The 63,815-nt window shown below is 50.5% G+C and overlaps 1 protein-coding gene and 1 pseudogene across 1 annotated transcript; one reads left to right on the top strand and one right to left on the bottom strand.

Moving 5' to 3' along the window:
* Positions 1-7,364: 7,364 nt before the first annotated feature.
* On the bottom strand, positions 7,365-8,598 carry LOC132575784 (interferon-induced protein with tetratricopeptide repeats 1-like). Its single transcript, XM_060244473.1, has one exon. The coding sequence runs from the start codon at positions 8,499-8,501 to the stop codon at positions 7,365-7,367; it is 1,137 nt and encodes a 378-aa protein (XP_060100456.1). The 5' UTR covers positions 8,502-8,598.
* Positions 8,599-21,434: 12,836 nt separating this feature from the next.
* Positions 21,435-30,561, top strand: LOC132575783 (interferon-induced protein with tetratricopeptide repeats 5-like; annotated as a pseudogene).
* Positions 30,562-63,815: the final 33,254 nt, after the last annotated feature.

Raw genomic sequence — 63,815 nt, 5'->3', positions numbered from 1 at the left:
AGGAGGTGTGGCCTAATATGCAAATGAGTTCCTGCTGGACTTTTTCTGCCCCCAAAGCCTCGATTAAAACAATGGTGATGTCATGAGGTGTGGCCCTCCCTACACTTTCCGATGACCCTACAGCGGAGGGGCAACCTCCATACTGGGGGATCCGCTGCCCCCACTAGGGGATTAGTAACAACTGAAATAAACCACTGCGTTACTTATATATTGCAAATAATTGCTCCGCAGATATTTCTTCTATATCCTATTCATGTATTCTTCACCAAAATTCTTACAAATGTCCATGAATACAGCACAACTCAAAATACAAATTAATTTCCAATTGCTGTAATGGCACCGAAGTCCACTGTCCATACCCTTTAGTTGATAGACGTGTGCAGTACGGATAAATGTGCTACTTCTTGCTTGGGTGGCAGACCGAAATCCAACAGTTTGCAAACTGAAGAGACATAACATGTCATGTGAACTTTTGCCTTAAGCACGGGTTCCAGAACATAAGAAAAGCGGCCAGTAGGAGGGTGAATGAAACACGGACTGAACCGAGGACCCGTGTTGCCACACCTGTTGGATTTCGGTCTGCTATCCAAGCAAGAAGTAGCACATTTATTGGTACTGCACACGTCTATCAACGTTTGGCTCGGGGATTTGGGGGCAGGAAAAGCTCAGCAGGGACTCATTTGCATATTAGGCCACACCTCCTGACATCACCATCATTTCGCTTGTACAAAGTCACGCCAGGCCCTCCTGTCTTCCACCATATCTCTGCTACCTAATCCTATATAGCAGGGGTGGCCAAGGGTAGCTCTCCAGATGTTTTTTGCCTACAACTCCCATCAGCCCCAGACATTGGCCATGCTGACTGGGGCTGATGGGAGTTGTAGGCAAAAAACATCTGGAGAGCTACCCTTGGCCACCCGTTATATAGGCACACATATGGCCCGGCCCGGCCCGGCCCGATAAGGTCTCAGTTATGTCAGATCCGGCCCTCATAACAAATGAATTCGACACCCCTGGTCTGCATCATGTCATATGCTAATTCATTTTTCTTCTAAGTCTGAATCCTTTTCTGAAAAGGCAGCTTCTGTCAGAGCTCTCTCAGCCCCACCTACCTCACAGGGTGTCTGTTGTGGCGGGGGGTTGGGAGAGGTAGAGTTGTCCTTGAAAGGGCAGCTTCTGTCAGAGCTCTCTCAGCCCCACCTACCTCACAGGGAGTCTGTTGTGGGGGTGGGGAAGGCAAAGGACAGACAGAGTTGGCCTTGAAAGGACAGCTTCTGTCAGAGCTCTCTCAGCCCCACCTACCTCACAGGGAGTCTGTTGTGAGGGTGGGGAAGGCAAAGGACAGACAGAGTTGGCCTTGAAAGGGCAGCTTCTGTCAGAGCTCTCTCAGCCCCACCTAACTCACAGGGGGTCTGTTGTGGGGTTGGGGAAGGCAAAGGACAGACAGAGTTGGCCTTGAAAGGGCAGCTTCTGTCAGAGCTCTCTCAGCCCCACCTACCTCACAGGGGGTCTGTTGTGGGGTTGGGGAAGGCAAAGGACAGACAGAGTTGGCCTTGAAAGGGCAGCTTCTGTCAGAGCTCTCTCAGCCCCATCTACCTCACAGGGTGTCTGTTGTGGCGGGGGGGTTGGGAGAGGTAAAGGACAGAGTTGTCCTTGAAAGGGCAGCTTCTGTCAGAGCTCTCTCAGCCCCACCTACCTCACAGGGAGTCTGTTGTAGGGGGTGGGGAAGGTAAAGGACAGACAGAGTTGGCCTTGAAAGGACAGCTTCTGTCAGAGCTCTCTCAGCCCCACCTACCTCACAGGGAGTCTGTTGTGGGGGTGGGGAAGGCAAAGGACAGACAGAGTTGGCCTTGAAAGGGCAGCTTCTGTCAGAGCTCTCTCAGCCCCACCTACCTCACAGGGGGTCTGTTGTGGGGTTGGGGAAGGCAAAGGACAGACAGAGTTGGCCTTGAAAGGGCAGCTTCTGTCAGAGCTCTCTCAGCCCCATCTACCTCACAGGGTGTCTGTTGTGGCGGGGGGTTGGGAGAGGTAAAGGACAGAGTTGTCCTTGAAAGGGCAGCTTCTGTCAGAGCTCTCTCAGCCCCACCTACCTCACAGGGAGTCTGTTGTAGGGGGTGGGGAAGGCAAAGGACAGACAGAGTTGGCCTTGAAAGGGCAGCTTCTGTCAGAGCTCTCTCAGCCCCACCTACCTCACAGGGAGTCTGTTGTGGAGGGGGGGGAGGTAAAGGACAGAGTTGTCCTTGAAAGGGCAGCTTCTGTCAGAGCTCTCTCAGCCCCGCCTACCTCGTGGTGTCTGTTGTGGAGTGGGGGGTGGGGGGAAGATAGGAGATTGTAAACTGCTCTGAGACTCTGAGATTCAGAGTATAGGGTGGGGAATAAATCCAATATCTTCTTCTTCCTTGTGTCTGGAGACAGTCTCTTCTTGACTTGCTACACCAAAAGCAGACCTTTGAAAAGTGTGGTTCCCCCACCCACCCCCTGCCTCGAAATCCGGCCTCAATGGTCCCCCCATCTTGGTACCTTCCTGCACCCCCCTCTTATAGATAAGCCCCCTCTTTGAATTGCAAAAGGAAACTGAGACTGAAGGTCAGAACAAAGTCAGAGGCCAATCAGGCCTCTTTAAGGCCAACAAAATACCTTTATTCCAAGATATCTGCTTGCATGGACAAGCCCACCTCCTCTGGTATACTGAAGTGGAAGTGGCCAGCCCATGCATATAGGTTGAGTAGTGTTGCCATGTCCAATTCAAGAAATATCTGGGGACTTTGGGGGTGGAGCCAGGAGACATTGGGGGTGGAGCCAGGAGCAAGGGTGTGACAAGCATCATCGAACTCCAAAGGGAGTTCTGGCCATCCCATTTAAAGGGACCTCACACCTTTTACATGTCTTCCCTCCTTTGGAAATCATGATGGATAGGGGCACCTTCTTTGGGGGCTCATAGAATTGGACCCCCTGGTCGAATCCTTTTGAAACTTGGGGGGTATTTTGGGGAGAGGAGCTGGATGCTATGCTGCAGATTTGGTGCCTCTACCTCCAAAAACAGCCCCCCAAAAGCCTCAGATACCCATGGATTAATTCTCCATTATACCCTAAGGCAGGGGTCCTCAAACTTTTTAAATAGGGGGCCAGTTCACTGTCCCTCAGACTGTTGGAGGGCCGGACTGCCGTTACTGCACAAGGCCGCGGGCCGTCAGTTCTCCGTCTTCTGCATCTCTCTCCCTTCCCCACACCACACACCCCGGTCTGGGAACTCACCTCACCTCGGTATCACCTCACACTCTAGTCTCCGCCGCCTCAGCCCAGTGCCGGAAGTGTGCATTGCTAACGCGAGTTTAGGTCGAACGTCACTTCCGGTCTAATTTTGCCATAACCCGGCGGGCCGCATAAACGTCCTCAGCGGGCCGCATCTGGCCCGCGGGCCGTAGTTTGAGGACCCCTGCCCTAAGGGAATTGGTCTCCATTAGGGTAAGATGTTCTTTAAAACATTGTTGTTATTGTACTGTTTTATTCATCATATTGTATATTAATTTTGTTAATATTTAGTTCCTACATAAGTTTTGCGGCCAGAGGAAGTGACTTATGAAACACGAGCTATACCTAGGAATCGTGTAGCCGCACCTGTTGAATAGAGGTCTGCTGCCTGAGGAACAAATCAAGTTTGATTGGATACTACCTGCGTCTGCCAGCACAAGAAATCCAGACACACTAGGACTTTGTACCAATATAAAAATTTTCACCATCCAGAATATGGACTTTTGCTTTAAGGCATGGATTCAAGATGGACTCTTTAGAAATGTTATAAGAGTGTATTTCATGAATGTAACAAATACAAATAAGTAAGCGATAAGAAAAATATGTGCAGTATGACTTTTTGAAGTGTATATCACACTGTGGTTTCTGTATTTCACCCACCTAACGATCGGCAACCCTACCATTACTGTGTTCAGGGGTTGTTTTTTAGAAAAATAGGTGATGGAGCTCATCCAGGGATTGTTATGCAGCTGCACCTCCTATTCAGTGGACAAGGAAGGTGGGGAGGAGGAGGGGAAACCCTCAGAAAGGTTCAGGAGCTGTGCTCCTGTGAGCTCTTGCTGAATTCAAGGCCTTACTGTGTTCAATGGCAATGAATTCTGTGGAATCTGCAAGCCCATTCCGGTATTTTAGACTGTCCTGGATTAACCTCAGGCTGATCGACTCAAAGAATTTTCAGTGGCCCAAGAAGAGCAAGAAGAAGGAAGCTGTGTGACTCCTCACACAGTCTGGTCGTCTGCCACCAGTTTTTAAACTATCCCGACGGTTCGAAGTCCACAACAGACACCCTGTGAAGTAGGTGGGGCTGAGAGAGCTCTGAGAGAACAGGTTTGAGAGAACTGTGACTAGCCCAACGTCACCCAGTTGCCTCCAAGTGGAGTAGGGAATCATTGAATCAGAGTTGAAAAGGAACTCCAGGGTCATCTAGTCCACCCCCCTGCACAATGCAGGCAACTCACAAACCCCTCCCCCTAAATTCACAGGATCCTCATTGCTGTCAGATGGCCCTCTAGCCTCTGTTGAAAAACCTCCAAGGAAGAAGAGCCTACCACCTCCCAAGGAAGCCTGTTCCACGGAGGAACCCCTCTATACTCACAAACGCCTCCCCCTAAATTCACAGGATCTTCATTGCTGTCAGATGGCCATCTAGCCTTTCGTGTAAAATCTCCAAGGAAGGAGAGCCCACCACCTCCCGAGGAGGAAGCCTGTTCCACTGAGGAACCGCTCTAAACTCACAAATGCCTCCCCCTAAATTCACAGGATCTTCATTGTTGTCAGATGGCCCTCTAGCCTCTGTTAAAAAACCTCCAAGGAAGAAGAGCCCACCACCTCCCAAGGAAGCCTGTTCCACGGAGGAACCGCTCTAAACTCACAAACGCCTCCCCCTAAATTCACAGGATCTTCATTGCTGTCAGATGGACATCTAGCCTCTGTTTGAAAACCTCCAAGGAAGGAGAGGCCAGAATCAAACCCAGCTCCCAAGATTGGGGTCTGCCCAGGGGTTGTCTTGTAGAAAAACAGGTGGTGGCGCTCATCCAGGGATTGTTATGCAGCTGCACCTACTATTCAATGGACAAGGAGATGGAACTCTCAAAAGAAGGTGGAACTCTCATAAAAGGTTCAGAATTTGTGCTCCTGTGAGCTCCCACTGAATCCGAGGCCTGGGTCTGCCACTCTTAACCACTACTCCAGAATGGTGTATATGTTTATCCAATCCCCAGTTGAAGCTGCCAATGTTTATAACCACCACCACTTCCTGCAGCAGTGAGTTCCACATGCTAATTCTTCTTTGGGTGAAAAAGGACTTCCTTTAATCTGTTCTGAACATACTGCTCCTTGATTTCATGGAGTGCCCACGAGTTCTTGTATTGTGAGAAAGGGAGAAAAGGACTTCTTTCTCTTACCTTCTCTATCCCAGGCATAACTCTGTCATGTCACTCCTTGACTCTCGCTTCCCCCAGCTAAAGTGCCCATACCTCTTTACCCTTTCTTCACAGAGGAGGTGTGTCAAAGGTTCCCATTCCAGTCCTGAGGCAAAACTTTGTTGATGGGCCACAGAACACCAAATTACAAAACCCTGGGGTGTGTCTCCTCACACACCTGTCTGGTCGTCTACCACCAGTTTTTAGACCATCCCAACGGTTAGAAGTCCAAGGTCAAGCTTCAACCTTCCTGAGTCTAAATAAGAAAGTCAGCCCTGCAAGGTAGGCCTTGGGTCAGCCATAAATCTCTTATCTGGGAGAACCGGGTTTGATTCCCCACTCCTCCACTTGCAGTTGCTGGAATGGCCTTGGGTCAGACATAGCTCTCGCAGTTGTCGTCCTTGAAAGGGCAGCAGCTGTGAGAGCCCTCTCGGCCCCACCCACCTCACAGGGTGTCTGTTGTAGGGGGAGAAGATATAGCAGATTGTAAACCGCTCTGAATATCTGATTCAGAGAGAAGGGCAGGGTATAAATCTACAGTCTTCTTCTTGGTAGGTGGTCAGCAAATCTAGGCTCTGGATTTAGATTGAGTCAATTGAAAGCAAATAACCACAAAGGGAAATTGAAATATATATATTTTATTAGGGTGCAGGGATATTTCAAAAAAGAACAGTGCGGATTTAAAAAAAACAAAAAACCAAGTAAGCTAGGATTTCAAAAGCTAACGAAAATAGTAGTATCTTAGTTCTGGATATCAGACCCACTGAGAGAAATCTAGAAAGAATAATCTAGAAATATATTTTAAAAGAAAAATGTCAAGTGTTCTCCTAAGACTTCTCTACCATAATCGTGTGATTATTATCTAGACGAATGATTGATTCTGGAGTAAAGAAGAGATAATCCACACAAGTGCAGATTGTCAGACATTGGAGAGCATCACTGTGTTTTTTTGCTGAATGTATTTGGTAACTTGTTCCTTGACATGACTAACCCCATTTTGAATGCCTAATACTAACAGTGAGGCAGAAGACCTTGCATTTCAAACGGTCTCAGAAATGTTACTAACCCATGCTGTGAACTCCTCTGCATAACACTAACAAAGGAATAGGCCTTCGAAGATAGCAAGTCTCGAGGAGAGCCAGCAGGGCTCCTCCGTGAGAAAGAAAGCCGCAAGCGATAAGGGGCCGGGAAAGTGTTACTTCTGACACTAGAGTGTGAGAATGTAGAATTGTTCATGAATGCTTTGATGTAAGGCCTTAAAACCCATGTATGTTTCAATACCTGCTATGAGTTCCAATGACTGCCTGTCCAGAACTTTGAGATATCAAATAAACGTTACTACTTTGCAACAAATGAAGGTTCGTTTACTTTGCGCTCCAACGTCTGACACAGATGGGACAATCAGCAAGTATATATAAGACGCATCTGATAAAGCAGGGGTGGCCAACGGTAGTTCTCCAGATGTTTTTTGCCTACAACTCCCATCAGCCCCAGCCAGCATGGCCATGCTGGCTGGGGCTGATGGGAGTTGTAGGCAAAAAAGCATCTGGAGAGCTTACCTCGGCCACCCCTGTGATAGAGCAAAATCAGAGACCCCTTTTCAACCCTTAACTTGTATTAAAACACCGCCCACTTAACTTTTTCCCATAATTGTTTCAATTAACTTGCCACCATGCCGGGACAGAGAAGGAAACCACAGCAACAAAAGAAGAGCCTCCTTACCAGGAACTTGAGGCTTCATGGACATGAAAAGTCAACTGAGCAGGGTTGTTTGTCCCCAAGTTCACAGCAACAACAGTGGGCAAAAGTCCTGAGGATGGAGATGTCCGGATGCTGGGGAGATGCTTCCTCCAGGCCGGGCATGGAGCTGTGACCTTTCACCCCTCCTGCCATCCCTCAGAAGGTTCCCTTTTACATCTGGAACTTAGGTCTCAGCCGAAGAGTCTCAAAGACGGCTGCAGCTCGGTCTGCCTCGGAGCCTTCCTGGAAATTGTTGCCCAGGTTCACCAGCCTCTCTCTCAGCAGGTGCCACTCTTTGATGTGGCCACCAGCGATAAAGTAGCCGGCCTCGTACATCTCCAGGGCCTGCTGCCTCAGCCCTTTCTTATGGAGGAGGAAATCCCCCCAGTGCAGATAGATGGCCTGCTGGCATCTCTTGCTGACCATCGGAAGCTTCTCCAACAGGTTCTGATACATCTCTTCTGCGTGAAGCGGGGCCTTTTCACCACACAGCTGAGCCAAGTCCAGCCTGGAAAATATAGACTGAGGATCTGCTTCCACGGCCCGCTGGAAGCTCTCGATAGCAGCGACAAGGATCCCTTCCCTCTCCTCCGGAGCTGCTCCACCCAGCTGCATCTTGTAGCAGACGCCAAGGTCGTAGTGGAGGAGGTGGTAGCTGGGAGCCAGGGCGATCGCTCCTTGCAAGATGCCGATGGCTCGGGGAAGAAGTTTCTTCTTGCAAATCCTGGAAGCTTGTCGGAGATCTTCGGGGTTCAGGCTGTTCTGGGCAACGTCCATGATGAGGTCCACGCATCTCTTCCAGTTTTTTTTTTCTAGCACATCGGCCAGATAAACTTTGATTTCATAGTTTTGGGGCTGGCGTTGGAGAATCGCTTCCAACAAGCTTTTGGCCTTTTCCCCAAGGTGAAAATTGAAAGAGCGAGTCCAGGAAGCCAAGACAGAGATTGCCAGGCCGGCCTGGAAGTCTGGGTTGGACTGGTCTTCTTGGAGCGCCGCTTCGAAACATTCGGTGGCCTTGTCCCCGTTCCGGAAGCCAAAGGCCAGAAGGGACCACCCTTTTTGTGCGTGGATCTCAGGGATCTGCACAGAGTACGGCTCAGGGCTGGACAGGGACTGGCAAATCTTATGAATTCGGCCCAGGTAGAGCTCCACTTTCTCGTAGTTGACCAAGTGGTAATAGATCCAGGCGTAGTTTCCATAAATCAGCAAGCCGTTTGGATGGTCTTCTGGGAGTCCCTTTTCTGCTTCTCGGAGACTGCTTAGAGCTTCCGAATAATTCCCTTGCAGCTGCTGCAGGTAGGCCCTCATGGCGAGGTAGACCTTGCGGTTGTGATAGGCCGTGTGCTCCACCTTGATGGCCAGCGTCTGCAGGAGGTGAGGGATGTCCAACTCATCCTTCACGTCCAGGCACCAGTTGAAATGGCACTCGAGGGTCTGGAGTTTCTCCCACAAAGGTGTTGTGCTGTCGAAAGAAGAGAAACACAGGTGAGGACCCGAACTGTAAAGCGAAAAGGAGGTTTCAGAATCTCAGGGGATGCTTTCTGTAACGTTTTAACGCCTCATACAGAAGATGGGGGTGTCACTCCAAGCCAGCTCTTTTCCTAGGACGGCTGGCAGAAAAGGTGCCCTGCAGATTATTATCTGTGCTGGAAAGCAAAGGGAGCTGAGAGTCCACCTTTGCAGGTAATCATAAGGTTGCCAAGTCCAATTCAAGAAATAGATAGGGAGTTTGGGGGTGGAGCCAGGAGGCATTGGGGGTGGAGCCAGGAGACTTTGGGGGTGGAGATAGGAGACATTGGGGGTGGAGCCAGGAGCAAGGTTGTGACAAGAATCACTGAACTCCAAAGGGAGTTCTGGCCATCACATTTAAAGGGACCGCACACTTTTTAAATGCTTTCCCTCCATTGGAAATAATGAAGGATAGAGGCACCTCCTTTGGGGGCTCATAGAATTGGGCCCCCTGCTCCAATCTTTTTGAAACTTGGGAGGCTGGTTTGAGGAGAGGCACTGGATACTGTGCTGCAAATTTGGTGCCTCCACCTAAAAAAAACCCAGCTCCCCCAGAGCTGCAGATAACCAAGGATCAATTCTCCATTATACCATATGGGAATTGGTTTCCATAGGCTATTTAGCAGTCCAACACTCTGTGTCACGTAGGAACATAAGAGAAGCCATGTTGGATCAGGCCAAAGGCCCATCCAGTCCAACACTCTGTGTCACATTAGGAAGGGAATTGAAAACAAATCAGCCAGTATCATAATGCCCCTGTATAGATTGATGGTGTGGTCTCATTAAGAATACTGTGTGCAATTCTGGTCACCGCACCTTAAAAAGGATATTATAGCATTGGAAAAAGTACAGAAAAGGGCAAGTAGAATGATTACAGGTTTGGAACACTTTCCCTATGAAGAAAGGTTACAACGCTTGGGGCTCTTTAGCTTGGAGAAACATAGACTGCGGGGTGACATGATAGAGGTTTACAAGATTATGCATGAGATGGAGAAGGTAGAGAAAGAAGTACTTTTCTCCCTTTCTCACAATACAAGAACTCGTGGGCATTCAATGAAATTGCTGAGCAGTCGGGTTAGAATGGATAAAAGGAGGTACTTCTTCACCCAAAGGGTGATTAACATGTGGAATTCACTGCCACAGCAGGTGGCGGCTGCTACAAGCATAGCCAGCTTCAAGAGGGGCTTAGATAAAAATATGGAGCAGAGGTCCATCAGTGGCTATTAGCCACAGTGTGTGTGTGTGTGTGTGTGTGTGTGTGTGTGTATATATATATATATATATATATATATATATATATATATATGCCACTGTGTGATACAGAGTGTTGGACTGGATGGGCCGTTGGCCTGATCCAACATGCCTTCTCTTATGCTTTTATAAGAGAAGCCATGTTGGATCAGGCCAATGGCCCATTCAGTCCAATGCTCTGTGTCACACAGTGGCCAAATAAAACAGCTGGTATCAGGAGGTCCACCAGTGGGGCCAGGACACTAGAAGCCCTCCCACTGTTGCCCCCCCCCCCAAGCACGAAGAAGATAGAGCATTCCTGCCCCAGACAGAAGAACATAAGAGAAGCCATGCTGGATCAGGCCAATGGCCCATCCAATCCAACACTCTGTGTCACATAAGAACATAAGAGAAGCCCTGTTGGATCAGGCCAATTGCCCCTCCAGTCCAACACTCTGTGTCACATAAGAACATAAGAGAAGCCATGTTGGATCAGGCCAGTGGCCCCTCCAGTCCAACACTCTGTGTCACATAAGAACATAAGAGAAGCCATGTTGGATCAGGCCAATTGCCCCTCCAGTCCAACACTCTGTGTCACACAGTGGCCAAAAAACCCAGGTGCCATCAAGAGTTCTATCAGTGGGACCAGGACACTAGAAGCCCCCCCACTGTGCCCCCCCAAGCACCAAGAATACAGAGCATCACTGCCCCAGACAGAGAGTTCCAGCAATACGTTCTGGCTAAGAGCCACTGATGGACCTCTGCTCCAGATGTTTAGCCATATGTTTGGGGAGAGGGGACCTATAAAACCATAAAGTCTACCCTTCCAAGCTTCCATTTTCTCCTGGGATACTGTAATCTATGATAATTCCAGGAGATCTCCAGGCCCCACCTGGAGACTGGGAACCAGAGACTCAATCTCCACCCCACTCCCACCCAACCACCCCAAATCTACAGGAATTTCCCTCCCTGGAGTTGGTAACCTCAGGTGAGAAGCAGGAAATCAGGAGGCGAACAGGCTTAACATGGAGATGCTCCGGATGGGGCAGGCCTGATACAGAGGGGCACAGAAGGGAGAATATCAAAAGATAAACTGGGGATGCCATCCTCCAGGTAGGAAGAAAAAGAAGATGAAGATATTGGATTTATATCCCGCCCTCCACTCCGAAGAGTCTCAGAGCGGCTCACAATCTCCTTTCCCTTCCTCCCCCACAACAGACACCCTGTGAGGTAGATGAAGATATTGGATTTATATCCCACCCTCCACTCCGAAGAGTCTCAGAGCGGCTCACAATCTCCTTTCCCTTCCTCCCCCACAACAGACACCCTGTGAGGTAGATGAAGATATTGGATTTATATCCCACCCTCCACTCCGAAGAGTCTCAGAGCGGCTCACCATCTCCTTTCCCTTCCTCCCCCACAACAGACACCCTGTGAGGTAGATGAAGATATTGGATTTATATCCCGCCCTCCACTCCGAAGAGTCTCAGAGCGGCTCACAATCTCCTTTCCCTTCCTCCCCCACAACAGACACCCTGTGAGGTAGATGAAGATATTGGATTTATATCCCACCCTCCACTCCGAAGAGTCTCAGAGCGGCTCACAATCTCCTTTCCCTTCCTCCCCCACAACAGACACCCTGTGAGGTAGATGAAGATATTGGATTTATATCCCACCCTCCACTCCGAAGAGTCTCAGAGCGGCTCACAATCTCCTTTCCCTTCCTCCCCCACAACAGACACCCTGTGAGGTAGATGAAGATATTGGATTTATACCCCGCCCTCCACTCCGAAGAGTCTCAGAGCGGCTCACAATCTCCTTTCCCTTCCTCCCCCACAACAGACACCCTGTGAGGTAGATGAAGATCTTGGATTTATATCCCGCCCTCCACTCCGAAGAGTCTCAGAGCGGCTCACAATCTCCTTTCCCTTCCTCCCCCACAACAGACACCCTGTGAGGTGGGTGGGGCTGGAGAGGGCTCTCACAGCAGCTGCCCTTTCAAGGACAACCTCTGTCAGAGCTATGGCTGACCCAAGGCCATGCTAGCAGGTTCAAGTGGAGCAGTGGGGAATCAAACCCAGTTCTCCCAGATAAGAGAGCTCTGGCTGACCCAAGGCTATTCCAGCAGGTGCAAGTGGAGAAGTGGGGAATCAAACCCAGTTCTCCCAGATAAGAGTCCGCACACTTAACCACTACACCAAACTGGCTCTCCTGGGGATCCCCTGGAATTACAGCTCACCTCCAGACTACGGAGATCAGCTCCCCTGGAGGACGTGGCTCCTTGGGGGGGGGGGCTGTTTGGCATTGCCCCACACTGAGGCCCCTCCCCTTCCCAGGTTCCATCCCTGAACCTCCCGGAGTTTCCCCAATCTGGATGCCGAAAACTACCCCCTTTTCCTGGTAAAGAAGCGACATTAGATTTATATCCCACCCTCCACTCAGGAGTCTCAGAGTGGCTCACAAACTCCTTTCCCTTCCTCCCCCCAACAGACACCTTGTGAAGTGGGTGGGGCTGAGAGAGCTCTGCCCTTTGAAGGACAGCCTCTGCCAGAGCTCTGGCTGACCCAAGGCCATTCCAGCAGCTGCAAGTGGAGGAGTGGGGAATCAAACCCCGTTCTCCCAGGTAAGAGAGCTCTGGCTGACCCAAGGCCATTCCAGCAGCTGCAAGTGGAGGAGTGGGGAATCAAACCCCGTTCTCCCAGGTAAGAGAGCTCTGGCTGACCCAAGGCCATTCCAGCAGCTGCAAGTGGAGGAGTGGGGAATCAAGCCCGGTTCTCCCAGATAAGAGAGCTCTGGCTGACCCAAGGCCATTCCAGCAGCTGCAAGTGGAGGAGTGGGGAATCAAACCCGGTTCTCCCAGATAATAGAGCTCTGGCTGACCCAAGGCCATTCCAGCAGCTGCATGTGGAGGAGTGGGGAATCAAACCCGGTTCTCCCAGATAATAGAGCTCTGGCTGACCCAAGGCCATTCCAGCAGCTGCAAGTGGAGGAGTGGGGAATCAAACCCGGTTCTCCCAGATAATAGAGCTCTGGCTGACCCAAGGCCATTCCAGCAGCTGCAAGTGGAGGAGAGGTGGCTCAAACCCAGTTCTCCCAGATAAGAGAGCTCTGGCTGACCCAAGGCCATTCCAGCAGCTGCAAGTGGAGGAGTGGGGAATCAAACCCGGTTCTCCCAGATAATAGAGCTCTGGCTGACCCAAGGCCATTCCAGCAGCTGCAAGTGGAGGAGAGGTGGCTCAAACCCGGTTCTCCCAGATAAGAGAGCTCTGGCTGACCCAAGGCCATTCCAGCAGCTGCAAGTGGAGGAGTGGGGAATCAAACCCGGTTCTCCCAGATAATAGAGCTCTGGCTGACCCAAGGCCATTCCAGCAGCTGCAAGTGGAGGAGTGGGGAATCAAACCCGGTTCTCCCAGATAAGAGAGCTCTGGCTGACCCAAGGCCATTCCAGCAGCTGCATGTGGAGGAGTGGGGAATCAAACCCGGTTCTCCCAGATAATAGAGCTCTGGCTGACCCAAGGCCATTCCAGCAGCTGCAAGTGGAGGAGTGGGGAATCAAACCCGGTTCTCCCAGATAATAGAGCTCTGGCTGACCCAAGGCCATTCCAGCAGCTGCAAGTGGAGGAGAGGTGGCTCAAACCCAGTTCTCCCAGATAAGAGAGCTCTGGCTGACCCAAGGCCATTCCAGCAGCTGCAAGTGGAGGAGTGGGGAATCAAACCCGGTTCTCCCAGATAATAGAGCTCTGGCTGACCCAAGGCCATTCCAGCAGCTGCAAGTGGAGGAGAGGTGGCTCAAGCCCGGTTCTCCCAGATAAGAGAGCTCTGGCTGACCCAAGGCCATTCCAGCAGCTGCAAGTGGAGGAGTGGGGAATCAAACCCGGTTCTCCCAGATAATAGAGCTCTGGCTGACCCAAGGCCATTCCAGCAGCTGCAAGTGGAGGAGTGGGGAATCAAACCCGGTTCTCCCAGATAAGAGAGCTCTGGCTGACCCAAGGCCATTCCAGCAGCTGCAAGTGGAGGAGTGGGGAATCAAACCCGGTTCTCCCAGATAAGAGAGCTCTGGCTGACCCAAGGCCATTCCAGCAGCTGCAAGTGGAGGAGTGGGGAATCAAACCCGGTTCTCCCAGATAAGAGAGCTCTGGCTGACCCAAGGCCATTCCAGCAGCTGCAAGTGGAGGAGTGGGGAATCAAACCCGGTTCTCCCAGATAATAGAGCTCTGGCTGACCCAAGGCCATTCCAGCAGCTGCAAGTGGAGGAGTGGGGAATCAAACCCGGTTCTCCCAGATAATAGAGCTCTGGCTGACCCAAGGCCATTCCAGCAGCTGCAAGTGGAGGAGTGGGGAATCCAACCCGGTTCTCCCAGATAAGAGAGCTCTGGCTGCCCCAAGGCCATTCCAGCAGCTGCAAGTGGAGGAGGGGGGAATCAAGCCCGGTTCTCCCAGATAAGAGAGCTCTGGCTGACCCAAGGCCATTCCAGCAGCTGCAAGTGGAGGAGCGGGGAATCAAACCCAGTTCTCCCAGATAAGAGAGCTATGGCTGACCCAAGGCCATTCCAGCAGGTGCAAGTGGAGGAGGGGGGAATCAAACCCGGTTCTCCCAGATAAGAGAGCTCTGGCTGACCCAAGGCCATTCCAGCAGCTGCAAGTGGAGGAGTGGGGAATCAAGCCCGGTTCTCCCAGATAAGAGAGCTCTGGCTGACCCAAGGCCATTCCAGCAGCTGCAAGTGGAGGAGCGGGGAATCAAACCCAGTTCTCCCAGATAAGAGAGCCATGGCTGACCCAAGGCCATTCCAGCAGCTGCAAGTGGAGGAGGGGGGAATCAAACCCAGTTCTCCCAGATAAGAGAGCTCTGGCTGACCCAAGGCCATTCCAGCAGCTGCAAGTGGAGGAGTGGGGAATCAAACCCGGTTCTCCCAGATAAGAGAGCTCTGGCTGACCCAAGGCCATTCCAGCAGCTGCGAGTGGAGGAGTGGGGAATCAAACCCGGTTCTCCCAGATAAAGGAGCCGTGCGTAGCCACCTTTGGGTCTGGTGAGAGTCTCTTCTTGACCTTGTATTCCAGGGGTGGCCAGACCGCAGCTCCAGAGCTACCTGTGGCTCTTTCACAAATCCTGTGTGGCTGTTGAAGCCCCCACCGTCCCACCAGCTGACCTGGAAAAGGCATCTCTCTTTCAATCGCTTCTCCCAGCCAAGCCAGCTGGCTGATGGAGAATGCATTTAAATTTTAAGTTGCTTTCTTTTCACCTCTCTCTCTCTCGCTCCTCCATCTATTTGACTCCCTCCCCCCCTCTTGCAGCTCTCAAACTTCTGACGTTTATTCTATGCAGCTCTTATGTTAAGCAAGTTCGACCAGCCCTGTCGTATACCAACAGTGCAACAAGCAGAACTTTGAGAAGTGGGTTTCACCCTCCCCCCCTGCCCCCCACCCCCATCCCCAATACCTGGCCTCAATGCTCACCCCATCTCGGTCCCTTCCAGCAGTCTCTATTGGCTCCCTCTGCGACTCGGCTGCTCCCTCCAGCCCCCACTTATAGACAAGCCTCTCTTGGAATTGGAAATTGAAACGGAAACTTTTAGAGAAAGTCAGAAAGCCTGTCTCGCTCCACAGGCTGTGAGAAACGAAACCTAAAAGGCCCAGAGCTCTTGCTCTGGGTAACAGGACGGGGGGAAGCACAGGTGGGGGGAGAGAAATATTTCTGGCCACACTCCAGTCGTTTTATGTCTACTGGACTTTTCCTGCCCCAAAATCCCCGAGCGAAACGATGGTGGATGTCAGGAGGTGTGGCCTAATATGCAAATGAGTCCCTGCTGGACTTTTCCTCCCCCCAAAGCCCCGAGCGAAATGAGGGTGATGTCAGGAGGTGTGGCCTAATATGCAAATGAGTCCTTGCTGTGCTTTTCCTGCCCCAAAATCCCCCAACGGAACGAGGGTGATGTCAGGAGGTGAGCTCTAATATGCAAATGAGTTCCTGCTGGGCTTTTCCTCCCCCCAAAGCCCCGAGCGAAATGAGGGTGATGTCAGGAGGTGTGGCCTAATATGCAAATGAGCCCCTGCTGGACTTTCCTGCCCCAAAAGCCCCGAGCAAAATGAGGGTGATGTCAGGAGGTGCGGCCTAATATGCAAATGAGCCCCTGCTGGACTTTCCTGCCCCAAAAGCCCCGAGCAAAATGAGGGTGATGTCAGGAGGTGCGGCCTAATATGCAGAATAGTACCTGCTGGGCTTCTTCTGGCCCAAAAGCCCCACAGAAAAAGTCCAGTTGGGACTCATTTGCATATTAGGCCACACCCCCTGACATCACCATGGTTTCGCGCAGGGCTTTTGGGGCAGAAAAAGTCCAGCAGGGACTCATTTGCATATTAGGCCGCACCCCTGACACCAAGCTAGCCTGAACCGTGTTGCTGCGGATTCCTGCTCAAAAGAAGCCCCGGACTCAAGAAATCTGCAGGACATTTTGAACAGGATGCAGACATAAGACCTCTGACTGTGGCCAGAAATATTTCTCTCCTCTCCTCCCCTCCCCTGCTCCCCCCCCCCCCCCCCGTCCTGTTACCCAGAGCAAGAGCTCTGGGCCTTTTAGGTTTCTTTTCTCACAGCCAGTGGAGCAAGACGGGCTTTCTGACTTTCTCTAAAAGTGTCAGTTTCCATTTCCAATTCCAAGAGGGGCTTGTCTGTAAGAGGGGGCTGAATGGGCCATTGGCCTGATCCAACATGGCTTCTCTTATGCTCTTCTGTCTGGGGCAGTGATGCTCTGTCTTCTTGGTGCTTGGGGGGCAACAGTGGGAGGGCTTCTAGTGTCCTGGCCCCACTGGTGGACCTCCTGATGGCACGTGGGTTTTTTGGCCTCTGTGTGACACAGAGTGTTGGACTGGAGGGGCCATCGGCCTGATCCAATATGGCTTCTCTTATGTTCTTATGTTCCTCAGGCTCTAACCCCCATGTCTCCAGGAACGTCTCAGCCTGGAGTTGTCAGCCTTTGGGGAAGGCCACCGGTTGGAAGCAGGAGGGAGCTTGCTGGAGAGAGCACCACAGAAGCTGCTTTCCAGGGCAGCCATTCCCGCCCCCCCTCCAGGATAACGGATCTCTCTAGTCTGTAGACTAACTGTAATTCCAGGAGATCTCCAGGCCCCTCCTTGAGGTTATATCAAACAGCACAAAAACCGTGGCTAAATAACGAACAGCAATTAACGCCCTATTTTTAAACGACGACTCTCAATAGTTGAAAAACCATTTCATTGAAAATTGTATTCAACAGCAATTCCTATTAAACATTACACTAAATATAGGAAATCCCCAAATCCATTTTCCAGTAACGTGAGATCAAACGTTGACTTTTAAAGTCTCTTTTAAGCATGCACGAAAGTTTCCGACTTCAGATGCTAAAGGACAATTCTGCCGCTCCCGCGGTCCAGTTAAAGGGCCAGTGCTCAGAAAAGTGCTGTGTAGAGAAACTTCCTATTTTCTTGCCTTTGCAAATTTATCCTCTAGAGTTTCATACTGCACATTGAAAGCTTGATTCCACTGGAGTGATTTAAGAAGAGTGGGGGTAGAGAAAGCATCTGACAGCGAAAGAGCCTTTATCATCACTGTTTCTGATAGGTGGGAGAGGCGTCTCCCACCTATCAGAAAGCACAGGAATATATACAGACGCTCAGAAAATTTCTTTTGTTATTTTCTAAATTTAGTGTAATGTTTAATATGAATTGCTGTTGAATACAATTTTCAATGAAATGGTTTTTCAAAGTTATTGTTTAAAAATAGTGTTAGTTTCTGTTCGTTACTTAGCCACGATTTTTGTGTTGCTTGATAATACCCCTCATTGTGGTACTCTGGGGCAGGGGGGTGGCCAATGGTAGCTCTCCAGATGTTTTTTGCCTACAACTCCCATCAGCCCCAGCCAGCATGGCCAATGGCTGAGGCTGATGGGCGTTGTAGACAAAAAACATCTGGAGAGCTACCGTTGGCCACCTGTGCTCTAGGGTTCCCCAACTGGAGGTTGGCAACCCTATTCCAAACAATTCAACAATTACAAAAGCATATATTAGTTCATGATAGACCGTACAATTAGTCCTTAGCAAAACAGGGAAGGTGTTAACCAAGAATCAATCCAGTCTTTATAGCAATCATTGCTCAGTTCATTCCAAGGAATCCTGGTGAAATAGTTGTGTAGTTGATCAATGTCTCTCAATCTATGCAGCCAGCAATCCAAAAGGTTGAAAAGAACAAGGTCTTACCGGGACCCTTCTTTTGCACAAGCTTCTTCGAGCTGCAGAAATCCTTTTTACAACATTTTCATACCCTGGGCAAAAAACGCCATTCCATTACAACATTGAAAGGCCTTGATCAATTGCACAACTATTTCCCCAGGATACCGCAATATTTGAAATTCTATTCTTGAATTCTTTCTATCAAGGCAACCTCTCTGTTTTCTTCATTCCAGACTCAAGAGTCCCTTCCATACGGCCTTGTAAGGAAGGTTAGAGCCATCTAGTGGCTGAAATAGACCATGGTCACAGATTAACAATGTATTTAAAGTTGAACAAAGCAGGAGTCAAGGGCTACCTTTAAGACCAACAAAGTTTTATTCAGAACGTAAGCTTTCGTGTGCTCTCTAAGTACACTTCATCAGACGAGGGGATCAGGTATATTTAAAGGTACTCGCTGGGGTATTAATGTAATTACAGTGATTAATCATAAGAAAGTAGAGAGCCCCGCGGCGCAGAGTGGTAAAGCTGCACTCCTAAGCTCTGCTCACGACCTGAGTTCGATTCCGTTGGAAGCTGGGTTCAGGTAGCTGGCTCAAGGTTGACTCAGCCTTCCATCCTTCCGAGGTCGGTCAAATGAGCACCCAGCTTGCTGGGGGGAAAGTGTAGACGACTGGGGAAGGCAAGGGCAAACCACCCTGTAAAAAGTCTGCCGTGAAAACGTTGTGAAAGCAACGTCACCCCAGAGTCGGAAACGACTGGTGCTTGCACAGGGGACTGCCTTTACCTTTAAGAGCCCCGTGGCGCAGAGTGGTAAAGCTGCAGTACTGCAGTCCTAAGCTCTGCTCACAACTTGAGTTCGATCCCGGCAGAAGCTGGTTCAGGTAACCGGCTCCAGGTTGACTCAGCCTTCCATCCTTCTGAGTTCGGTCAAATGAGTACCCAGCTTGCTGGAGGGGGGAAGTGTAGATCAGGGGTGTCAAACATACAGTCTGGAGGCCGAATCAAGCCCCTGGAGGGTTCCTATCAGGCCCAGAAGCAATTGGATGTCATCTGCTTCCTTCTCCCTCTCTCTTACTTCCTTCTGCATAATAGCTTGCTTTGCAAGGCTTGCTCAATCGCACAGAAGCTACAGAGCAAAACCTCTTTTTCCCCCATTGGCTGAGGTTCCTCCCTTGGAAAGGTAGGCAGAGCTTGTTTTTCCAGGTTCTCTCAATCACACAGCAGAGCTACTGAGCCAAGCCTCAGTAGGGAGAGGTACAATCATAGAATCATACAGTAGGAAGGAACCTCCAGAGTCATCTAGTCCAACCCGCTGCACAATGCAGGAAACTCACAAACACCTCCCCCCTAAATTCATGGGATCTTCATTGCTGTCAGATGGCCTTCTAGCCTCTGTTGAAAACCCTCCAAGGAAGGAGAGCCCACCACCTCCCGAGGAGGAAGCCTGTTCCACTGAGGAACCGCTCTAACGGTCAGGAAGTCCTTCCTCATGTTGAGCCGGAAACTCTTTGGATTTAATTTCAACCCATTGGTTCTGGTCCTGCCTTCCGGGGCCACAGAAAACAATTCCACACCATTTGTGAGCTTCCTGCATTGTGCAGGGGGGTTGGTCTAGATGACCCGGAGGCCCCTTCCAGCTCTATGATTCTACACATCCCAAGCAGGTGCCCTGTACCACCAAGGACCAGCTATATGAAGCTGCCTTCTACTGAGTCAGACCCTTGGTCCATCAGGGTCAGTACTGTCGACCCAGGCTGCCAGCCGCTTTCTGGCAGAGGAAGGTCTTTCCCATCCCCTCCTGCCTGTTCTTTATCACTCGAGACGCTGCTGGGGATTGAACCGGGGACCTTCTGCCTGCCAAGCAGAGGCTCTGCTGCTGAGCCACGGGCCCTCCCCGCAGGAGTCCTCCCCACCCAGCCCTTCATTAGGGTTGCCAAGTCCAATTCAAGAACTATCTGGGGACTTTGGGGGTGAAGCCAGGAGACATTAGGGGTGGAGACAGGAGACTTTGGGGTGGAGCCAGGAGACTTTGGGATGCAGCCAGGAGACTTTGGGGTGGAGCCAGGAGGCTTTGGGGATGGAGCCAGGGGGCTTTGGGGTGGAGCAAGGAGACTTGGAGGTGGAGCCAGGAGACTTTGGGGGGTGGAGGCAGGGGACTTGGGGGTGGAGCCAGGAGACTTTGGGGTGGAGACAGGGGACTTTGGGGTGGAGACAGGAAATTTAGGGGTGGAGGCAGGAGACTTTGGGGGTGGAGCCAGGAGACTTTGTGGTGGAGACAGGGGACTTTGGGGTGGAGCCAGGAGACTTTGGGGTGGAGACAGGAAATTTAGGGATGGAAGCAGGAGACTTTGGGGGTGGAGCCAGGAGACTTGGGGGTGGAGACAGGAGACTTGGGAGTGGAGACAGGAGACTTTGTGGTGGAGACAGGGGACTTTGGGGTGGAGCCAGGAGACTTTGGGGTGGAGCCAGGAGACTTTGGGGTGCAGCCAGGGGACTTTGGGGTGGAGCCAGGAGACTTTGGGGTGGAGAGAGGAGACTTCGTGGTGGAGAGAGGTGACTTTGGGGTGGAGACAGGAAACTTAGGGGTGGAGACAGGAGACTTTGGGGTGCAGCCAGGAGACTTTGGGGTGCAGCCAGGAGACTTTGGGGTGGAGACAGGAGACTTTGGGGGTGGAGCCAGGAGCAAGGGTGTGACAAGCATGATTGAACTCCAAAGGGAGTTCTGGCCTCACATTTAAAGGGACCACACACCTTTCAAATTCCTCCTCTCCGTTTGCAATAACCAAGGATCGGGGCTCCTTCTTTGGGGGCTCATGGAATGGGACCCCCTGGTCCAATCCTTTTGAAACTTGGAGGGAGTTTTGAGGAGAGGCATTGGGTGCTATGCTGCAGATTTGGTGCCTCTTCCTCAAAAACAGCGCCCCCCCCCAAAAAAAAGAGCCCTAAATATGCCCAGATCAATTTTCCATTCTACCCTATTGGAATAATGGAGGGCCCAGCAGACATTTCCCTCCCCCCCCCCCCCCCGCCGCGTTCTGATGACCCTGAAGCGGGGGAAAGGCCTCCAAACCTGGGGATCTCCTGCCCCCGCCTGGGGATTGGCAGCCCGAGCCCTCCTCCTTGAGCGCATCTGCTCCCCGCCCCCTTTGCCGGCTCTCGCTTTCGCTTTCCCGGCTGCGCTGCGGAGACGACGGGTGGGGCAGCCCAGAGTTTGCAGAGGCGGCTCCCAGATCGCAGACCCGCCGAGCAGTTGCCACAAGCGGGGGAAGGAGCTCCGCTCTGTCCCGGGAGAGAAGCGCGATGAGGTGAGCCCCGCCTGGGCGCTGTTGGGGGGAGGGTATAGGGTTGCCAATCCCCAGGCGGGGACAGGAGACCCCCAGGTTTGGAGGCCTTTCTCCCGCTTCAGGGACATCAGAAGGCGGCGGCGGGGCGGGAGGGAAATGTCTGCTGGGCCCTCCATTATTCCCTATGGAGGTCGACTCCAATAGGATAGAATGGAAAATTGATCCGGGCATATTTAGGGCTCCGGGGGGGGAGGCAGAGGCACCCAGAGGCCCTCCCCCCACCTTCAGGGTCATCAGAAAGCGGGGGGGGGGGAATGTCTGCTGGGCACTCCATTGTTCCCTATGGAGACCGATTCCCGTAGGGCATGATGGAAAATTGATCCATGAGCATCTGGGGCTGTGAGGGGGGGGGGGGCTGTTTTTTGAAATAGAGGCACCCGATTTGCAGCCTAGCATCCGATGCCTCTCCTCAAAACGCCCTCCAAGTTTCAAAAGCCCTTTATGGTCAGGGACCTGTCTATCTGCGGGACCGCCTTTCCCCATATATTCCCCAGAGAGCGCTGCGATCAGGGACAAAAAAATCTTGTTGTCCGCCCCTGGGCCAAAAGAAGGCGGGTTGTGTGTAACGAGATCCAGGGCTTTTTCGGTGGCAGCACCAGAACTTTGGAACACTCTTCCGGAAGCCCTGCGGGCCCTGCGGGATTTGTCTGCGTTCCGCAGGGCCTGTAAGACCGAATCGTTTAAGCAGGCTTTTGCTGTTTGATTGAAAAAGGCTCTTCTAGAATGCTGGCGATCACAGTCGAGAATTCAACACCGCTTATACTATACTGAAGCAGCGCCATGGAATGGTTTTAAAACCGAAATAAGTAAATTATAGGTTTTATATGTTTTATTGGATTGATTGTACTATACGATGTCGTGAGCCGCCCTGAGTCCGCTTGCGGAGAAGGCGGGATATAAATTGAAAGTAATAAATAAATAAATAAATAAATAATAATAATAAAAGGATTGGGCCAGGGGGTCCAATTCTATGAGCCCCCAAAGAAGGGGCCCCTTTCCTTCATTCTTTCCAATGGAGGGAAGGCATTGAAAAGGCGTGCGGTCTCTTTCAGTGTGATGGCCGGAACTCCCTTTGGAGTTCAAACGTGCTTGTCACACCCTTGCTCCTGGCTCCACCCCCAAAGTTTCCTACCTCCACCCCCAATGTCTCCTGGCTCCACCCCCACAGTCTTCAGGGGGTTTTTGGTTTGGCTTTCCATCCTTTTGTCTGGTGAAGAGCCCTTCTAGCACTCGGAAGCTTCCGTTCTGAATAAAACTTTGTTGGTCTCAAAGCAGGGTTGCCACGTCCAATTCAAGAATATCTGGGGGCTTTGGGGGAGGAGCCAGGAGACTTTGGGGTTGGAGCCAGGAGCAAGGTGTTGACGAGCACGACTGAACTCCAAAGGGAGTTCCGGCCATGACATTTCAAGGAACCGCACACCTTTGAAATGCCTTCCCTCCATTAGAAATAATGGAGGATAGGGGCACCTTCTTTGGGGGCTCAAAGAGTGGGACCCCCTGGTCCAATCCTTTTGAAACTCGAAGTGTATGTTGAGAAGAGGCATCGGATGCTATGCTGCAAAATTGGTGCCTCTACCTCAAAAAACAGCTCCCCCACCCCTCCGAGCCCCAGATACTCGCAGATCATTTCTCCATTATACCCTATGGGAATTGGTCTCCATAGGGAATAATGGAGTGCCCAGCAGACATCCCCCCACCCCGCTTTCTAATGACCCTGAAGCAGGGGGATGGGGCTCCAAACCGGGGGATTTCCTCCCCCCATCTGGGGATTGGCAAGCCTGTCTTAAAGTTGAACTTTGACTCCTGCTTTGTCCCGCTGCTTCAGACCAACACGGCTCTGCCCACTTGGGTCTATCTCCTCTCCAAACGGCAGAGCACCAAAGTACAGGGAGTCGACTCGTAGCTCCTGCTGGGACAAATCTTCAAGCGATTGGAAGCTCTACTCCATTTTCCTTCAAATCAAATAATCCATGGGCCACAATTCGTACAGCGTCACAGTTAATCCAGCCTGGAGCCATTTCTGAGCTGGTGCCTGTTTTAAGTTAGATGAGACCGTATGCCCTTGGATGAAATATGGTGAGATTACTTTAGTGTTATATGGAAGAGGTCGTTGATACTGATTAAATGTGAAGCTGTGTGAATGGGCTCTTCAGCTTGGAGAAACGTCGACTGCGGGGGTGACATGAAAGAGGTTTACAAGATGATGCATGGGATAGAGAACATAGAAAAAGAAGGTCTTTTCTCCCTTTCTCACAATACAAGAACTCGTGGGCATTCAATGAAATTGCTGAGCAGTCGGGTTAGAACGGATAAAAGGAAGTCGTTATTCACCCAAAGGGAAATTAACACGTGGAATTCACTGCCACAGGAGGTGGTGACGGCTAAAAGCATAGACAGCTTCAAGAGGGGAATGGATAAGCATATGGAACAGAGGTCCATCAGTGGCTCTTAGACACAGCGTATTGTTGGAACTCTGTCTGGGGCACTGAAGCTCTGCATTCTTGTTGCTTGGGGGGGGCACAGTGGGAGGGCTTCTAGTGTCCTGGCTCCACTGATGGACCTCCTGATGGAACCTGATGGTTTCTTTGGCCACTGTGTGACACAGCATGTTGGACTGGATGGGCCACTGGCCTGATCCAACATGACTTCTCTTATGTGACACAGAGTGATGGACTGGATGGGCCACTGGTCTGATCCAACATGGCTTCTCTTCTGTTCTTATGTGACACAGAGTGTTGGACTGGAGGGGCCACTGGCCTGATCCAACATGGCTTCTCTTCTGTTCTTATGTGACACAGAGTGTTGCACTGGATGGGCCACTGGCCTAATCCAACGTGGCTTCTCTTATGTTCTTATGTGACACAGAGTGTTGGACTGGATGGGCCATTGGCCTGATCCAACAGGGCTTCTCTTATGTTCTTATGTGACACAGAGTGTTGGACTGGATGGGCCACTGACCTGATCCAACATGGCTTCTCTTATGCTCTTCTGTGACACAGAGTGATGGACTGGATGGGCCACTGGTCTGATCCAAGGTGGCTTCTCTTATGTTCTTATGTGACACAGAGTGATGAACTGGATGGGCCACTGGCCTGATCCAACATGGCTTCTCTTTTGTGACACAGAGTGATGGACTGGATGGGCCATTGGCCTGATCCAACGTGGCTTTTCTTATGTTCTTATGTGACACAGAGTGTTGGACTGGATGGGCCACTGACCTGATCCAACGTGGCTTCTCTTATGTTCTTCTGTGACACAGAGTGATGGACTGGATGGGCCACTGGCCTGATCCAACGTGGCTTCTCTTATGTGACACAGAGTGTTGGACTGGATGGGCCATTGGACTGATCCAACAGGGCTTCTCTTATGTTCTTATGTGACACAGAGTGTTGGACTGGATGGGCCACTGACCTGATCCAACATGGCTTCTCTTATGCTCTTCTGTGACACAGAGTGATGGACTGGATGGGCCACTGGCCTGATCCAACGTGGCTTCTCTTATGTTCTTATGTGACACAGAGTAATGGACTGGATGGGCCATTGGCCTGACCCAACATGACTTCTCTTATGTTCTTATGTGACACAGAGTGTTGGACTGGATGAGCCACTGGCCTAATCCAACATGGCTTCTCTTATGTGACACAGAGTGATGGACTGGATGGGCCATTGGCCTGATCCAACATGGCTTCTCTTACGTTCTTATGTGACACAGAGTGATGGACTGGATGGGCCACTGGCCTGATCCAACGTGGCTTCTCTTATGTTCTTCTGTGACACAGAGTGATGGACTGGATGGGCCACTGGCCTGATCCAACGTGGCTTCTCTTATGTTCTTATGTGACACAGAGTAATGGACTGGATGGGCCACTGGCCTGATCCAACATGGCTTCTCTTATGTTCTTATGTGACACATAAGAACATAAGAACTTCCCGCCGAAGCAGCCTGTCACTAATAACACAGGTCGAGATGCAGGACAGGACCCGGAAGTGACCGACAGGCTGCTTCAGCGGGCCGCTGCGCCGGCCCCCTGGGTCCCACAATGATGGGACCGATGCCACAGGGACGGGCTCGAAACACTCTATAACCCCTCAAAAGAACAGCAGTCTAGCTCGCTTCCCCCAAGCCCTGCCGCCATAAGCCTCAAGGGGGCTCATTTTGCGGCATCTCCCGGCGGGAGGGTGGCACCCGCACAGGACACATATCAAATGAAAGAGGGGGCGCAGGGCTATCAGAAACAGCCGGCGGAGGAGTCGGAGCCCACCCCACTGGGGGATCCACACACCCCGAAAGTGATGAAGGTGGCGCAAAAACACAGTGGCCCAAAAACTAGGCTCTATCAGGAGGTCCAGTAGTGGGGCCAGGACACTAGAAGCCCTCCCACTGTTGCCCCCCACCAAGCACCAAAAATACAGAGCATCACTTGCCCCAGACAGAGAGTTCCATCTATACCTTGTGGCTAATAGCCACTGATGGACCTCTGCGCCATATGTTTATCAATCCCCTCTTGAAGCTGTCTGTGCTTGTTGCTGCTACCACCTCCTGTGGCAGTGAATTCCATGTGTTAATCACCTTTTGAGTGAAGAAGAACTTCTGTTTATGTCCGTTTACTCAGCAATTTAATTGAATGTCCATTGAGAAAGGAAGAAAAGTACTTCTTTCTCTACAAGATGTGTACAGTGTCTCTGCTCTAGTGCCCTCCTACAGTGATATTTGGGGGATTCTTTGGGGGGATTTTTGGGGACGTCACAGGAAGTGCTGTGAAGTCACTTCCTGTTTCCGGCAGTGGCATTTGGGGGAAATGATGTCACTTGGGGAAAATGATGTCACAGGAAGTGATGTCACTCCCTGCTTCCGGCAGGTGGCACGGGGGGAAATGATGTCACAGGAAGTGATGTCACTTCCTGTTTCCGGCGGTGGCGTGCCGTCACCGGAAGTGACGTCACTTCCTGTTTCTGGGCGGCGCGCGCTGCGTGCACGCACACACACATCATTCCCACCCTCGAGGTGTCCCTGGCTGGCCTGCAGATATTATGGCCACCCCCTAGCTGTATGGTATCTTTTTTGAGGCACGGCTGACCAGAACTGTACACAGTATTCTTGGCCCTGCTGTTTCCTCCTCACCCCTTTCCTGAAGGAATCCTGCCACATTCACCTGTCCTTTTTTCTCTCAGCAGCGTCCAACCCTTGCGGCAGAAGCTGCAGTGCTTGCAGTGTCATTTCACCTGGAGCCCCAAGGTGAAGGACGAAGTGGACGCCAAACACCTCTTGCAGACGCTGGCTGCCAAGATGGCGCATACGGAATACCGCAACCGCAGGCATCTACCTCGCCACAATGGCCTACCTGCATCACCTGCAAGGATGCTACAAAGATGCTCTGGAGAGCCTCCAAGCGTCAGAGGAAGACCTGCAGCGAGAGCACCCCAACGACTTCTCCCGCCAGGTCCTGGTGACTTACGGGAACTATGCCTGGGTCTATTACCACTTGGCCAACTACGAGACGGTGGAGCTCTACCTGGGCCGGATTTATGAGATCTGCCAGTCCCTGTCCAGCCCCCGAGCCGTACTCGGCACAGTTCCCTGAGATCCAACGCGCAGAAAGGCTGGTCCCTCTTGGCTTCCGGAACGGGGAAGAGGCCAAGAAGTGTTTCCAAACGGCCCTGAGAGGAGACGAAGCCAACCAGGAGTTCCAAGCCGGCCTGGCCATCGCTGCCTTCGCTTGCTGGACTCACTCTTTGAGCGACGAGGATCGGGCAGAGGCGACGAGGTTGATGGAAGGCGTCGTCTGCCGCGGGCCCCCCGAACTTGCAAGCCAAAGTGCACCTGGCGAGTCTGCTGAAGCAAACGGACAGGCCGAGGGCCGAGAGCCTCGCTGAAGAAGTGGTGGAGAAAAGCCTCAGTCCCGAAGTCTTGAGACTGGCCTCCAGGGTGTACACACACACGTCGCCCGCGCGAGAGATTGCCATATTACGCCAGGCAGTGGCGCTGGACCCCGACTACCCTCTTCTTCATTACGACCTTGGCCTCTGCTACAGGAAGCAAGCCCGAGCGAGGGAAAAGCTCGCCGGAGGAGAAAGAGAAAAGCGTGGCGGCCGCTATCGAGAGCTTCCAAAGGGCTGTGGAGCTGGATCCCTTCTCGATCTTCTCCAGGCTGCATCTGGGGGGGATGTACGCGAGAAAGACCCCGCTGTACGCAGAAGAGCTTTATCAGAACCTGCTGGAGCAGCTCCCCACGGCCACCGACCGATGCCGGAAGGCCATCTATCTGCACTGGGGGGGATTTCCTCTTCTACCAGAAGGGGCTGAAGGAGGCGGCCCTGGAGATGTACGAGGCCGGCTACGCGATCCCAGGCTGCGTCAATTGGGAGCAGCGGCAGCTGGAGACCCGGCTGATGAAGCTGGCCGTGCTGTTCGAAGGAGACCAAAAGAAAGCGATTTACCGCTTTGTTCAAGAAAGGAGCCAGGGGCCTGGGCAGAGGGTAGGGTTGCCAAGTCCAATTTAAGAAATATTTGGGGACTTTGGGGGTGGAGCCAGGAGACATTGGAGGTGGAGCCAAGATCAAGGCTGTGACAAGCATAATTGAACTCCAAAGGGAGTTCTGGCCCTCACATTTAAAGGGACGGCACACCTTTTCAGTGCCTTCCTTCCATAGGAAATAATGAAAGATAGGGGCACCTTTTGGGGCTCATAGAACTGGACCCCCTGGTCCAATCTTTTTGGAACTTAGGGAGTATTTTGGGGAGAGGCACTAGATGCTATACTGAAAATTTGGTGCCTCTACCTCAAAAAACAGGTCCCCCAGAGCCCCAGATACCCGCGGATCAATTCTCCATGATTTTCTATGGGAATAAGAACATAAGAGAAGCCATGTTAGATCAGGCCAATGGCCCATCCAGTCCAACACTCTGTGTCACACAGTGGCCAAATATATATATATATATATATATATATATATATATATATATATATATATATATATAGATAGATAGATAGATAGATAGATAGATAGATAGATAGATAGATAGATAGATAGATAGATAGATAGATAGATAGATAGATAGATAGATAGATAGATAGATAGATAGATAGATAGATAGATAGATACACACACATATATAAACACACTGTGGCTAATAGCCACTGATGGACCTCTGCTCCATATTTTTATCTAAACCCCTCTTGAAGCTGGCTGTGCTTGTGGCTGCCACCACCTCCTGTGGCAGTGAATTCCACATGTTAATCACCCTTTGGGTGAAGAAGTACTTCCTTTTATCCGTTTTAATCTGTCTGCTCAGCAATTTCATTGAATGCCCACGAGTTCTTGTATTGTGAGAAAGGGAGAAAAGTACTTCTTTCTCTACTTTCTCCATCCCATGCATTATCTTGTAAACCTCTATCATGTAACCCCGCAGTCAACGTTTCTCCAAGCTAAAGAGCCCCAAGCGTTTCAACCTTGCTTCATAGCGAAAGTGTTCCAGCCCTTTAATCATTCTAGTTGCCCTTTTCTGGACTTTCTCCAATGCTATAATATCCTTTTTGAGGTGCGGTGACCAGAACTGCACACAGTACTCCAAATGAGACCGCACCATCGATTTATACAGGGGCATTATGATACTGGCTGATTTGTTTTCAATTCCCTTCCTAATAATTCCCAGCATGGCGTTGGCCTTTTTTATTGCAAACGCACACTGTCTTGACATTTTCAGTGAGTTATCTACCACGACCCCAAGATCTCTCTCTTGGTCAGTCTCTGCCAGTTCACACCCCATCAACTTGTATTTGTAGCTGGGATTCTTGGCCCCAATATGCATTACTTTGCATTGGCCAAATTGAACCTCATCTGCCACGTTGTCGCCCACTCACCCAGCCTCAACAGATCCCTTTGGAGTGCCTCACAATCCTTTCTGGTTCTCACCACCCTGAACAATTTAGTGTCATCCGCAAACTTGGCCACTTCACTGCTCACTCCCAACTCTAAATCATTTATGAACAAGTTAAAGAGCATGGGACCCAGTACCGAGCCCTGCGGCACCCCACTGCTTACCATCCTCCACTGCGAAGACTGCCCATTTATACTCACTCTCTGCTTCCTATTACTCAGCCAGTTATGAATAAATCTCCATAGGGAATAACAGAGTTCCCAGCAGACATTTCCCTCCCCTCCCCCCGCTTTCTGACAACCCTGAAGCGGGGGGAGGGTCTCCAAACTGGGGGATCCCCTGCCTCCACCTGGGGATTGGCAACCCTAGCAGAGGGGGTAGAACCTGGGGGGCACAGCAGGCCATGAGGCCGCGGGAAGCGGTTGTGGGCTCTCCTTCTTTGGAAGTTTTTAAGCAGAAGCTACATGGCCAGTTTGGTGTAGTGGTAAGTGCGCGGACTCTTATCTGGGAGAACCGGGTTTGATTCCCCCACTCCTCCGCTTGCACCTGCTGGGATGGCCTTGGGTCAGCCAGAACTCTCTTAGGAGTTGTCCTTGAAAGGGGAGTTTTTGGGAGAGCTCTCTCAGCCCCACCCACCTCACAGGGTGTCTGTTGTGAGGGAGGAAGGGAAAGGTGATTGTAGAAGAAGAAGAAGAAGATATTAGATTTATATCCCGCCCTCCACTCCAAAGAGTCTCAGAGCGGCTCACAATCTCCTTTACCTTCCTCCCCCACAACAGACATCCTGTGAGGTGGGTGGGGCTGAGAGGGCTCTCACAGCAGCTGCCCTTTCAAGGACAACCTCTGCCAGAGCTATGGCTGACCCAAGGCCATGCTAGCAGGTGCAAGTGGAGGAGTGGGGGATCAAACCCTGTTCTCCCAGATAAGAGTCTGCACACTTAACTACTACACCAAACTGGCTCTCCTATAGGCCGCTCTGAGACTCTATCCTTGAAAGGGCAGCTTCTGGGAGAGCTCTCTCAGCCCCACCCACCTCACAGGGTGTCTGTTGTGGGGGAGGAAGGGAAAGAAGATTGTGACTGTTCTGAGACTCTGAGATTCGGAGTGGAGGGCGGGATATAAATCCAATATTTTCTTCTTCTTGCCTTCCACAGTGACTTACCCTCTTATATGGCTTCCTTGTTTCCAGTACTATTCTCCATAAACCTTAAAAGAATACAATCAATATATATTAGGGTTAGCGACTGCTGGTATTGTAATATGTGGGTTAGTACAGTTGTGAATATGTGTGCATGAATACCTATAGGAACACCTAAAACAATACATTTATAGATGCATGAATATACTTTGGATAATTAACTCTTCATCAGCAATGACAGTACTATTAATAATAATAATAATAATAAATTTGTTTTTATATCCCGCCCTCCCCCGCCAGAGGCGGGCTCAGGGCGGCTCACAGACATGGAAATTCCATGAATTAGATAAAACAATATAAATAACAATTATTAGATATAGTTAATTACATAATAAATTTAAAATGAATAAAATAGATAAAAATAGGTGCTATAAAAATACTGTAGGTTATAATATCCACAAGATGGTTAAATGGCTACACATCAGATTAGCCAGGTTCTGTCTCAAAGGCAAGCTGGAAAAGAAATGTTTTACAAGCCCTGCGGAATTGATTCAGGTCCCGCAGGGCTCGTACCATCTCTGGAAGATGATTCCACCATTGAGGGGCCATTACCGAGAAGGCTTGCTCCCTGGTTGTCTTCAGTCTAGCCTCTCTTGGCCCAGGGATTGTTAGAAGATTCTGATAGCTAGATCTCAGTGCTCTCTGGGGAACATATGGGGAGAGGAGGTCCCTTAGGTAGGCAGGTCCTCGGCCATATAGGGCTTTAAAGGTGATAACCAGCACTTTATAGCGAACACGGTACACAACAGGTAGCCAATGCAGATCCCGCAGCCCAGGCCGCGCATGTTCCCACCGTGGTAGTCCCATTAGCAGCCTGGCTGCTGCTTTCTGGACTACCTGGAGTTTCCGCGTTCGGGATAAGGGCAGCCCCATATAGAGGGCATTGCAGTAGTCTAGTCTCGAGGTGACCATTGCGTGGATCACAGTTGCTAGGTCGCTGCGCTCCAAGAAGGGAAATCAATGGACAGTTTCTGAGCTACAAGTTAAGAGACAAATCCTTGTCAGGGTGTCAGGAGGCTACTTCCGCTCTGCTTCCCTTCTTTCTGGGGGTTCCAGACTTCTGCAGTCCTAACATCGGTTTGGTGTAGTGGTGAAGCATGCAGACTCTTATGTGGGAGAACCGGGTTTGATTCCCCACTCCTCCACTTGCAGCTGCTGGAATGGCCTTGGGTCAGCCATAGCTCTCTTATCTGGGAGAACTGGGTTTGATTCCCCCCTCCTCCACTTGCAGCTGCTGGAATGGCCTTGGGTCACCCATAGTCTCTTATCTGGGAGAACTGGGTTTGATTCCCCACTCCTCCATTTGCAGCTGCTGGAATGGCCTTGGGTCAGCCAGAGCTCTCTTATCTGGGAGAACCGGGTTTGATTCCCCACTGCTCCACTTGCAGCTGCTGGAATGGCCTTCGGTCAGCCAGAGCTCTCTTATCTGGGAGAACCGGGTTTGATTCCCCACTCCTCCACTTGCAGCTACTGAAATGGCCTTGGGTCACCCATAGCTCTCTTATCTGGGAGAACCGGGTTTGATTCCCCACTCCTCCACTTGCAGCTACTGAAATGGCCTTGGGTCACTCATAGCTCTCTTATCTGGGAGAACCGGGTTTGATTCCCCACTCCTCCACTTGCAGCTACTGAAATGGCCTTGGGTCACTCATAGCTCTCTTATCTGGGAGAACTGAGTTTGATTCTCCGCTCCACTTGCAGCTGCTGGCATGGCCTTGGGTCAGCCAGAGCTCTCGTAGGAGTTGTCCTTGAAAGGGCAGCTTCTGGGATAGCTCTCTCAGCCCCACCCACCTCACAGGGTGTCTGTTGTGGGGGAGGAAGAAGAAGAAGAAGATGATATTGGATTTATATCCTGCCCTATATTCTGAATCTCAGAATCTCAGAGCAGCTCACAATCTCCTTTACCATCTTCCCCCACAACAAACACCCTGTGAGGAGGTAGGTGGGGCTGAGAGAGCTCCCCCAGAAGCTACCCTTTTAAGGACAACCTCTGCCAGAGCTCTGGCTGACCCAAGGCCATTCCAGCAGCTGCAAGTGGAGGAGTGGGGAGTCAAACCTGGTTCTCCCAGATAAGAGTCCGCCCACTTCACCACTACATCGAACTGGTTCTCAGAAGGTAAAGGAAGAAGGTAAAGGAGATTGTGAGCCGCTCTGAGACTCTGATTCAAAGAGAAGGGCGGCGTATAAATCTAGGGTGCATCCCGTTGCTTGTATTGAGTCACTCTGTGTAATCCACCTGTGAAATCGCCTTTGGGAAAGGCTGATGATGGAGAATATCAATAAATAAAAATAAACCTTACAAATGGAAAATCTTCCAGAACAAGACAGAACAATAATATTGTACTTACTTTCAGCTGCTAGGACATTATATGCGCAGTTGTGGAAGCAAGATAAAACACCAGAAAAATGGGACTGGATTTTAAAAGTTATGTCTTGGAGTGAGATGGACAAGCTTACAAGAATCTTAAAAAACTTATGAATTGGAGAAGTTTAAAATTGAGTGGGAGAAATTTCAAAAATATGTTGAAGAGTACTGGAAAATAAAGGGACATTGGGTGATTTTTGAGAATAGTTGAAGTTACCTTTCTTTTTTATGAAAAGTAATGGACTAATGTTTTTTTTATCTTGATTCTGTTTTTCTTTTTGGATAAGGACAATAAGAACTGTAAGAGAAGAATGAAGACGGATTATAATTAATTTGTTGGGCTTGTTTATTCTCTTACAGAATGTTTTGTGGTTTGCTTTTTTTTTTAGGTAAGATTTTTAATACGATGATTCTTTAATCGATAAGATCACCTTTCATTTTTAGCAATTTAAGTCATTGACACGAGTGGGGAGGGGAGAAGGGAAAGAGTAATGTATTGGTATTGGTATTCATTTTGCATTATTTTTCTTATTATGGATATTACTACAATATATTACTACAATATAATTTTTCTTATTATGGATATTACTACAATATATTACTACAATACAATTTTTTCTTATTATGGATATTACTACAATATATTACTACAATATAATTTTTCTTATTATGGATATTACTACAATATATTACTACAATATAATTTTTCTTATTATGGATATTACTACAATATATTACTACAATATAATTTTTCTTATTATGGATATTACTACAATATATTACTACAATATAAAAAAATGTTTTTACCAAAAAAAATAAAATACATCAAAATAAATTCCCCCTTCTTTCTGTCTGAATTTTCTGATGCCGTCGGGAAAAGGGATCCCCTACAGGGCAATGTCAGAGCGCTCGAATGGCTTGTGATCTCTGGGGCTTTCCTCAGGATGACTTTCATCCCAGCCAAAAAAACAAAGAAAGAAACGAAACTGGGGGGGTGACCCAGGCAGCCGTGGGAGGGGCTGCTCTGCCCTGTCTGATGCTGAAATGGCTCTTCGGCCTCTTGGCCTTCTCAGGTATCGCCACACAAAGGTACCTGGGAGGCCATAAATTATTGAGTCCCGCCTGCCTTCAAGGACACAGCAAAGAGGTTTCGGCTGCCTGTCTCTTGGGCGGCCGGGCAGGAGGGAGAGCTCCATTGGCCCCAGGAGAGGGACCCTCCACTGGAGAGCTAGAGGAGTTTCGAACGACCAGGTAGGCATTTGAGTTCTGGTTAGGGCCTTTCTCCTCTGATTTGGCCCCAGCCTTCTGATCCTCTGGACATTGGTTGTCAGGTGTCCACTGCAGGGGGAGGGGGGGTTGCCAGATCTAGTTCGGGAGACAGCATGAGATTTGAGGAGGAGCCTGGGAGGACAAGGACAAAGCTGCAGAGCCCCACCCCCCTCCAAAGCAGCCATTTTCTACAGGGGAACCGATCTCTCATCAGAGAGCCAGTTTGATGTCGTCGTGAAGTGCGCGGACTCTTATCTGGGAGAACGGGGTTTGCTTCCCCACGCCTCCACTTGCAGCTGCTGGAATGGCCTTGGGTCAGCCAGAGCTCTCACAGAGCTGTCCTTGAAAAGGCCGTTCTTGTCAGCACTCTCTCAGCCCCACCCACCTCACAGAGTGTCTGTTGTGGGGGAGGAAGGGAAAGGAGATTGTGACCACTCTGAGACTCTGATTCAGAGAGAAGAGTGGGGTATAAATCCAATATCTTCTTTTTAGAGAGTCAGTTTCATGTCGTGGTGAAGTGTGCGGACTCTTATCTAGGAGAACCGGGTTAGATTCCCCACTCCTCCACTTGCAGCTGCTGGAATGGCCTTGGGTTAGCCACAGCTCTCACAGAGCTGTCCTTGAAAGGGCAGCTTCTGGGAGAGCTCTCTCAGCCCCACCCACCTCACAGAGTGTCTGTTGTGGAGGAGGAAGGGAAAGGAGATTGTGACTTTGATTCAGAGAAGGAAAGGTCACCTGTGCAAGCACCAGTCGTGTCCAACTCTGGGGTGACGTTGCTTTCACGTTTTCACAGCAGACTTTTTATGGGGTGGTTTGCCATTGCCTTCCCCAGTCATCTACGCTTTCCCCCCAGCAAGCTGGGTACTCATTTTACTGACCTCAGAAGGATGGAAGGCTGAGTCAACCTCAAGCCGGCTACCTGAAAACCCAGCTTCCACCAGGGATCAAACTCAGGTCGTGAGCAGAGCTTAGGACTGTAGTACTGCAGCTTTAACACTCTGCACCATGGGGTATAACATTCAGACTGGGATAGAAATCCAGTATCTTATTCTTAGAGAGCCAGTTTTATGTCATGGTGAAGTGTGTGGACTCTTATCTTGGAGAACCGAGTTTGATTCCCCACTCCTCCACTTGCAGCTGCTGGAATAACCTTGGGCCAGCCAGAGCTCTCTTATCTGGGAGAACCGGGTTTGATTCCCCACTCCTCCACTTGCAGCTGCTGGAATGGCCTTCGGTCAGCCAGAGCTCTCTTATCTGGGAGAACCGGGTTTGATTCCCCACTCCTCCACTTGCAGCTGCTGGAATGGCCGTGGGTCAGCCAGAGCTCTCTTATCTGGAAGAACCGGGTTTGATTCCCCACTCCTCCACTTGCAGTTGCTGGAATGGCCTTGGGTCAGCCAGAGCTCTCTTATCTGGAAGAACCGGGTTTGATTCCCCACTCCTCCACTTGCAGTTGCTGAAATGGCCTTGGGTCAGCCATAGCTATCTTATCTGGGAGAACCGGGTTTGATTCCCCACTCCTCCACTTGCAGTTGCTGGAATGGCCTTGGGTCAGCCAGAGCTCTCTTCTCTGGGAGAACCGGGATTGATTCCTCACTCTTCCACTTGCAGCTGCTGGAGTGGCCTTGGGTCAGCCATAGCTCTCTTATCTGGAAGAACCGGGTTGGATTCCCCACTCCTCCACTGACAGCCGCTGGAGTGGCCTTGGGTCAGCCAGAGCTCTCGCCGGAGTTGTCCTTGAAAGGGCAGCTTCTGCGAGAACTCTCTCAGCCTCAGCCACACAGGGTGTCTGTTGTGGGGGAAGAAGATAAAGGAAATTGTAAGCCACCCTGAGACTTAGAGTGGAGGGCAGGGTATAAATCCTGGACTCCAATTCAGCAGGAGCTCACAGGAGCACAGCTGCTGAACCTTTCTGAGGTTAACTACAAAATGAGCCCTGCTCCCCACCGTAGTGTGCAATGGAACCTCCATGACTTTGGTGCCATGTCTGACTTTTGGATGCTTTCCACTCCATCTTCTCAGCTCTCGTGCGGAGCAATCTCCCATGAGGGCATGGGGGTGGGGGAAGTCCAGGGAGATGCCCCCAGCTGGAATTGTGTCCATTTCCTTGACAGAAGCGTCCTGCCCGCCTGCAAGCTGTCACAATGGACGCGAGAGGAGCCAGCGTCCAAAGCCGGGGCGTGCGGGACTTACACTGCCTTCACCAGGGATTGTTCCAGACCTCAACAGACCGGGCTCAGCTCCGCGCTGCCGTGTACCAGGTGAGCGAAGGCAGGCAAGAGGGGCCTGAGCAAAGATTTCCAACTCTTAAAATAGCACAAGGTCTCATGTCCAGTCCTCATTTGGGGCAGGAGCTCACAGCAGCAGAGCTCCGGAACCTCTAAATTTTATTTTGCTCCTTTATTATCCAGCCCCCCCCCCCGTACTTGCTTCTGGGCTCCACTCTTCAAACCCCCAGTGAGAATTTTGCTGAACTCTTTAAGATTTGACAAACTGTCTAATATTTCCCCCCCACAAAAAATGGGGAAATAACCAAAACATAAGAACAACTAAGAACATCAGAGAAGCCATGTTGAATCAGGCCAATGGTCCACCCGGTCCAGCACTCTGTGTCACACAAGAACATCAGAGAAGCCATGTTGGATCAAGCCAATGGCCCATCCAGACCAACACTCTGTGTCACAGAAGAACATAAGAGAAGCCCTGTTGGATCAGGCCAGTGGCCCCTCCAGTCCAACACTCTGTGTCACATAAGAACAGAAGAGAAGCCCTGTTGGATCAGGCCAGTGGCCCATCCAGTCCAACACTCTGTGTCACATAAGAACAGAAGAGAAGCCCTGTTGGATCGGGCCAGTGGCCCATCCAGTCCAACACTCTGTGTCACAGAAGAACATAAGAGAAGCCATGTGGGTCAGGCCAGTGGCCCATCCAGTCCGACACTCTGTGTCACATAAGAACATAACAGAAGCCATGTTGGATCAGGCCAATGTCCCCTCCAGTCCAGCACTCTGTGTCACACAAGAACATAAGAGAAGCCATGTTGGATCAGGCCAATGGTCCACCCAGTCCAACACTCTGTGTCATACAAGAACATAAGAGAAGCCATGTTGGATCCGGCCAATGGCCCATCCAGTCCAACACTCTGTGTCACACAAGAACATAAGAGAAGCCATGTTGGATCCGGCCAATGGCCCACCCAGTCGAACACTCTCCGTCACATAAGAACATAAGAGAAGCCATGTTGGATCAGGCCAATGGCCCAACCAGCAACACTGTGTCACACAAGAACATAGGAGAAGCCATGTTGGATCAGGCCAATGGCCCAACCAGTCCAACACTCTGTCACATAAGAGAAGCCATGTTGGATCAGGCCAATGACTCATCCAGTGCAGCACTCTGTGTCACGTAAGAACATAACAGAAGCTATGTTGAATCAGGCCAATGGCCCATCCAGTCCAGCATTCTGTGTCACATAAGAACAGAAGAGAAGCCATGTTTGATCAGACCAGTGGCCCATCCAGTCCAGCACTCTGTGTCATACAGTGGCCAAAAGAAACCCTAAGTGCTATCAGGAGGTTCACAAGTGGGGCTAGAAGCCCTTCCACTTTGCCCCCCCCCCCCCCAAGCACCAAGAATACAGAACATCACTGCCCCAGACAGTTCCAATAATATGCTTTGGCTAATAGCCACTGATGGACCTCTGCTCCATATTTTTATCCAATCCCCTCTTGAAGCTGTCTATGCTTGTAGCCACCACCACCTCCTGTGGCAGTGAATTCCATGTGTTCATCACCCGTTGGGTGAAGAAGGACTTCCTTTTATCTGTTCTAACCCGACTGTTCAGCAATTTCATTGAATGCCCACGAGTTCTTGTATTGTGAGAAAGGGAGAAAAGGACTTCTTTCTCTACTTTCTCCATCCATCCCATGCATAATCTTGTCAACCTCTCTCATGTCACCCCGCAGTCGATGTTTCTCCAAGCTAAAGAGCCCCAAGCGTTTTAACCTTTCTTCATAGGGAAAGTGTTCCCTATGAAGAAAGGTTTCAAACGCTTGGGGCTCTTTCTTAAGCAGACTGATGGAAACTTTCCTCAGGCCCCTGTGGCCACAGAGGGGAAAGTCATTTTAAAAGTATGATGGGAGTCAGGTTCTATGATGACAATGAGCATTGGAGAAGCATTTTAAGGTAGATGCTGAGCTGATAATATTTAGGACACCTTCCGGTGTTGTCAGGGGGTGTGTGGCATATTCAAGTGAGTTCTGCTCATGAGCTCCGGCACCTCTTTTTCTATGAAATAAGCCCTGCTTGTGTCCTTCAACCCTACTTCAGACAAACAGACAGACCAATGGGTTGCCACTTTGGGGGTCAGTTAGCAATTCTAGATGCTTTCGAGCTGTGGTGCTGGAGAAGACTCTTGAGAGTCCCTTGGACTGCAAGAAGATCCGATCAGTCAGTCCTAAGGGAAATCAACCCAGACTGTTCCCTGGAAGGTCAGATGCTGAAGCTGAAGCTCAAATACTGTGGCCACCCAATGAGAAGGAACCACTCCCTGGAGAAGACCCTGATGCTAGGAAAGACAGAAGGCAGAAGAAGAAGGGGATGGCAAAAGAGGAGATGGCTGGACAGCGTTCCTGATGTCACAAACAGGAATTTGAGCGGATGTCGGAGGATGGTGGAAGACAGGAGGGCCTGGCGTGACTTGGTCCAGGGGGTCGCAAAGAGTCGGACTCGACTGTGCGACTGAACAACAACAAAGCAATTTCTCTCCAGGCCAGTTTGTCCAAGGATCCTGGAGGTTTTGACCATCTTTGGGGCATGGAGCAGAGATTGCCGGGATTTATGTGTGGGGGGAGATATCAGTGAATTCCCTGCATGGTGCAGGGGGTTCGACTAGATTGACCCTGGAGGTCCCTTCCAACTCTAGGAATCTATATCATTTTCCTGATCCATTATGGCCCTGGGGAGGTGCTGTTTGCTGCCGCCTCCCCCCAAAGGAGGACTGCATGTGAGCATAAAGTGTAACATGTCCCTTGGGCCGACTTGGGATGTCCCCTTGCTGTCCATCTGGGTTTAGGCAAGCTGGTCTTCATCATGGCTTTTGAGCAGGAACGCCTTTGCATATTAGACCACGCCCCCTGATGTAGCCAATCCTCCTGGAGCTTACAGGGCTCTCCGTACAGGGCTTATTATAAGCCCTAGGAAGGTTGGCTACAACCGGGGAGAGTGGCCTAATATGCAAAGGAGTTCCAGCTACAAAAAAAGCCCTGGTCTTCTGGACTGCTGGTTAAACACCTCCCCCCCCCATTCTTTAGGTCTTTGGAGGCCAGCCGTGGGGGGGCTGCTGCTCGGACAGGCTGCTGGAGACTCTACTGGAAGCCGGGCAACGGAGCTACCTGAAACAGCAGGTAAGAGGGTCACAACCTAGGGCTGTGAAGCTCCTCCTTGGGATGGGATTCCCCATTTTTTTTGGGGGGGGGGCAACTCACCAACACAGAGCGGGCCACCAGGGGGATCCCTGCCACCAAACAGCCCCGTCACCACGTGATGTGCCCCACATGATGACGTCACCCGGAAGTGACATCATCACACTACAGATGCTCTAGGACTCACAGCAAAACTCTATGGTACCACAGAGTTTTCACTGTGAATCCTAGAGTGTCGCTCCGGGGACACTTTAGGACGTGTGGTGAAACTCTATGGTACCACAGAGTTTTCACTGTGAATCCTGGAGTGTTGCTCCGGGGACACTTTAGGAGGTGTGGTGAAACTCTATGGTACCACAGAGTTTTCACTGAATCCTAGAGTGTCGCTCTGGGGACACTTTAGGATGTGTGGTGAAACTCTATGGTACCACAGAGTTTTCACTGTGAATCCTAGAGTGTCGCTCCGGGGACACTTTAGGATGTGTGGTGAAACTCTATGGTACCACAGAGTTTTCACTGTGAATCCTGGAGTGTCACTCCGGGGACACTTTAGGAGGTGTGGTGAAACTCTATGGTACCACAGAGTTTTCACTGAATCCTAGAGTGTCGCTCTGGGGACACTTTAGGATGTGTGGTGAAACTCTATGGTACCACAGAGTTTTCACTGTGAATCCTAGAGTGTCATTCCGGGGACACTTTAGGATGTGTGGTGAAACTCTATGGTACCACAGAGTTTTCACTGTGAATCCTAGAGTGTCGCTCCGGGGACACTTTAGGATGTGTGGTGAAACTCTATGGTACCACAGGGTTTCACCCTGAATCCTAGAGCATCCCTGGAGCAACGTGCCTGGTGGGATGATGTCACTTCTAGGTGACATCATCACTCCACATATGATATGCGTACTCAAAAGAAGAGTCCCCCCACCATGGCAGTGAAGGGACTTGGCGGCCCTATAAGGAGGGTCACAATGATCAAGAAACGCCCCACCCTGGATAGCCCAGGCAAGCCCAGTCTCATCAGATCTCGGAAGCAAAGCAGGATCGACTCTGGCAAGTTGTTGGATGGGAAGGCCTCCTGGGAATACCAGCACTCGGAGGCTGGGGCGGGCTTTATTCAGCCACATCCCTGACTATCCTACAGGCCCCCAGTAGGGGTCAGTCACTAGAAGTCACCATGACTTCCTGACAGGCAGGCCGTAACACACACACCCACGGATCAATGAGTCTTGATCATTCTGGTTTTGAGTAAAAAATGACAGAAACTCGATTCCGCACCCCACCTCATGATATTTTTCAACAGCCAGGGCTTTTTTTTTTGTCAACAAATGCCGGGACCACAGAAGTTATACAACCAGGAAATAACAAAAAAAAAGCCCTCTCCGTGTACAAAACAGTATACCAATATAATTATAGTGATCCCTACACAATATTACATTACAGGGGCAGCAATATAAATTCATAGTGACAAAAATATCATCCTAAGCACACAGCTTCGCTATTGTCCATAAGATGATGTAGCATTCATTCAATACACTCCAACGATGATACCAAAACTAGACCATTCTCGTTTCGGAGCTGATGATCCTTCTTCTGGGACCGTCCTTGTTTATTTAGACTGATGGTGCCTTAATTCGTTGCAATTCCATTTTCCCAGGCTTCCTTGAAATAATTTTCCTATTCAGAATGCCGCTGCCGTTTTCCATCTGTCATCTTATGGGCAGTAGCGAAGTTGTGTGCTTAGGATGGTATTTCTGTCACTGTGAATTTATATTGCTGCCACTGTAATGTAATAAGAACATAAGAGAAGCCATGTTGAATCAGGCCAGTGGCCCCTCCAGTCCAACACTCTGTGTCACATAAGAACAGAAGAGAAGCCATGTTGGATCAGGCCAATGGCCCCTCCAGTCCAACACTCTGTGTCACATAAGAGAAGCCCTGTTGGATCAGGCCAGTGGCCCATCCAGTCCATCACTCTGTGTCCCATAAGAACATAAGAGAAGCCATGTTGGATCAGGCCAGTGGCCCCTCCAGTCCAACACTCTGTGTCACATAAGGACATAAGAGAAGCCATGTAAGATCAGGCCAATGGCCCATCCAGTCCAACACTCTGTGTCACATAAGAACATAAGAGAAGCCCTGTTGGATCAGGCCAATGGCCCATCCAGTCCAACACTCTGTGTCACACAGTGGTCAATATATGTGTATGTGTATACACACACACACATACACACACATATATATATACTGTGGCTAATAGCCACTGATGGACCTCTGCTCCATATTTTTATCCAATCCCTTCTTGAAGCTGGCTATGCTTGTAGTCGCCACCACCTCCTGTGGCAGTGAATTCCACATGTTAATCACCCTTTGGGTAAAGAAGTACTTCCTTTTATCCATTTTAACCCGACTGCTCAGCAATTTCATTGAATGCCCACGAGTTCTCGTGTTGTGAGAAAGGGAGAAAAGGACTTCTTTCTCTACCTTCTCCATCCCATGCATAATCTTGCAAACCTCTCTCATGTCACCCCGAGGTCGACGTTTCTCCAAGCTAAAGAGCCCCAAGCATTTTAACCTTTCTTCATAGGGAAAGTGTTCCAAACCTTTAATCATTCTACTTGCCCTTTTCTGGACTTTTTCTAATGCTATAACATCCTTTTTGAGGTGCGGTGACCAGAATTGTACACAGTATTCCAAATGAGACCGCACCATCGATTTATACAGGGGCATTATTTGTGTAATATTGTGTAGGGATCACTATAATTATATCTGGATACTGTTTTGTACCTGGAGAGGGCTTGCTTTGTAGCAGAAACTCCTTTGCATAAGAAAGCTCTTGGAGGAGTGGCTACATCAGGGGTGTGTGGGCCAAAATGCAAAGGAATTCCTGCTACAAAACAAGCCTTGTGAACGGCAGACCTGAACATCTGAGTGGGTCTGAAAGACTAGCAGATCTGAACGGGAATCTGGATGCAACTTAAAGGCGAAACGTGATTTCACTCCAGAACAGGATTTCTTGGTCTGCAGACCTCTTTGTCACCTCGGCTGCCCGCACTGGAATCTTGCTCTGTGTCTGACAAAAGGGGACCGGAGTCCACAAATACTTCTTCCGGGATAAATCATGTTCATTTAGGGACCTGAGATTCTTCTTCATTTATGTCAAGGGTCCTCAGTTTTTTTGAGCCCATTTGGGACGTTGAGAGGAGGCAGTGTGCACCACCCCAAAAATGGCTCCCACAGGAGGCGGCACCAAACTCAAAATGGCTTCCACCGGAGGCGGAGTCAAACTCAAAATGGCTTCCGCCAGAGGTGGAGCCAAACCCAACGTGACTTCCACAGGAGGTGGAGCCAACCCCAAAATGGCTTCCACAGGATGCGGAGCCAAACCCCAAAGGGCTTCTGCAGGAGGCGGAGCTAAATGGAATATCTCCCTCTATACCTCCTGGGGAGAAAAAAAGTCTTGAAGGGGAAAAAATGAAGTCACACACTGACTAAGGAAAGCGCCAGGTCCCTGCTTGTCCTCTTGATAATCCAGTGCAAAGCCCCTGTCTTACAAAGGCCCTGCCCACTGTCTTAAAATCTCAGCAGGGGCCACGGAAAGTACTCCGACCATGGTGCACACGGAAATCATGTTGGGGAACCCTGGTTTATGCGGAAGTAGACAAACATGACTACTAGGGTTGCCAATCCCCAGGTGGGGGCAGGGGATCCCCCGGTTTGGAGGCCCTCCCCCCGCTTCAGGGTCATCAGAAAGAGGGGGAGGAGGGAAATGTCTGCTGGGCACTCCATTATTCCCTATGGAGACCGATTAGTGGAGGTAGTGGAGAATTGATCTGTGGGTATCTGGGGCTCAGGAGGGGTCTGTTTTTTTAGGCAGAGGCACCAAATTTTCAGCGTAGCACCCAATGCCTCTCCTCAAAACACTCTCCAAGTTTCAAAAAGATTGGATGAGGGGTCAAAGTCTATGAGCCCCCAAAGAAGGTGCCCCTATCCATTATTTCCAAAGGAGGGAAGGCATTTAAAGATGTGCAGTCCCTTTCATTTGATGGCCAGAGCTCCCTTCGGAGTTCAATGATGCTTGTCACAACCTTGCTCCTGGCTTCGCCCCCCCCCCCCAAATCTCCTGGCTCCACCCCCAAAGTCTCCTGGCTGCACCTCCAAAGTCCACAGCTATTCCTTGAATTGGACTTGGCAACCCTAACGGCTGCTCCTCTGAGATTTTTGCAATCCGGATCTCAGCGTCTAGTTCCCCAGTTTCCCCCCCTTCTGCCAGGAGAGAGGGGCTGAACCATTACCGGGTCATGGCTAAGAATGGCCCGTTTGGGGTCTCTCTCTTCCCTCCCTCAGCTTTACTGGGATTTCCAGTTGCTGGACTCCGACCATGACGGCTACCTGTCGGTCCGGGACGCGGAGCTGCTCTTGGAGAAGTGCCCCACGCGGCTGCCACGGGGGAGGCCTGGCAAGACTTCCTCCGGAGCCGAGGGCCTGGCGTGGCCTGGAGAGACATTGAGGTAAGGACCGGTGTGGGCAAACAGGGTTGCCAGTCTCCAGGTGGGCTCCGGGTAACGCTGACTCCTGTCGCAGAGTTCACCCTTGAAGAACACCAGTTCAAAATGTATATATATGAAAACATTTCCAATAATTTTTATTCAGGGTGATTCACGTCGACCAAAAAGGTATAGAAAATTTCCTCAATATCAAAAATGGATTAGGGATGATATAGTCTGGGGGGGGGGTCAAACATGCATTTCGGGGGCCGCATCAGACCCCTGGAGGGCTTCTATTAGGAGAGCAACTGACTGTCATCTGAAAAAGAAGAAGAAGTAGAAGATATTGGATTTATATCCCGCCCTCCACTCCGAAGAGTCTCAGAGGGGCTCACCATCTCCTTTCCCTTCCTCCCCCACAACAGACACCCTGTGAGGTAGATGAAGATATTGGATTTATATCCCGCCCTCCACTCCGAAGAGTCTCAGAGCGGCTCGCCATCTCCTTTCCCTTCTCCCCCCACAACAGACACCCTGTGAGGTAGATGAAGATATTGGATTTATATTCCACCCTCCACTCCAAAGAGTCTCAGAGCAGCTCACAGTCTCCTTTACCTTCCTCCCCCACAACAGACACCCTGTGAGGTAGATGAAGATATTGGATTTATATCCCGCCCTCCACTCCGAAGAGTCTCAGAGCGGCTCACAATCTCCTTTACCTTCCTCCCCCACAACAGACACCCTGTGAGGTAGATGAAGATATTGGATTTATATCCCGCCCTCCACTCCGAAGAGTCTCAGAGCGGCTCACCATCTCCTTTCCCTTCCTCCCCCACAACAGACACCCTGTGAGGTAGATGAAGATATTGGATTTATATCCCGCCCTCCACTCCAAAGAGTCTCAGAGCAGCTCACAATCTCCTTTACCTTCCTCCCCCACAACAGACATCCTGTGAGGTAGATGAAGATATTGGATTTATATCCCGCCCTCCACTCCGAAGAGTCTCAGAGCGGCTCACAATCTCCTTTACTTTCCTCTCCCACAACAGACAGCCTGTGAGGTAGATGAAGATAAGAACATAAGAGAAGCCATGTTGGATCAGGCCAACGGCCCATCAAGTCCAACACTCTGTGTCACACAGTGGCAAAAAATTTTATATACACACATACACTGTGGCTAATAGCCACTGATGGACCTGTGCTCCATATTTTTATCTAAACCCCTCTTGAAGGTGGCTATACTTGTGGCCGCCACCACCTCCTGTGGCAGTGAATTCCACATGTTAATCACCCTTTGGGTGAAGAAGGACTTCCTTTTATCCGTTTTAACCTTTCTGCTCAGCAATTTCATCAAATGCCCACGAGTTCTTGTATTGTGAGAAAGGGAGAAAAGTACTTCTTTCTCTACTTTCTCCATCCCATGCATTATCTTGTAAACCTCTATCATGTCACCCCGCAGTCGACGTTTCTCCAAGCTAAATAGTCACAAGCGTTTCAACCTTTCTTCATAGGGAAAGTGCTCCAGCCCTTTAATCACTCTAGTTGCCCTTCTCTGGACTTTCTCCAATGCTATAATATCCTTTTTGAGGTGCGGCGACCAGAACTGCACACAGTACTCCAAATGAGACCGCACCATCGATTTATACAGGGGCATTATGATACTGGCTGATTTGTTTTCAATTCCCTTCCTAATAATTCCCAGCATGGCGTTGGCCTTTTTTATTGCAGATGCACACTGTCTTGACATTTTCAGTGAGTTATCTACCACGACCCCAAGATCTCTCTCTTGGTCAGTCTCTGCCAGTTCACACCCCATCAACTTGTATTTGTAGCTGGGATTCTTGGCCCCAATGTGCATTACTTTGCACTTGGCCACATTGAACCGCATCTGCCACGTTGACGCCCACTCACCCAGCCTCAACAGATCCCTTTGGAGTTCCTCACAATCCTCTCTGGTTCTCACCACCCTGAACAATTTAGTGTCATCCGCAAACTTGGCCACTTCACTGCTCACTCCCAGCTCTAAATCATTTATGAACAAGTTAAAGAGCATGGGACCCAGTACCGAGCCCTGCGGCACCCCACTGCTTACCGTCCTCCACTGCGAAGACTGCCCATTATACTGACTCTCTGCTTCCTATTACTCAGCCAGTTTTTGATCCACAAGAGGACCTGTCCTTTTACTCCATGACTCTCAAGTTTTCTAAGGAGCCTTTGATGAGGAACTTTATCAAAAGCTTTCTGGAAGTCAAGGTAAACAACATCTATCGGGTCGCCTTTGTCCACATGTTTGTTCACCCCCTCAAAGAAATGTAACAGGTTAGTGAGGCAAGATCTTCCCTTGCAGAACCCATGCTGAGTCTTCCTCAATAACCCGTGTTCATCAATGTGCCTACTCATTCTGTCCTTGATAATGGTTTCTACCAACTTTCCCGGTATTGAAGTCAGACTGACTGGCCTGTAATTTCCCGGATCTCCTATGGAACCCTTTTTAAAGATGGGGGTGACATTTGCTACCTTCCAGTCCTCAGGAACGGAGGCAGATTTCAATGAAAGATTACAGATTTTTGTTAGAAGATCCACAAGTTCAACTTTGAGTTCTTTCAGAACTCTCGGATGTATGCCATCCGGACCCGGTGACTTATTAGTTTTTAATTTGTCTATCAGTTGTAGGACCTCCTCTTTTGTCACCTCAATCTGACTCAGGTCTTTCAACACCCCTTCCAAAATTAGTGGTTCTGGGGTGGGCAAAAAGTTCTCGTCTTCCACAGTGAAGACGGAGGCAAAAAATTCATTTAGCTTCTCAGCCATTTCCCTATCCTCCTTCAGTAATCCTTTTACCCCATGGTCATCCAAGGGCCCCACTGCCTCCCTGGCTGGTTTCCTACTTCTAATATATTTGAAGAAAGTTTTATTGTTGGTCTTTATGTTTTTTGCAATATGCTCCTCATAGTCAAGTCAAGATATTGGATTTATATCCCGCCCTCCACTCCGAAGAGTCTCAAAGCAGCTCACAATCTCCTATACCTTCCCCCCCACACACAACAGACACCCTGTGAGGTAGATGAAGATATTGGATTTATATCCCGCCCTCCACTCTGAAGAGTCTCAGAACGGCTCACAATCTCCTTTCTCTTCCTCCCCCACAACAGACAGCCTGTGAGGTAGATGAAGATATTGGATTTATATCCTGCCTCCACTCCAAAGAGTCTCAGAGCGCCTCACAATCTCCTTTACCTTCCTCCCCCCCACAAAAGACACCCTGTGAGGTGGGTGGGGCCGAGAGGGCTCTCACAGCAGCTGCCCTTTCAAGGACAACCTCTGCCAGAGCTATGGCTGACCCAAGGCCATTCCAGCAGCTGCAAGTGGAGGAGTGGGGAATCAAACCAGGTTCTCCCAGATAAGAGAGCTCTGGCTGACGCAAGGCCATTCCAGCGGCTGTAAGTGGAGGAGTGGGGAATCAAACCCGGTTCTCTCAGATAAGAGAGCTCTGGCTGACCCCAGGCCATTCCAGCAGGTGCAAGTGGGGGAGTGGGGAATCAAACCAGGTTCTCCCAGATAAGAGAGCTTTGGCTGACTCAAGGCCATTCCAGCAGCTGCAAGTGGAGGAGTGGGGAATCAAACCCAGTTCTCCCAGATAAGAGAGCTCTGGCTGACCCAAGGCCATCCCAGAAGCTGCAAGTGGAGGAGTGGGGAATCAAACCCGGTTCTCCCAGATAAGAGAGCTCTGATTGACCCAAGGCCATTCCAGCAGGTGCAAATGGAGGAGTGGGGAATCAAACTCGGTTCTCCCAGATAAGAGTCCGCACACTTCACCACTATACCAAACTGGCTCTCTCCACTTCCTTCTCCCTCTCTCTCTTGCTACCTTCTGCATCACAGCTTGCTTTGCAAGGCTTGCTCAATCGCTCAGGAGCTACAGAGCAAAACCTCTATTTTCTCCATTGGCTGAGGCTCCTCCCCTCCCCCACAATCCCTTGGGGAAGGAAGCAAAGAGCCAGGGCTTCCTTGGTCCAGTTCCCTGGATCCTATGGGAGAAATACAAAAAAAAGTGCTATACAAATGAGTGCTAACATTTTAATTTTTTAAAAAGCATATTTGTGTTTGTCTGTGTTCTTTATAAATTTTTTCTCTCTCTGCTACTTAATCTTAAATAGGAACACATCGCCCGGCCCGATAAGGTCTCATTTATGTCAGATCTGGTCCTCATAACAAATGAATTTGACCCCTGATATAGACCATCCTCAAGAAAATGACACTAACAGGCAAAACCGGTCTATTTCCCTGTTTGGCTGTAAGCTTTATCGAAGCCTTTGCTTATTCCTGTAACAAAATACATAAAACAGGGATATAGACCTGTTTTGCCTGTCAGCTTCATTTTCTTGTGGATGGTCTAGATCAGCAGTGGCCAACGGTAGCTCTTCAGATGTTTTTTGCCTACAACTCTGTGGGAGGATCATGCGTCTGGCCACCCAGATTCTGTAATGTCTGGGAACATAAAGAGTGAAGGCTTTTCACAATCAACGCCAAGCTGGGTATTATTAGGAAGGGAATTGAAAACAAATCAGCCAGTATCATGCCCCTGTATAAATCGATGGTGCGGTCTCATTTGGAATACTGTGTGTAATTCTGGTCACCGCACCTCAAAAAAGATATTATAGCCCTGGAAAAAGTGCAGAAAAGGGCAACTAGAATGATTACAGGTTTGGAACACTTTCCCTATGAAGAAAGGTTAAAACGCTTGGGGCTCTTTAGCTTGGAGAAACGTCGACTGCGGGATGATATGATAGAGGTTTGCAAGATTATGCATGGGATGGAGAAGGTAGAGAAAGAAGTCCTTTTCTCCCTTTCTCACAATACAAGAACTCATGGGCATTCGATGAAATTGCTGAGCAGTCGGGTTAGAACAGATAAAAGGAGGTACTTCTTCACCCAAAGGGTGATTAACATGTGGAATTCACTGCCACAGGAGGTGGTGGCGGCTACAAGCATAGCCAGCTTCAAGAGGGGGTTAGATAGAAATATGGAGCAGAGATCCATCAGTGGCTATTAGCCACAGTGTGTATATATATGTATGTGTGTGTGTGTATATATATATATATGTATATAAATTTTTGTGTGATACAGAGTGTTGGACTGGATGAGTCACTGGCCTGATCCAACATGGCTTCTCTTATGTTCTTATCTATTCTTGGTAAACTGCTAAGATTGCATAAACTCTTGTAGACATGACTTCCTGCTAACTGGGCAGATGTTTTCCTGTGAGCGCTTTGTCTGTTGCGATGCGGTAAGCTGAATTATTTTTGGCGTGAGTGGAACAGGAATAAATAAACCCTTGCTCAGAAGAACTCTTTCTTCTCCCAAAACACTCGTGTTAGTGATCATTCCTACACAACCCCCATCAGCCCCAGCCCGCGGCCATGCTGGCTGGGGCTGATGGGAGTTGTAGGCAAAAAAACATCTGGAGAGCTGCCGTTGGCCACCCCTGGACATCTCTAATAAGTTTTTGGCATTGGGGAAATTCTCTATACCCTTTCGGTCGACGGGAGTCACCTTGAATAAAAATGATTGGAAATATTTTTCATGTATTTGTTAAACTGCGACAGGAGTCCGTGGTACACGGTGCCAACGCTTGCTCTCCGGTCGCACATCCTGTGCGACTCTCTTTTTTGGTTGCTTAATTCTCAGGTGGGGGCAGGGGATCCCTCGGGTTGGAGGCCCTCCCCCCGCTTCAGGGTCATCAGAAAGTGGGGGGGAGGGAAATATCTGCTGGTCCCTCCAATATTCCCTACGGAGACTGATTCCCATAAGAGATAATGTTGAATTGATCTGTGGGTATCTGGGGCTCAGGGCGGGGGGGCTGTTTTTTGAGGCAGAGGCATCCAATCTGCAGCATAGCATCCGGTGCGTCTCTTCAAAACACCTTCCGAGTTTCAGAAAGTTTGGACCAGGGGGTCCAATTCTATGAGCCCCAAAAGAAGGTGGCCCTATCCTTCAGTATTTCCAATGGAGAAAGGCATTGAAAAGGTGTGCAGTCCCTTTCCATGTGATGGCCAGAACTCCCTTTGGAGTTCAGTGATGCTTGTCATGCCCTTGCTCCTGACTCCACCCCCCCAAAGTCCCCAGATATTTCTTGAGTTGGACTTGGCAACCTTAAGTCTTTCCCTAGCTCTCTGTGATTTGTCTTCCCCCAGGAATGGCTTTTCAGAGCTGTCCAGTTACCAGCAGATGACTCTCGCACTGGACGGAGACGGGCCTTCCACCCTGAGCAGGTAAGGAGCTCAGAGAACTTTTTTTTGGGGGGGAGGGGGGTTCTTCTCTTCTCCTGTCCCCTCCTTTGCAGCTGTGCAGACAGAGCCGGTGCAAGAGATTTTGGTGTCCTAGGCTAGCTGACCTCTAGCGCCCCCCCCCCAAATTTTTTTTAAGAAACTGAGAATGGTAGAAGAAACGAAGAAACTTTTTTAAAAAATAAATAAATAAATAAACAGTTTATTGAAAAGTTAACGCTTACAATAATATAAGAATATAAAGCATGTGAATCAATTCACGTAAATGGGTCGAAAAGCTGAAATGATTACCATTTAAATTTCCATCTGAATAACAAGTACAATATTAAACTCTTAATTGAGCATACATTAATTGATCTTGAAGAGCCCTAGTGCTTTCTAAATAGGGTTGAATATTTAAAGCCAAAAATGGGTATAAGGATGTATTGTGAGTAAATAACACACACATATATTGGCCACTGTGTGACACAGAGTGTTGGACTGGATGGGCCATTGGCCTGATCCAACATGGCTTCTCTTATGTTCTTCTGTGACACAGAGTGTTGGTCTGGATGGACCATTGGCCTGATCCAACATAGCTTCTCTTATGTTCTAAAGTGACACAGAGTGTTGGACTGGATGGACCATTGGCCTGATCCAGCATTGCTTCTCTTATATTCTTCTGTGACACAGAGAGTTGGACTGGATGAGCCATTGGCCTGATCCAACTGGGCTTCTCTTATGTTCTTATGTGACACAGAATGTTGGTCTGGATGGACCATTGGCCTGATCCAACATAGCTTCTGTTATGTTCTTATGTAACACAGAGTGATGGACTGGATGGGCCATTGGCCTGATCCAACATGGCTTCTCTTCTGTTCTTTTGTGACACAGTGTTGGACTGGATGGGCCATTGGCCTGATCCAACATGGCTTCTCTTATGTTCTTCTGTGACACAGAGTGTTGGACTGGATGGGCCACTGGCCTGATCCAACATGGCTTCTCTTATGTTCTTCTGTGACTCAGAGTGTTGGACTGGATGGGCCATTGGCCTGATCCAACATGGCTTCTCTTCTGTTCTTCTGTGACACAGAGTGTTGGTCTGGATGGACCATTGGCCTGATCCAACATAGCTTCTCTTATGTTCATATGTAACACAGAGTGATGGACTGGATGGGCCATTGGCCTGATCCAACATGGCTTCTCTTCTGTTGTTTTGTGACACAGAGTGTTGGACTGGATGGGCCATTGGCCTGACCCAACATGGCTTCTCTTCTGTTCTTATGTGACACACAGTGTAGGACTGGATGGGCCATTGGCCTGATCCAACATGGCTTCTCTTCTGTTCTTTTGTGACACAGAGTGTTGGACTGGATGGGCCTTTGGCCTGACCCAACATGGCTTCTCTTCTGTTCTTATGTGACACAGAGTGTTGGACTGGATGGGCCACTGGCCTGATCCAACAGGGCTTCTCTTATGTTCTTATGTGACACAGAGTGTGGGACTGGATGGGCCATTGGCCTGATCCAACATGGCTTCTCTTATGTTCTTCTGTGATACAGAGTGTTGTACTGGATGGGCCATTGGCCTGATCCAACATGGCTTCTCTTCTGTTCTTGTGTTTTTAATTGGAAGGGATGCAGAGAATACGTTTATGGTAAAGTGGACTGGTGAATAGTGAAATTATGGATACGGTAATCTGAAGAGAAGGTGCAGCGTCCGATGGGTTATGAAAGTATCGAAAATCTAAAAATAATGAATAACACTAAGCTGAAAAAAGATGAAAACAAATTAAGACTACGAAATGAAGAAACTCGAAACTATTTACATTTTTAATTTACAGGAATTCTTTTATCTTAAATTTTAATTTTTTTTTAAAAAAAATAGCGCGCTTAAGCAAGAAAAAGTGTGAGAATATGACTTGATCCTTTTAGCTGGAGGTTCCAGGGACAAGACCTTGCGCATGCAAGAAAGATGCTCTACCACTGAGCTACCGCTCCCCCCCCCGGGCTCTGTTCAAGTCGAGCAGGAAGGACGAATGGCAGCAGACAACTTCAACAGGAGCCAATTTTTAGAAACTGCCATTGCCTCTTCTTCAGCTTTTACAATCGGTTAATTTTTCCCTGCCGGGCTCTGAGAAAACTGATCGGGCAGCTTCTGCGCTCCGTGGAGTCTGATTTCCATTTGGGGAAGGCAGGTTCCAAGGAGCACATACGCAGCTGCCAACTCGGCCTACTCCCGCTCACCGGCCATGTGTCCCGACTTGGAGCTGGCCCCGCGTAATCCAAAGAAACCAGCCACACCCTGCAGTTGGGGAGATGGGTGGATGAGAAAGTCTTCGGATGGTCTCACACTCAGAGGTATAATATAAACACATATGCACGGAAAGCAATCTCAAAAAAAAACGGCGACGATAATTTAAAAGTGCTTCATGAGTAGGGTTGCCAAGTCCAATTCAAGAAATATCTGGGGACTTTGGGGGTGGAGCCAGGAGACTTTGGGGGTGGAGCCAGGAGACATTGGGGGCGGAGCCAGGAACAAGGGTGTGACAAGCATAATTGAACTCCAAGGGAGTTCTGGCCATCACATTTAAAGGGACAGCACACCTTTTAGAATGCCTTCCTTCCATAGAAAATAATGAAGGATAGGGGCACCTTCTTTTGGGGCTCATAGAATTGGACCCCCTGGTCCAATCTTTTTGAAACTTGGGAGGTATTTTGGGGAGAGGCACTAGATGCTATACGGAAAATTTGGCACCTCTACCTCAGAAAACAGCCTTCCCAGAGCCCCTGACACCCATGGATCAATTCCCCATCATTCCCTATGGGAATCGTTCCTGGAGGTGCATAATGGCTGTGGGGGTGGAGCTTCCCCCGCTGGCCAGCTGGCTGGGGGAGGGGGGAAGCCTGTAAAACCAGGGGATCCCCCGCTGGGACCTGGGGATTGGGAAGCCTATTCATGAGTTCCCCAGAGAGCACTACGATCCAGTTCATAAAACCTTCTGGAAGTACCTGGGCCTAAAGAGGCCAAACTAAAAACGACGAGAGAACAGGCCTTCTCTATAAAAGCACCCCAGTGGTGGAACCAGCTGCCGGAAGAGGTGCGGGCCCTGCGGGATCTTGGCCAATTCCGTAGGTTCCTGCAAAACCGCCCTCTTCCGGCTAGCTTTCTAAGATGGAGCTTGGAATAAACATCACGCCATCATTAACATGTAACATAACTGAGATAACAGCGCTATTAGATTATATTTTTAGACTGGTTTTAGATTGTTTAATTATTTAATTGTTCTCTGTATTGAGTTGTATAATCTTGTTTTATTGTTTTAACGTGGCTTTTGCCATATTGTTTTAACGTGGCTTTTGTCCTGTAAGCCGCCCTGAGCCTGCCTCGGCGGGGAGGGCGGGGTATAAATAAAATTTATTATTATTATTAAACAAAAAATGCAGGTTCCTTCAAGGCTGATATAGCATTTGCCTCGCCAACTCTGGCGACACCTGCCTTCCCCCACCCCTTGTCTAAACCGGGGAGGCCACACAGCGAATACAGGAGGGAGGCAGGATTCGAATCCTGCTCTCTTAACGCCGTCTGACTCTCTTTCGTCTCTTGAAGAGCGCCAGTGCCAGGAGTAGCACCTCCCTGTATCGGTGGGGGGCGAGGAGCCACACAGAACAGCCCCTGGAAAGGTAGGTCTGACTTTCTCTCCGAGGGTTGCCAAGTCCCATTTTTAAAATATCTGGGGACTTTGGGGGTGGAGCCAGGAGACACTGGGGTGGAGCTAGGGGGAGGGGGGGGGAAATGGCTCCGGGGAGCGTCGCTGCGCTGCCGTGGCTGCTCCTCCGAGATGGGCTCAGGCTGGGCCCATCTCGGAGGAGCAGCTGCGGGGAGGGAGGGGGCGGCAGCAGCGCGGCAGCGTCGCCCGCTCTGGGATGGGGTGCCCGCCGTTTCTCCCCCTCCCCCCGCTTCTGTTTTTGGGGGGAGCGGGGGAAGAGGGTGGAAAACCTGGCATCCCCCGCCAGAGCGGGAGGGCTGGGAAGGCTATTCTCTCCTCCCACCTCTATGGTGAAGAGGCAAACTAGGGGGAAAGGAGGGTTGCTGGACCTCCAACAAACTCCTCCGTGGAACGAACAAGTTTGCAGTTCATCGGGTTTGGGGGTTCGGCCTCATCCCCAGCGGGCTTAATCCTGGGTCGGGCCACCCCCAAACCCCCAGGAGTTTCCCGACCTATGCAGAGGGGATTTGTGACCTCTTGTTTATGCCATTTCTAAATTTACTTCATTAATCCTCCACCTTTCTCCCTTGTGGGAACCCAAGGACACTCTTGAGAGCCAGTTTGGTGTAGTGGTGAAGTGTGCGGACACTTATCTAGAAGAACTGGGTTTGATTCCCCAATCCTCCACTCGCAGCTGCTGGAATGGCCTTGGGTCAGCCAGAGCTCTCTTATCTGGGAGAACCGGGTTTGATTCCCCACTCCTCCACTTGCAGCTTCTAGAATGGCCTTGGGTCAGCCAGAGCTCTCTTATCTGGGAGAACCGGGTTTGATTCCCCACTCCTCCACTTGCAGCTGCTGGAATGGGCTTGGGTCAGCCAGAGCTCTCTTATCTGGGAGAACCGGGTTTGATTCCCCCCTCCTCCACTTGCAGCTGCTGGGATGGCCTTGGGTCAGCCAGAGCTCTCTTATCTGGGAGAACCGGGTCTGATTCCCCACTCCTCCACTTGCAGCTGCTGGAATGGCCTTGGGTCAGCCAGAGCTCTCTTATCTGGGAGAACCGGGTTTGATTCCCCACTCCTCCACTTGCAGCTGCTGGAATGGCCTTGGGTCAGCCAGAGCTCTCTTATCTGGAAGAACTGGGTTTGATTCCCCACTCCTCCACTTGCAGCTGCTGGAATGGCCTGGGGTCAGCCATAGCTCTGGCAGAGTTGTTCTTGAAAGGGCAGCTGCTGAGAGAGCTCTATCAGCCCCACCTATGTCTCAAGGTGTCTGTTGTGGGGGGGGGGGAGATAAAGGAGATTGTAAGCTGCTCTGAGACTGATTCAGAGAGAAGGGCAGGGTATAAATCTATGGTCTTCTTCTTGCAGCTGTTGGAATGGCCTTGGGTCAGCTTTAGCTCTCGCAGGAGTTGTCCTTGAAAGGGCAGCTGCTGTGAGTGCCCTCTTAGCCCCACCCACCTCACAGGGTGTCTGTTGTTGGGGGAGAAAATATAGGAGGTTGTAGGCCACTCTAAGACTCTGATTCAGAGAGAAGGGTGGGGTATAAATCTGCAGTCTTCTCCATTTTAATTTTTTTTAAAAAAAGATTTAAATTCTATTTTAATAAAATAAAAAAAATTCTCCAAACAAACAAACACATTATGGGTGATAATAAGACTAAATACAGAATTGTAAGATAAGTGACAAAGTTTATAAGAAGAAGAAGGAGAAGAATTGTAGCTTTATACCCCACCCTTCTCTCTGAATCTCAGAGCCTCAGAATGACTTACAATCAGACTTACTATGTCTTCTTCCCCCACAACAGACACCCTGTGAGGTGGGTGGGGCTGAGAGAGCTCTCCCAGAAGCTGCCCTTTCAAGGACAGCTTTGCGAGAGCAATGGCTGACCCAAGGCCGTTCCTGCAGATGCAAGTGGAGGAGTGGGGAATCAGATTACAACTGCAGCAAATCTCAGGGGTGTACATGACTCCTCCATTTTAGCCTGCCAACAACAGCCCTGAGAGGTGGGTCAGGCTGAGCGAGTGACTGGCCCAAGATCACCACCAAGCTGCCATGGGACAGACAGAGATTTGAACCCGGGCAGGGATCGTTTTAAAGAAAAATCAGTGGCAGAGCTCATTAGCGTAACTCATTAGGTAATGCTGCCCCCCCCCCAGTTAAAAGCAACCCGATGTAAGAAAGCAGAACCCCAGGCGAGTGAGGTCTGCTTGGGCTGGCTAGAGATCCAGCCAGCCCAAGCAGGCCTCGCTCACATGGGGTTCTCCTGAGCCACCCGCCCAGTTAAAAGGCCAGCAAGCCATCCGCTGTCCAAACTCACATAAGAAGTGGAGAAAGGGTGGCGCGGGCTTCTCCAGGAGTTAATGAGGGCTTCTGGGGGCGTAGCAAAGCCCCTGGTGGCTGGCTGGCTGCTCGCTTTCCTAATCCAGGAATTGTTATGCAGCTGTACCTCCTATTCAATGGACAAGGTAGGTGGGGAGGAGGAGGGGGAACCCTCAGAAAGGTTCAGGAGCTGGGCTCCCATGAGCTCCTGCTGAATCAGAGGCCTAAAATGGAGAATAAAGAGTCAAAATGGGTAGCAGAGCTCATTAGCATATGCCAGCTCCTCCTCCAGCCAAAAGCAACCCGATGCAAGAAAGGAGAGCCTCGGGTGACCGAGGCCTGGGCCGGCTAGAAATCCAGCCAGCCCAAGCAGGCCTCGCTCACCCGGGGCTCTCCTGGGCCGTCCCCCTCAGTCAAAAGGCCAGCACGCCACTTACTGCCCAAAATCCCATAAGAAGTGGAGAAAGGGTGGTGCGGGCTTGTCCAGGGGTTCATGAGGGCTGCTGGGGGTGTGGCAGAGCCCCCGGGGGCTGGCTGGCTGCCCGCTCTCCTCATCCAGGGATTGTTATGCAGCTGCACCTCCTATTCAGTGGACAAGGTAGGTGGGGAGGAGGAGGGGGAACCCTCAGAAAGATTCAGGAGCTGCGCTTCTGTGAGCGCCTGTTGAATTTGAGGCCTGAACCGGAGTCTCCCTGCCCCTAATTTCACATTCTATCCACTGTACCGCTCATCTCTTGAATTTAGCGCAGACCCCTCAATGTTTGGACTTGATACCAGACCGTTTTCCCTGCTGCAGGTGGGACTCCCGGGGTCCGGCCACGCTGCTGGGGGAAGAGCCTTCCGGGGTGCTGGCCGCATTGGAGAGGAAGTATCGGATGCTGCAGCGGAAAGTCTGCGCGGAGATGTTGCAGGCGCATTACGGTAAGGGCCCGGGGTCAGAGAGGATCGTGGGAGCTGCGTCTCAATGTGCCTGAGAGACCTGTGACTGACCCGACCGAGGTCACACCAACAGCTGCGTGTGGAGAAGTGGGAAATCAAACCCTGTTCTCCCATATTAGCGTCTGTACTCTTAACCACTACACCGGGTTCCAGAGGGGCAGACAAGGATGGCAGACAGGACAGGACCTTGAACGTCAGGACGCAAACAAACACAATTAAAGATTTTATAAAAACGTCGAAGAAAACACGCTTGAAAGATATGCATTCGTTGGTGGTAAAGGTGCTTTCTTTGTATCTCTCCCATGCTATCCAGGGAACTGGGCAAAGGAAGCTCTGGCTCTTTCCTTCCTTTCCCAGGGGACCAGGAGGGGGAGGAGCCTCAGGCAATAGAAGGGAGAGAGGCTTGGCTCAGTAGCTCTGCTGTGTGATTGAGAGAACCTGGCAAAGCAAGCCCTCCCTCTCCGCCCTTCCTCCCCAAGGCAAAGGAACTGGGCAAAGGAAGCTCTGGCTCTTTCCTTCCTTCCCCAGGGGACCAGGAGGGGGAGGAGCCTCAGCCAATAGAAGGGAGAGAGGCTTGGCTCAGTAGCTCTGCTGTGCGATCGAGAGAGCCTGGCAAAGCAAACTCTGCCTCTCCCACTTCCTCCTCAAGGGAGGAGCCTCAGCCAATGGAGAAAATAAGAGGCTTTGCTCTGTAGCTCCTGTGCGATTGAGCAAGCCTGGCCAAGCAAGCTGTGATGCAGAAGGAAGCAAGAGAGAGGGAGAAGGAAGCAGAGGACAGCCAGTTGCTCGGAAGCCTGAGAGGAGCCCTCCAATGGCCTGATTTGGCCCCCGGGACACATGTTTGATACCCCTGGCCTCAACTCCACTCTCCAAAGCAGCGGTTTTCTTCAGGGGAACAGATCCCCACGCTTTGGAGATGAGCTGTGATTCCAGGAGATCCCCAGTCTTCACCTGGAGGTTGGCTACCCTAACAGGCTCTGCATGTAGGGTTGCCAATCCCCAATTGGGGGCAGGTTTGGAGGCCCTCCCCCACTTTAGGGTCATCAGAAAGCTGGGGGAGGGAAATGTCTGCTGGGCACTCCATTATTCCCTATGGAGACCGATTCCCATAGGGTATAATAGAGAATTGATCCGTGGGTATCTGGGGCTCTGGGGAGGCTGTTTTTTGAGCTAGAGGCGCCAAATGTTCAGCATAGCATTCAGTGCCTATCCCCAAAACACCCTCCACGTTTCAAAAAGATTGGACCAGAGTCGCTGAAGAAGGTGCCCTGATCCTTCATGATTTCTAATGGAGGGAAGGCATCTAAAAGGTGTTGTGGTCCCTTTTAATGTCTCCATTGAACTCCGGAACTCCCTTTGTTGTTCAATGAGGCTTGTCACACCCTTGCTCCTGGCCCCACCCCCAATGTCTCCTGACTCCACCCCCGAAGTCCCCAGATATTTCTTGAATTGGACTTGGCACCCCTATCTGCATGGCCTTCATTTCACCAAGCAGCAGCTTAACTTTCATTCTGCTGATCCCATCGCCTTGAAGGTTTACTGTCATACAAGGGTAATAATAGACCAGAGGGTGGGGTGGGGAGCTGGATCACGCCAACTCTCTCTCTTTCTTTCCAGGGCAACTAGAATGGCAACTAGAAAAGGGCAACTGGAATGATTCAAGGGTTGGAACCCTTTCCCTAGGAAGAAAGGTTAAAACGCTTGGGGCTCTTTAGCTTGGAGAAACGTCGACTGCGGGGTGACATGAGAGAGGTTGACAAGATTCTGCATGGGACAGAGAAAGTGGAGAAAGAAGGACTTTTCTCCTTTTCTCACAATACGAGAACTCGTGGGCATTCGATGAAATTGCTGAGCAGTCGGGTTAGAGCGGATAAAAGGAAGAAGCAGAAGAAGACACTGGATTTATATTCCGCCCTCCATTCAGAGTCTCAGAGCGGCTCACAATCTCCTTTATCTCCCTCCCTCACAACAGACACCCTGTGAGGTGGGTGGGGCTGAGAGGACTCTCGCAGCAGCTGCCCTTTCAAGGACAACCTCTGCCAGAGCTATGGCTGACCCAAGGTCATGCCAGCAACTGCAAGTGGAGAAGAGGGGAATCAAACCCGGTTCTCCCAGATAAGAGTCCACACACTTAACCACTACACCACTGCCTCTCACCAAAAGTACTTCATCATCCAAAGAGTGATTAACACGTGGAATTCACTGCCACAGGAGGTGGAGGCAGCTACAAGCGTAGACAGCTTCAAGAGGGGAATGGATAAGCATATGGCGCAGAAGTCCATCCATGGCTCTTAGCCACAGCTTATCATTGGAATTCTCTGGGACAGTGATGCTCTGTATTCTAGTGCTTGGGGGGGGCACAGTGGTAGGTCTTCTAGCCCCACTGGTAGACCTCTTGATGGCGCTTGGGTTTGGGGTTTTTTGGCCCCTGTGCGACAGAGAGTGTTGGACTGGATGGGCCATTGGCCTGATCCAACATGGCTTCTCTTATGCTCTTATGTGACACAGAGTGTTGGACTGGATGAGCCACTGGCCTGATCCAACATGGCTTCTCTTATGCTCTTATGTGACACAGAGTGTTGGACTGGATGGCCATTGGCCTGATCCAACATGGCTTCTCTTCTGTGACACAGAGTGTTGGACTGGATGGGCCATTGGCCTGATCCAACATGGCTTCTTTTATGTTCTTATGTGACACAGAGTGTTGGACTGGATGGGCCATTGGCCTGATCCAACATGGCTTCTTTTATGTTCTTATGTGACACAGAGTGTGGGACTGGATGGGCCATTGGCCTGATCCAACATGGCTTCTCTTATGTTCTTATGTGACACAGTGTTGGGCTGGATGGGCCATTGGTATGATCCAACATGGCTTCTCTTATGTTCTTATGTAGGGCCATCCACGTGGGCCTCTCTGCCGCAGAACGTGAAAGAAGACAAACTGTCAGAACTGGAGCTGCTGGTGGACTGCGGCCTGCGCAAGGGGAGCGTCCTCTCCCTTGCCTGCCTCCCCGGCGCAGGACTCAACGTCAGGTGCATGTGCAAGAAACAGCAAAAGCCGGCTGTTGCTTGGGGGTGGAGCCTGGGGGCGGAGCTTGGAGAAGGGAGGGGCTTCCTAGAGGCTGCCCTCCAAAGCAGCCCTTTGATGCAGGAGAGTGGATTCTTGTGGGCCAGTTGTAGCTCCTGAGGGCCAGTTGTAGCTCCTGAGGAAAGAAGCAAAGTAGAGTTGCCTCATCCAATTCAAGAAATCTCTGGAGACTTTGAGGGTGGAGCCAGGAGACTTTGGGGGGTGGAGCCAGGAGTAAATTTGTGACTAGCATGATTGAACTCCAAAGGGAGTTCTGGCCATTACATTTAAAGGGACCGCACACCTTTTAAATGCATTTTCTCCATTGGAAATAATGGATAATAGGGGCACTTTCTTTGGGGACTTACAGATTTGGACCCCCCGGTTCAATCTTTTTGCAACTTGGGGGGTGTTTGGAGGAGAGGCACCGGATGGTGCCTAAAAATTTGGTGCCTCTATCTCCAAAAACAGCCCCCCACAGAGCCCCAGATACTCACTGATCAAGTTTCCATTATACCTTATGGGAATTGGTCTCCATAGGGAATAATGGAGTGCCCAGCAGACTTTTCCCTCCCCCCCACACACACACTTTCTTATGACCCTGAAGCGGGGGGGGGGAGGGCCTCCAAATGAGGGGATTCCCCTGCCCCCACCTGAAGATGGAAGCAACCGAAAAAGAGTCACATGGAAAGTGAGACTGGGGAAAATCTGCACTTTTCTTCATACATGCGTATTCTCCTTAGGCAATAACACTTCCAAATAAACAATGCTGTAACATTGACTTGACGGTTCGTGGATAAGTCATGGTTACAGCATTGTAAGAGAGCGAGAAGTCTTCTAATATTGAAGTCCGAGAAGCCGGGGAAAAGCTGTTGAGCGAAACTGGACATGAAACCTGTTTTGCATGTTGCTTGTACAGGTTGAATGCTTGAAACCAGCGGATGTTTATTCGGAAGTGTGATTGCCTAACGGTTGGGAGAATACACATGTATCCGAAAAGTGCTGTTAATGTACTTCTTCCACCCCAAGTCCCTACTTTTTTGATATCACGTTGATACAAGTGGAGGAGTGGGGAATCAAACCCGGTTCTCCCAGATAAGAGTCCGCACACTTCACCACTACACCAAACTGGCTCTCCAAAGACTGAGATTTCGATGAGCTTAGGCCTTACTTGAGAGGGGCGTGTGGAGGTCAGGCTGGGGAAGAAGAGGTGTCTTTTTCTGGATCGTGCCCAATAGGAGAAGAAGGACAATCTATCCTTGACTCTTTCCCCCCTCTTCAGGTCCCGGGTGCAGACACATGTGGAGGAGGGGAGCATGCAATGTGGCAGCCCCTCGGCCATGGAGGGGACGGCAGCGCAAGCTCTGGAGGAGCTGCAGCGCAGGAAGCAGGCGGAGACGGCAGCCGTGTTGGCCCAACAACACCTCATGGTTGGCAGGTGAGGCTTTGGAAAGGGACGGGTCTCTTCACCAGCAGGAAAGAGATCAGACCCCTCCCCACAAGAACCTCAGAAGAGCCCTGCTGGATAAGACCAGGGAGAGGCTTGCCATGTCCGATTCAAGAAATATCTGGGGACTTTGGGGGTGGAGCCAGGAGACATTGGGGCGGAGCCAGGAACAAGGGTGTAACAAGCATCATTGAACTCCAAGGGAGTTCTGGCCATCACATTTAAAGGGACAGCACACCTTTTAAAATGTCTTCCTTCCATAGGAAATAATGAAGGATACGGGCACCTTCTTTTGGGGCTCATAAAATTGGACCCCCTGGTCCAATCATTTTGAAACTTGGGGGGTACTTTGGGGAGAGGCTCTAGATACTATACTGAAAATTTGGTGCCTCTACCTCAAAAAACAGCTCCCCCAGAGCCCCCGAAACCTCCAGATCAATTCCCCATTATACCCTATGAGAATCGATCTCCACATAGGGAATAATGAAGTGCTCAGCAGATGTTCTCCCCCTCCACCCCACCCCCCACCCAATTTCTGGCGACTCTGAAGTGAGTCATGAATTGCAACCAGTACATGTCAAAAGGAAAAGCCTACTCATGAGTTGCAGCCAACTTCTTCCAAGTAACACAGACACCCCATCCCAAGAGGAAGCCTTTCAATCGGAGACTGGAGCCTCCAGAGGGGGGAAGTCACATGGTTGCTTTTGGAGCGGGGCTTCCCCTGCCAGCTAGCTGACTGGGGGCGGGAAGCAGCCTGGGAAAGCGGAAGAACCCCTGCTGGGACCTGGGGATTGGCAAGCCTAACCAGGGAAGGTCCATCCAATCTAGCCTCCTGTCTCACACAGTGGCCAACCAGTTCCTCTGGAGGGCCAACAACAGGGCAGAGAGGCCGAGGCCTTCATAAGAACCTCAGAAGAGCCCTGCTGGATCAGACAAGTGAGGGTCCATCTAATCCAGCCTCCTGTCTCACACAGTGGCCAACCAGTTCCTCTGGAGGGCCAACAACAGGGCAGAGAGGCCGAGGCCTTCATAAGAACCTCAGAAGAGCCCTGCTGGGTCAGACAAGTGAGGGTCCATCTAATCCAGCCTCCTGTCTCACACAGTGGCCAACCAGTTCCTCTGGAGGGCCAACAACAGGGCAGAGAGGCCGAGGCCTTCATAAGAACCTCAGAAGAGCCCTGCTGGGTCAGACAAGTGAGGGTCCATCTAATCCAGCCTCCTGTCTCACACAGTGGCCAACCAGTTCCTCTGGAGGGTCAACAACAGGGCAGAGGGGCTGAGGCCTTCATAAGAACCTCAGGAGAGCCCCACTGGATCAGACTAGTGAGGGTCCATCTAATCCAGATTCCTATCTCAGACATAGGCTTCCCAACCCTCCTGCCCTGGCGGGGGACCCCAGAATTTCCACCCTCTTCCCCTGCTCCCCAAAAAAACGGAAGTGGGGGGAGGGGGGGAAACGGCGTCGGGGAGCATGGCGAGCTGCCCCATCCCGGAGCATGGCGAGCCGCCACGCCGCTGCCGCCTTCTCCCAGCCCACCGCAGCTGCTCCTCCAAGATGGGCCCAGGCTGAGCCCATCTTGGAGGAGCAGCCAAGAGGTGGCAGCTGCGCAGGGGAGGATGAGGCAGGCCAGGAGCATGGCGAGCCGCGAATCCGGGCCCTTCTAGGACCCGGACTCGCTGCTCGCCATGCCCCGGGCCCGCCTCCACCCCCCCCTCCGATTCCACCCCAGAGGCGGAGCGGGCGAGGCCGCCGTGCCGCTGCCGCCTCTTCTCCGCTCGCCGTGGCTGCTCCTCCGAGATGGGCTCAGGCTGAGCCCATCTCGGAGGGCAGCCACGGTGAGCGGAGATGAGGCGCCAGCCGCGCAGTGGCGTCACCCGCTCGGAGACAAGGCGACTCGCCACGCTCCCCGGCGCCGTTCCCCCCCTCCCCCTAGCTCCACCCCAGTGTCTCCTGGCTCCACCCCAAAGTCTCC

This window comes from Heteronotia binoei, chromosome 8 (genome assembly GCF_032191835.1).
Source record: "Heteronotia binoei isolate CCM8104 ecotype False Entrance Well chromosome 8, APGP_CSIRO_Hbin_v1, whole genome shotgun sequence".
Taxonomy (NCBI): Eukaryota; Metazoa; Chordata; class Lepidosauria; order Squamata; family Gekkonidae; genus Heteronotia; species Heteronotia binoei.
This window is presented reverse-complemented; position numbering and strand designations above follow the sequence as displayed.

Bases quoted from the DNA above. Each gene is read 5' to 3' on its own strand.
- LOC132575784 (XM_060244473.1), bottom strand. From the start codon at position 8,501: ATGAGGGCCTACCTGCAGCAGCTGCAAGGGAATTATTCGGAAGCTCTA.